Source organism: Pseudopodoces humilis, chromosome 1 (genome assembly GCF_049639895.1).
Source record: "Pseudopodoces humilis isolate 2021_Gansu_Grassland_sample_001 chromosome 1, ASM4963989v1, whole genome shotgun sequence".
Taxonomy (NCBI): domain Eukaryota; kingdom Metazoa; phylum Chordata; class Aves; order Passeriformes; family Paridae; genus Pseudopodoces; species Pseudopodoces humilis.
Window position 1 is genome coordinate 39,302,863 of NC_142200.1, and position 72,089 is coordinate 39,374,951.

Below are 72,089 nucleotides of genomic sequence, written 5' to 3' on the forward strand. Positions count from 1 at the left end.
AAAGAAAACTTTGTCTATTTGAACCACAACGAAATTTAAAACTACTGGCTTGCAGGAGGAAACTGCTCAGCTCAGCACAGACCAAGGATTTCAGGGTCTTGTGCTATGGAAGTACAAGGCAAGTAAAGCTGCCTGACAAGCTTTATGAATGGTTGTTTGAATTCTGTAAGAGAATATTTTCATAGAGTTGTAATCCTTTTATCTTGAAAGGATTACTGCTTAAATTACTGTTAACAAAAATGAGAGTGGGAGGCAACAGAGGCCTGCCAGTATTAAGGGGATCAAAGCTTGTTGGCATCAATAGATATATTTATGTTGCAGATTCACTGTATTAAATTATTGATGTATTTCAGAAGTTAAGAAAAATTCACTATCAATAGAAGAAATATTATATTGCTAACTTTAGTTTGAACTTATTTCTCTTTAAGAAGAAAATCTTCTTAATTTGCCGTTATCTAATAAATTTACCATCAACAGCAAATTAGGATGAGCTGTCAACTCCTTCAAGGGCAGAGAGGCCCTGTAGAGAGACCTTGATAAATTAGAGGCCTGGGCAATCACCAACAATATGAAGTTCAACCAGGAATGTGCTGGGTTCTGCACCTGGGATGGGGCAAACCTGGATGTGCATAGGCTGGGGAGTGAGAGGCTGGAGAGCAGCATTGCAGAAAGGGACCTGGGAGTCCTGGTCACTGGCAAGTTGAAGATGAGCCAGCAGTGCCCTGGCAGCCAGGAGGGCCAAGCATGTCCTGGGGGCATCAGGCACAGCATGGCCAGCTGGGCAAAGGAGGGGATTGTCCCACTCTGCTCTGCACTGGGGCAGCCTCACCTCGAGTGCTGGGGGCAGTTTTGGGTGCCACAATATAAGAAAGATATTAAGGTATTAGAGAGCTTTGAAAGGAGGGCCACAAGGATGGTGAAGGGTCTGAAGGGGAAACCTTATCAGGAGAGGCTGAGGCCACATATTCTTCTTAGTATGGAGAAGATGAAACGCAGGGGAAACCTCACTGCAGTCTACAACTTCCTTGAGAATGGAAGAGGAGGGAAAGGAAACAATGTCTTCACTGTGGTGACCAGTGACAGGGCCCAAGGAAATGGCCTGAAGTTGTGTCAGGGGATGTTTAGGTTGAATACTGGAACAGACTCCCCAGGGAGTGGTCACAGCCCCAAGGCTGACAGAGTCCAAGGAGTGTATGGACAATGCTCTCAGACACATGGTGTGACTCTTGGGGTGTCCTGCACAGGGCCACGAGTTGGACTTGAGGAGCTTAGTGGGTACCTTACAACACAGCATATTCTATGATTCTATGAAAAAAGATGAAATTATTTTTTTCTTTAAAATAAAACAAAATTTAACATTTTTCTGTACTTGTTTAAGGCTTAGGGGAAGGAGTGATTTGCATATCCAAGACAACAAATCTTCATATGAGGAGGTTTCCTGCATGTTTGACACTTCTTGTTATAATTTCCCTATGTTCTACAAGGGGAGGAAAACAGTTTCTAAAATGCAGTAATTGTGGCTTTTCAAAATTGAGAGCTTGCTCCTCTGTCTGAAGCAGTGATGTACACATTACAGCATTTTCAGCCTTTTCTATTGTTTGCTTTTTTAGTATTTCCATTAAGTTGCTCTTTGATTTAAAGAACAAGAATCAGAAAGTCCTTAGAAAGAGCTTATGATCCTCCCAGTTTTGTGTTTTATTTTTTCTTCTCAATGTTGCCGAACCAAGGAATGTTTTTTCTTACAAATAAGAACAGGAGAAGTGTAAGAGCAAACATTGCTGACACAGAAGTCTCACTTCACATAAATATGTATTTTTAAATTAATTTAAATTAATTACATTTATTTCCTCTCGTGTTCTTATTTTCTTCATACTTAATAAAGCTTGAAAAAAAATTTAGTGATGGTTGTTCAGTGTAGGACTAAAAAAGCTCTGTTCTATCGATTTAACCCCATGCTCTGGACCACAATTTTTGTAATAATGTGCAGTGACAACATTATGACATTTTTATAATCAGCTGGGGATCCCTGAAATTGTCTTTCCTAATCTTGGCCTTTAGTTGCTGCCTTAGAAATTTCATGGCACGGAACAGCAAAAATTCATTATGGTCAACTGGAATAAGGACTTCATTTCTCACAAAAATAACATTTTAAAATATGTGTACATATATGCAGACATATGTATATATGGCTTTTTTTTGTTTATACATAGACATATGTGCACACGTGTATATTTTGTCCTGGATCGGGATGAAAAGTCAGAAACCTGACACTTTTCATGGGAATGAGATTCTTCTAATACCTTTCTTGATTTGCTAGCTGCCAAGCTCCTTTGGTTCCCACCTCTCCAACTGCTTTCCTGGATGCTCTGCTGCCCAGCTGCCATGCTGGCTTGCTGGCTGCCCCAGGAGCCAGCTGCTCCAATAGGGAAGTGCAGGATTATGGGGAGCAGGCAAGCTCCCCACCCCGCTGCCAACTGGCTGGAGCCTTGCATAAGGAAACCTGTACTATTTCTGTCCATTTCTTTACAGACTCCTGCAGGATCTGTATGTGCTGTTTAATCCATGTTCTCTGATGGGCCAGCAAACCTTCAGGGACAAAAAGTAACTTTCCTCAGTAAAACAAGTGATTTTCTGGGGCATGCAGGAGTGCTCTTCTCAAATGTGCACTTTAGCTGCGACTGCACTGATGTGTGCTCAGGATATGCCAGTGTGTCAGAACCCTATTCAAATAGGGCTCAAGAAAAACAGAGAAAGAGCCACAGAGGTCCTGAAAGCTGACAATTATGAAAGGCACTCAGGTATTTCAAGAAATGAGAAAGCAGGGCACTTCAGAAAGATAAGAATGATCTTGGAGAATGGGAAAAATATGGGGGGAAATCCTGATAAGCCAGTGTCTTCATCTTTTAGACATAGAAAGCTATAATTATTTTCAATTTTTTCTTTTAAAATGCCCAGAATCAACTTATAAAAGCTCAGGGTTGTTGCATGACTACAGGATAGTTAAAGAACAGCACCCCTGGTTACGCAACAGCAATGCCAAGTTCATCATCTCTCATTTACCTCAGTAGCAGAGCAAATTCCTCTATAATGCCCTATGCCAGAGAAAATGTTTTGCTTTGGGATTTTTTTCAGCTAGTAAATGACATAAAATCCAACTAACACACTAACCAAAATCTATTTAACACAATCTATACTGAAGAAGAGTGCATAAAAAGAATATGACTTGTACGTATGTGTTTCAGGTATTGGACATTTTTGACAATGGTCTTTCTCCATAAATTATTATATTTGAAGTAGTATTTCTCTTGTAAAAAACTTCTCTCCCTCAGTTCAAAAAAGTTGTTTGCTTGGGTTTTTTAACTTCTGTTTTCAGATGTTCAATACCAACTTAACTCTCCCTGTGAAAAGACCCCTTCATTTTCCAAGAAAATACAGTAAATATAGTATTTAAACCAATACCTCAGCTTCTTCCCCTTCATATGTCAAACACATGGTTTTGCTTTTCATAATTTCCTTTCCTAACACAGCCCACTATTCTTTTCTTCTTGTCTACCTCATGTATTCCAACTCCTTCATTCCTTCTTAATTTGCTTCAGTTTCTTCACTTAATAAAAAAGGTGTGGAGCAGAACTTCATTCCTTCAGCCTATTCAGCCTATTCTGTCTTTCCTTTTCTTTCCCCTTGCCCTTCAGATTTCACTGTAAGAAAAGTCTTCCTTCCTTTTCACATTCAACTTTTTGATTTCTTCTTAATCACCTCCTCCTACTCTGCATTGACTCAGACTTTCTTTTGATCCTCTTTTAACCCTTCCCTGCCCTGCATCTCTTTCCTCCTCCCTGCATCACTGCTCCTCACTGCACTCACTCAACATTCTTTTCAAATCTTCTACCTCCTCCACTAACTTGTTATCTTTCCTTGTTAAATTCTCTCCTTGACTCATTCAGTGTTATTATTGTTAATAATAATAGTAGAAAAGAAGCTCTCCATGGAAAGCAAAAGAGGTCTCTGCCAGTGAATCTGACAATATAAAGAGAGATTATAGAGACAAAGGTGAGGTGAATAGAACTGAATAAGGCAATGGCACCTAATGGGACGATGAAGTCCTTGTTTACTTCTTCATCATTTTGTTATTTCAGAAATCTTCTAGTGAAGGAAAAATTGGGTTAGGGATTAAAGTACCTGCAGAACTCACTATAGTTAGGTAGCTGTTTCAGATAACCAAGTGGGAGTGCTTCGCCTGTGTCACTGGAGCCATTTGTCAGAGACATCCATATTCTTCTTTCCTTTCCAGTATTGTTGGCAGTATTTATTCTTCTGCCTTACAGAGCTGACACTTTGTCATACAAAGCAAAAAACGTTTGGGTTGGGTTGGGTTTTTTACTCTAAATTGCTCTTCAAGTATTTATTAGGGCTTGCATCAAAATAAGTTAAACCTACTGAAGTCAGATTTAGTAAAGGTCCATATGTTGCAGGCAGTCAGTGTGGCAGGCTATCCCTAATCTTAGTCTTTCTCCTCAAAAAGCTAAGGATTTTTGTCTGGCCCAAGGAGATCTGCTTATCTTAGATACACTAGCTTCAGTGACACATTTTTTTACAGTGTTTTATAAACTGTCTGAACATCACGTCTGGCAGATAAAAATCTATTTAATAGTTTGTTTTTTTATTTAGAAGTGTAGGAAAGAAAGGGCTTGAGAAATGCAATCTTTGCCAAGCTTCCTGTTGGGTGATGCCTACCAGGTGAGTAGGAAGCACAGGAGGAGCCTGGTGCAGTCTGCTTAGCAGCATATTCAAATTCCTGCAACGATAATGAAATGAGAGTTGTGGAGGAAGGAAAACAGGAGATGAGACAGGAGAGATGGAGCAGTAGTGAATGCAGTCCTGGCTCCACTTCCTGCCAAGTCAATTCTGTCTTGACCTGGGAAGGAGAACAGAAGAGCATGACATCCCTCACAGAGGTCTTTAGTTCCTTTTGTTCCCCATACACTAATGAATTGCTCTGTCTGCCTTTGTCTTTTATATTTGGAAAAATATAAGGATATCTTTAACTGTTATACATTTGTCAAAATGGTTGAAATGTCCAGTGCACTCAAACATTGTTGAGGTGTGCAGAGGGCACCACAGTCTCATCTGGACCCACAAATTTCTGAACACCATAAGACAGCAATGCTTCTGGAAGAGGCACCCCTGCTCTCCTTTGCCACCAGCAATTCATTGACATCTCCATGGTATCCACTTCTTGATATTCTTCCCAAGAGGAGTTGTGAGCTATACATGGACCTGGTGGGGGAACCAGCCATTAGGAACTAATTTCATCTCAAAATGGTTACTTGAGCCAGTTCAGCTTCTTTTTTTTTCTAACTCAGGTTATTCTATGACTCTGTGATCATAGAGTGCCTCATATTAATCCTGTCCATGATTGTAAAAGATTGATAGATATTTTGGTGGTTTTTTTTCTATATTTTCTGCTCCATTTGGTCCTTTCCATATCAGAAGGGGTCCCATTTTGAGAGACAGAGATGACACTGATGTAAAGTGTGTCACCTGAATTGTGGAGCCCCTTCAGCAGTGAGCAGAAAGGGATCCAGTGGGAGCTATTTGGTAGGCACAGTTTAGTTCCCATGGGGTCTCACTGCCAGGACTTGTGGAAAAGATGCAGTAATTCAGAATAAGGAATGTACAACCTCAGCACAACTTCTTCCAGTTTTAATATTAGTTTCAACTAGACTGAAAATAATCTCCAACAACAATACACAGTGTAATTAACACAGCTTGATTTTCTGTCAGTCAATCTTTATTCTTTTAAAAATGTCCAAGTCAATTTGGAAAAAGAGCCCCAGAGAAAAAAAATAAATACATCACTACCACCAAAATTAAAATTATTATTAAAATGAAATAATTAAAAAACATTGAAAGTGCTACTGAGCGTCTTTATTAAGTTGTCATAGATCAGGACAAAAATTAATGTCTAGCAGAAATTTTGCAAGTGTTTAATATGGTTTCTTCTTCCTTTCCTTGGTAACAACTCAGTAAATGGCTTCCTGTTTTTTGGAAATACAAGGAACATGTAAAAAACTACATGAGTGAACACATTTGATATTTCAGCTGTAGTGTCATGTGTCATTTTAAATGAAAAGAAAAAAAAAAACAGTGTCAGGGATGGATGGCTGAAAAGAGGAAGGCAGGATCAAAAATTTAATACCAAGGAGAAACTGAGGCAGCTGAAGGAACAGGTTAAGTGATGTTTTTAGATTTAGGAATAGCATGGCAGGAAAGACAGAAAAGAGGACAAAAAAAGGACAAATTGAAGAGGGCTAGGGAAATCTAGTTATTTTATTTTTTTGTGTGATTTTGGACTAGAGTTCTTCAACAGTCCAGTCTTGCAACACAGTAGAAAGGAAGCAAAATTAAATGCTTGTTCTTTTCAAACTTATCAGAAAAAAAGCCACATATAAATGATATAACTTATAATTTATTATTTCCTTTTACAATAATCAAAAGCTTTAGTTGGGATCTGGGATATGGCAAGGTCCTTAAAAGTATTTCAAACCTGATGCTAACAAATTACACGGTTTATTTTTTAAAATTTTTTTATTTATAATGTCCAAAGATACTTCTAAATAATTTATTATAAGGTGAATTTTCTCTGCCATTGGCAGAGATTTTTACAAAATAACTTTTATCAAAGGATGAACATCTCAAGAAATAAGGAAAATCTACTATCAACTAAATATTCCTTTGAACTATTATTTAATTTAATAAGAAATCTGGGGGGTGGGGATGGGGAGGGAGAAGATGAAGCCATTGGTCCCACTGCCCCTACTACCAGAAGAGTGCCAGGCCTAGAAGTAGTCTGTTAAAAACAATTACTATATCCAAGTGAACTTAGAAATTATTGGAACACTGCTCACCTATTTAATTTCCACTGCTTTAACCCCAGGTTCTCACCTGATGAAAAAGGAACTACTCCTTAGGCATCCCTTTGATTCCTTGTTTTTCTCAGGAGGCAGAGAGGAGGAACAGGTTGGTATTTTTCCCTTCCCTTTGAGTCACTGGAGACTTTCACAGCTGGAGACAATATGTCAAAAAGATCCATTAGTAATTTATAAAATTCTCAGCTTCTTGGCTAGTGTATCATAATCACAGGTTCAGCTTTAAGTCAGTCACCAGTGCTGGAGTCATCTTGAAATTTTTCCTCTAGGTCAGATATGCAGAAGAATTCTGACATTCATAGCAAGGGGGTGACCTGCTCCCTCAGGTTGGTTTATTTTAAAAATCCCCTACTCCTTCAAGGCCTTAAGGCTTTGGCATTGTTCTGGATTTTTTTTCCTGAAGTGCCCTCAGGCATTATAGATTTACTTTTGACCTGTCACAGGTATTTTAAATTTGCTCTAGACTATTTGTTAATGTGTCATCTGAAGGGGCACGTGGAGGTCATGTCTTATACCCTGTTTGAAGTAGGTCTCTACTGCACTTTTACAGATTCAGGTTTGTGGGCCAAATGACCATGATGCTCTTTTACAAATTCATGTTCCTATATTAAAGAGATTCCTAACATCAAATTTTTGTTTTCCGAGTAGATATTTTTAAACCAAGCTGAAAGTTCTTTCTGATAAACTTGAGTCTTTTGCTCTAAAGTACTTTTTCAAAATTTAAAAGCATTTTCCTTATTTTTCTTCAGTTTTTTGTTATTTTTCCTGAGGTCTGAATTGATGATTAAAGTACAAGCTTTAATCAGCAGTCTCGTCAGTGAGAAAAAGTATTATTTGAGATTCTTCTTTCTAGACATCAGTGGCATTTCCTGGCCATCTCTTTTTCAGGCAGGAGTCCACCCTCAGAAAGCTTCACTCTCTTCATTTGGTTGTGTTCTGATTGTGCCCTGTCAGTCTCAACATCCATATTGGCCTGCAAAACAAAGACCAATTTTCTTTACCTCTTGCCAGTCTAAACCTCAATTCCTGCTGAAAATCTCTTTCAAAATCAACACTGATGTGTGTTTTATTCAAACAAACATTGCCCCACTACCTTTTCTCCTCAGAGAACCAGTTAATTCACTGAATTCAGACCATGTTAGCTTTCAAAGTTCTTCTCTAAACTGCCAAGTTGCAGAAAGCCAAATGCTTCTTAGAAATCTTTTGCATTGAAACCATCAATATGCTGCAGGTCTGCAAAGTCTGCCAGTCTGATGAGAAATCAGACAAGAAATCATCAAGGATTCACAGGAGACTACTGTGGAAATCTATCCTTAATGTAATAGATAATCAGAAAATATCTTTGCTGCAGGGAATGTTATCAAATGTCTTCTGCTTTAGAAGTAACAAGAACCTAAGCTGGAGGACTTTCTCACTTGAGGTGGTCCCTACAGTTAATTTTTTCTAAATTTTTTCAAGCCTCCTCTGACACAACACTTAGATCCAAATTTTCTTTTTCTTTTTCAAAAGATGATTACTTCAGCAGTGGAAGTCAGTGAGCTCTAAACTCAGAGCGCCCTGCTGCAGCACACCTGGAGTGATTCTCCACCTGCAGTGAAGGCTGCCCTTGATCTTTTCCATCCACAAAATTCCCTCGGTTCAGGTTCCCCTGATGAAGGCTCTCTTTGCAAGATGAAATGAAACATTTTTTTTTTTTTCTGAATCAGTGACTCCATGATTTGAATGTAAAGTCTTGACATTGTCCTTGCTGCCAAGCCCTGAAAATGTCACTCAGTCTTTGGTGTTGAAAGGAAACATTTGGGTGATGTTGGTCATGTTGGTCCGATGGATGTCTTCAAGGAAGCCATGTCAGCTGCGCAGTTACTCTGGTCACCAGTCAGCTTTTTGGTGCTGTCAGTAAGTTGCTATCATGAATTTGCTGTCATAAAGGGCATATGGTGAAGATGTCTTCTGTGCCAGGAGATTTAATTTAAACCTGCTGCATCTGCAAATAAATTCTTTTAGCTGCTATAATGACAGGTGTAATAAGCTGTCATTACCTTAGAAAAACAACTTTTGTCTTTTGCAGTGCATCTGACAGAGCTGAGGATCTGGGTTCAAAAGAAAAATACTCAAACCAATGGGACAAATTGATATCTATTTTTGGTATTCTGGGGTCAGATAACAGCAGGTGCCTGCAGCAGGATTCTTGTAGCGGAGGGTCTGCTTTGTCCTTCTTAAATGTAATTCTGGCCAAAATCAAAAGGTGACAACAAACCAAGCCACTATTACATACAAAAATAAGCTAAACTATCAATCTTCAGAATCATGGTAATACAAATTATTGCCTTTATATCTTCCATGTGAAGAAAATTTGTGAAGAACTGAAAGCAGTTCAAAAGGTCCTTTGATCACACTGTTTTTTTCTCAGCCCTTGAGACCAGTTTTCCTCAGCACACCACTCTTAGGTCCTGGAAAATCTTTCCAGGTTTTAAAGTCTTTCTATTTTTCTTTGAAAATCTTGTAGAAGATTTTGTCCAGGGAACAATTTAAAAGGCAAGACATGTTAATTTCTTGCTATTAAGTTCTCTAAGAGAAAAACTGTTTGGATTAGATTCTTGTGAAATAACATCTATAGACTCAGACTCATTAGTTTATCCCATGTGCCATCTTCAGCTGAACAGTCCCAGCTGCAGACAGTGAGTCAGTGCAGAAACAAAGCCTTTACTACTGAAACTGTTTCAGGAAAAATAGAAGACTAATTTCACAGTCCTACCAAACTTGGCTCCTCAGTGTTCTCCCCTAGATCCTCTTTGCTTCCTGCTGAACAACTCGTAGGTTAGTTTTCAGGTTATTGTTTGAAACCTCTATGTCAGAAACTTCTTCATGTTTCCAGCTTGGTCTTCCAGAGCACAGGGGAGACAAAGGGCCTAAAAAATGACTCATTATATTGTAACTGCAGGTGCAAAATATACCCCAAACCTCAAAAGTGGTGACTTCATTGTAGAATTTCTTAATGATAAGGCCAGTAAAGATCATTACAGCTTTGTAATTAAAAACACTAATACATGTTTGTAATAATAAAACTCATATGCTATTCTTTAATGGGAAGGATTATGATCTTTGTTGTATGGAATAACCTCTGGAAGCTGCTTTCTAAAATTCAATTAAGAACACATAATTCTCTGCTGTGCTACTTCTACCAAAAAAGTTCAAAAAATAATATCAGGTTATGAGATGCACCAAATTTTCACTTAAGATATAAATACAGCACACTGATTCTCACATTTCTTTTAATAACACTGTTTTGCTTCTTTAACTGTATGGCCTTCCCGTCAGACAGTCCATTAGCATGACCTGTGCTTTAAAAGCCACTTGCAAAAAACTCTATAGATTCACAGAAACAAAGGACTGCAAAAAGCATTCAAAAAGTCATCTGATCAAGTCCTCTGCACTGAGCCTCAACAGGCATGTATGTATATGGTTGTGTAAAATCTCTGATTCTAGGGAAATGATGTGATCTGAAAAGAGCTGCAATCCTCTGTTACTTATCAGGAATTACAACGGCCGTCTATAATTTACTGCCTTGGCTAATACATTCATGGTTTCGAGGTGATTTCTCACTTCTTCACCTCTTCTTTAATAACAACCCTGCATTAAATCCCTGCTCAAAAAAGTCAACAGGAAAATTCCTATGAACTTCAACAGAAACAGGTTTTCTCTGTTTTTCTTCTTGATTTAGATGAGTGGCAATGGAAATCTTTCGCTGACAGATTTATGTAGACACAGCAAGACACCTAAATTTTAAATCTTCACTTTAGCCTGTCTTTTATTTGAGTGTGTGCTTTGGGAATACATTTAGATAATTTTTATATTTCAGTGTAAATCCCGAGGTAAAATGTCACTTCTAAACCCACATTTACCAATTCTTCATTTAATGGATTTGTGATGAAGTGTTGAGCTTGACGGGAGAAATTAAAAGTTTTTGGCTGAGCCCTGATGACACAGGTGCAGTTGTCTCTGCCTTGAACAAGGGAAAGCACTAGATCATCTCTCTGAGTCCCTGTCAGCCCTATGATACTTCAACATAACTAGTTTGCTTTCAACTTTAATCAGACATACTTGTGGCTAAGGCAGACGAGAAAATAAAAAGAACATGTTGCAGGAAAAATAATGTGATGTAGTTTAAATGTGTTTATTTAGGCTCACTACTAACAGGTTTTCTGTTCCTAAATAAGATACTGAGTGAAGCCTTAAGATGGTCTCTTTGATGTAAATCTCATGCTGAGATTCTTTCTCCCTATAATGATGAGGAGAAACATTAGAGCTACAAACAAAAGGGCCAATGAGAATGGGGTTTCATCCTGCCAGAATTGCCTGGGATTAGTAAAACATCATCCTCTGGATGCAGTCTTGTCTTCCTTCTTTCAGCCGCTCTCTGGTGAATTCAAATATCAAAACAACTTAAATGGAGACAAGGCTTTGCACAATAATAGGAAACAAGTCTTTTTGTTTATTTTTACACAAGACGTTAAGGTTCTTGAGCACAGAAAGAATCTGAAAAAGCTACTTAAAACTTGTGATTTAGATGTGCTATGGTTCTAATTGGTTCTTTTCATTTTAAGGCTTGTCCCAACTCCTACAGAAGTGAATGAAAATCTTTGCAGTAACTTCAAGGGCTGATAGATCTGCCTCTCAAGCTGCTCTGCAGGGACTCTCTTGTTTTCTTGTCTTCTTGATTATTCTTTTGAAAATACCAAAAGATAACATTAAATTAAAAGGGTAAGAAATTAAGCAACCTACCTGTTTATTTTGTCTAACCTAAAACTAATTATAAAACAGTTAATTGCACTCTGGGTGGATATAATATCCATCCAAGGAAAGAAGGATACAGCTCTTCCGAAGGAGAGAAACAAGTTCCAGTAGAGCTAAAGGACAAGGGTAGAACTGGGTGGCTCATAACAATAAAGGGCCTAGTTGGGTTCCAATAGAAAGCTCCAAAACCCTAAATAATCAGCATGTAAATTAAAGAACAAAATTTAATGGCCTTAGTATTTGTAGCAGCATTTGTATCTTAGGAGCCCACTGCACGGGGGTGACATATTTGAGAATCTTCGCTGCAGGGGTTAGAAATTTCCCAGACTGGCAGCTCCAGGATGTTGTCCATGAAGATTGCATAGTCAACTATGCCAGTCTGCAGACTCTCTAGATATTCTCTGGGGATGTTGGTGAGAAAAGAGGGTCTATTTGCTTGTCTTTTGCAATACTGCTTTTAGTCCTTGTGAGTATTCTGTTATCTGCCTCAAACCAACTTCCAATAAAGACTTTGAGGTTTTTATGAGCAGCAAAATTATTCTGTTTAACAGAGCCACATGGATTTCCGTCCCGTGTACCTGCTCCCAGGGCTAGAAGATGTAAACCTAGTCCACGACTAGTAGTGAAGTTGGGCAGAGGAGCTCAAGTCAAGGCAATACTTTGGGAGGTTCCATAGAAAAATTCAGTCCCGTTCTGTGGTGTCAATATATGTCTCTGAGAGCAAAAAAAAATAATAAGATAGTAGAAACAAATAAGCAAACTGAGAGAAAATTTGGGATTTATTTGCAGCTAGTTAATTAATATGCTGCTTTGTTTTACTGTTGATTACTGCTCCCCTTTCCCTCTTCAATGAACATAACCATCAGCTTGCTAAAAGTAAACTCCTTATATGCACCCAATAAAGATGCAAAAGCAGGAAATGCCATAGCAAGAAAGAGAATGGCACCTTGCTTCAGTTATCCTGGGAATCCACAGGTCAGATGAGTGTATCTAGTGCAGTACACTGACCTCTAAACCAATTTTGTGTGATAAAACCCTTTGCAAGACTTTATTAGTTAAACATGGTTTGATCTTCGTGGGATCACGCCCCCAAAGGTGAATGAAGATGGCCAAGCAGAGGATGATGTGGGGAAGAAGCTGGTTCCCATCACCAGCAATGACAGTCCCTGTGAGATACAGCCCAGAGTGTGTGCTGTCTGAGGCAGCAAGAGAAGGGCATGAATGAAGGAGTTTGGGGAAAGAGACAAAGTTCGTAGGGAAATGTTGTGTGCCAGACAGATTCAGAATAGTTTAAACCTCTTTCAAATCTAAATTGCCCGTTTTCACATCTTAAAGGATATCTCAGATCTTTTTTCTTTTTGTCCCGCTCTTTTTAAGTAAATATCTAAGTGATAACTTATGACAAAAAGTTATACTTGCAAAATACCAACATAAAATATTTTCTGGTATAATTAGAAAAACGTGTATTGCTTTTTAATCTGTCAAGACCACCTGCATACAACTGGTCTCCTAAGACTGAGATTTTATTCACTAATTTATTTGCTACCTTTTGTGTGAGCTTTTCATTTAGTCTCATTGTCAAAAATTTAAAAAGCTGTTTTGAAGAAGCAAACTTTTATAAGTTTCATAGTTTGTGAATTCACCTGCTAAAGACAGACTACCACTTTCCTTGCCATCAAAACAAAACCAAATTTATACACACTTCAGACTTTGCTCGCGGCTTCTTGGTTCAATAAAAAAGGGGGGAATTAAATAGTTTCCTTGTTGTACTCCCAAAGGAATCCCGCTAAGTTAAAGCACATTTTAATCTCTTGAGCCGGCAGCTTTATTAGTAAGCATTCCCCAATCTTCAGGGAAATCTAATTTCGCAAATATATCAGAGTCACTTCAAACGCAGCTTTCAGTTTCCATCCACCGGGGGACAAACGGGGAGGAGGAAGTTTGTCAGAAAAGACCCTCTCTGAGCCCAAGAGTGATTACCAGAGGTGTCTCCATCGACTGCCACCCACCTAAAGTCGATAGTACTCAAATGAGTACGCCGGTGTGGACTATATAAGAGAAGCGCATGGCCCTGAAGGGCGCATCCCCCATCTCCGGGCGCAGCACCGAGCGCCCCACTCCGCGCCCTGCGGATCCTCCGCGGGGACCCGGGCTCTCCGACGGCGGCACAGGACCTCGCTCCCCAGCCCGCACGCACCCAGCCCGACTCGCCTCCGCCTGAAGGTAAGAGGCCGCCCGCCGGCTCTCCGGAGGGGATCTCGCCGTGGAAGGAGGGGGTGTCGCTGCCCCGGCAGCGAACCGCGGCTGATTCCCCGGTGACTCCCCGGGTTTGCCGTGCACCCCGGTACGGCAGGGAGGCAGAGCCCGGAGCCGTCGGGGAAAGCCGGCTCCCTTGAGGCTCCGATTAACTCCTCTGCCCAAGAGGATTTTCAAGGCAGGCCAGCTAGAAAACAGTTTGTAAGTAACAGAATTTCCCTCCCTCTTAATCCTACCCGTTTTCTATAATTGGAATAGCTTACTTAGGTCATTAAGTACTGCTCTCGAAGCTCCAGCCTGTGTTGTTTTCGCCCTTTACACCCTGATTTGCGGCACTTCCAATGTAACTCGCCCCTCACTGAACTCCATCCGACTGCCGTCCGTGCTCTGTCCCCGAATCCCCGGTGTGGCACCGCCAAGGCTGGCCCATCTCGGGGGCTGCCCCGCCGCCCCGCTCCGCCGGCAGAGCCAGGAGGCACCCGACTCCAGGGGACAAGGGAGCCGAGCGAATCCCCTGCAAAACCCTGCACCGCCAATATGTGCGGCGCGGTTAATAACCTTCCCCTAATCCGCGTCTATTAAACGCAGGCTCCGCGGAGCCGGGCGAGCGCGGGGGCCGGCGGGGCCAGCGGGGCCAGCGGCCCGTCGGGTCCCCGTTCCGCGGTCCCTCCGCCGGCCGCTCCCGGCCCAGGCGTGCGGAGCGGCAGGCGGGGGTGCCCCCGGGCGCGGCATGGGGGGCGGGCGGGTGGGGTGCGGGCAGGGCCCGCCGCTGACCGCCTTCGCTCTCTGCCTCCTCCCAGCGCCGCAGAGATGCGAGGGGCGAAGAAGCGGCAGGCGCTGCCCGCCATCGTGCTCCTGCTGCTGGCCTCGGCCCCGCCGCCGCCGGGCGCCGAGGGCAGGGACGTGCCCGCCGCCGGAGCCGAGCGGGGGGCGCTCCTCGACATCCTCCTCCAAGCCCTGGGCGACGACGGCCGCCCGCTGCCGCCCCGCCCGCCGCGGAGGGAGCGGGTGATCTCCCGGCGGGTCAGCGGCGGCAGGGCCCCTCCGACAGACCCCCGGGCCGCCCCCGCCGCCGCCCCGCCGCCCCCGCGGCTCTTCGCCGCCGCCCGGCACGGAGGTAAGAGACGCCGCGCTGCCCCGCGCAGGGGGCCCGGGGGTGCAGCCCCCTCCGCATCCCGTCCCTGCCGCCTTCTCCAGCAGCCGAGCCCGACGGCTCCTTTGCCGGCGCATCCCGCTGCGGGAGGGAGCGGGCGAGCGGAAAGCGGGTCGGGGGATGCCCTCCCATCGCCCCGGGGCTGCCGCGGCCGGGGCTCTGCCCCGCTGAGGGCAGCACAGCCCAGCCCCGCTCCCCGGCTGGAGATGTGGGGGTATCCGAGGGTCACTGGGGCTTCGGCACCTTCGGCCGGGAGGTCAGCTGCGTCCAGCATTGATCGACAGCCCCTCAGAACAAGCCTTCCAACTTCCCTATACTGCAGCGAAGCACTGGGGGAACCGCATTTCTCCCCAGTCTTAGGAATGCTGCTATGGTCTGCACAAAGATGATAATGATCAATCTGAGCGACATCTCTCTGGATGTACTGCTTTAAACTTCTTCTTCAACTTTGCTGGCTCCCATGTGATGCACTTGTCTAGGTTTGCAGGGCAGATGCAGAAGATCCAGACCGAGCTGGGCATGGGGCTTATTTCACCTTTCGGAGGATGCTCAGACTAGGGCCGGGAGCCATCTCCAGCACTGGCACGGGCCAGGCTTGGCAGTGACAGCAGGGACAGTTCAGGGCCAAGCACAGCTGCCTGGTGATAGTCGCACTGTCCTTGGCCAGGAGACTGACACTGCTCGGCTTGATGCAAAGTCGTGCAAAGACATTTCCTCCTGGAGTGCAGCTGCCTGAGGAGTTTGTGTGGGTCAGGATAGTGCAGTGCCACAAAAAAGGAGAATCTAGTGAGTAGCCCACTGGCCGTAGCCCACTAATGTTTTTCTCTTGTTGCCTGCCACAGACTTTGCTGGAGAGAGGCCAAACTGAGGAAACCCAAGGAAGTTCCATTTCTTAGGGATTTGTGTCCCTGGAGAGCGCCCTTGTGGCAGATGGCTGGTAATGGGTGAAGCTGAGATGCAGCCCTCCTCAAGTCTCACTGGTAGACTTACTCTTTTCTGTTCAGTAGTCTGTTTTAAATTAAATTAAGCCCCGTTTTGGAAAAAAACCTTGAAGTTGGGTGACAAATTCAGAAGTTAATAGGTGCGTAACTGATTGGTAGGTTGGCACTTGTGCAGGGAGATTGCTTCACATTCTAAGGAAAGTGGGCTAAAATTTATCAATCAAAAAAGTAATCAGTGCTCTGGCCTTGGAAGCTTCTCAGTCTGATCTGCTCCAGGTCTTGAACTGTACGTCAGTAAGGGGTTGTATTGTCCCAGTGAGCTTCCAGATATTCTTGCTTTTTTCAGACCGTAGTTACGGAAAACCAGCCCAAACCAGATTGCCATGGATTTGTGTGACTGAAGAAAATGCTGCAGGTTATCAGCATGGCTGGTCATAATTGTTTATTTACTGTGGCTTGAATTCTTTATGTGCAGTGGGCACGACCTCAGTAAAGTAAAAAAGTAAAATGGTCTTTTCAAGGTAGAGTACATGTAGGCTTACATTCTTCTTTTTAAGAGAATGAAAGAGTAATATAAACCTGAGAATTTGTCTCAGACTTGTACTTTGCAATTATTTCAATAATTACTATTATCAGGTTGTTTGAGGAAAAATTCTGATTTGGACAACAGTCTCTCCCGTTTGAGATGTTTGCTCTTAACTAAATAATTCTATTTAATGATAGAAAGCATAAATATTTCATAATATTTATATAACTTTGAAGGGGAATTTTCTTAAATCCATCAGTATTCTACACAGTAAGATTATGTTTTCTGTTAGTTGTTACTTTTAGTAACTGTGTTATGCACAAAAAAGAACAGCTGAACATCCTTAGGGAAATTCTCCAGTCATAGCTGGCATAGGTGCAGTGTTCTTGGGGCAGCCACAAAAGTAGCTGTCTCTCCAGCCTAGAAAGAGCAGATCTACAATTTAAATAACAGTCACATTTTTATATTCATCTCATTTTTTGTTACCAATACCAAGGATACGAATTAATACCTGTCATGATGGTGTGTACTTGTTTTTTTTTGGATAGAGGACTGTGACAAGGCTTTTCTTACAAGTAATTAACTCTTTTTTTGTAGCTCCTGTCATCAACACATTAATGGCAGCTTTTTGCTCCAGCTGGTAGTACCTGATCATCAGCTGAACAGAACAGCTTATCTTCCCCTCACACAGGAAAGTTGTTGCATTCAGTTGAGTACTCAGCCAAGCATTTGAAACTGGAGTTATGTATTTTGATTGTCTGTAGCTGCTGAAAATCAAACCAAGAGTCTGATTTAAAAGACAATTGAGCAGCTAATTACTACTTTTGTTTGAAACAAAAAGTATCAGGAATAGTGCTGTATATAGAACAGAGAATGCAAGACAAATAATTTCTGTGTGTTTTCTCTTTTCCTTTTTTTTCTTTTCTGAGGATGCTTCTCTGTATTATCAATGAGTTGAATAGCAGGAAAACTGAAATGTGCTTTCCCCTCCTCTCCTCTCATTCCCTCACTCCTGGGACTCTCTCCAGCTTTGGTCTAGCCACTCACTGAGCTGCACCTCCACACTCACTTTTCTTTTATTTCATTTAGGGGCTTGGTTAACTGTTAGTTATATATATTTATATGTAGTGAGAAAGCTGACCTGGAGTAGCACTGCATGAATTCTAGGGGCAGCACAGGGCAAGGGACTATTTTTTATGTATGTATATATATATATATATATATAGTATATATAACTACACATGCCCAGGGGTGAAGTTTGAAAGAGGATAGGACTTCCTCCTTAGATTGATGGTGTACTGCTCATTTAGCTCAGGCTGTAATGGAAAAGCACAGCACCCACAGGGTTTCTTTGATGAGGCAGGAAGAAGAAGAATGAAACACTTACCTGTCAGGCATTGTACATGTACCACTCAGTTTAGATGCATAAAGAGGATACAGAAACAAGAGTGTTTTTTTTCTGTGATACCCCATCTGGATGTGGCTTGCAGGTGGCTCACAGACAGGTCCTGGGCCAGAGCTATGCCATGGGAATAGGAGTTGTGCTCTACCTCATGTGATTTTGTCACAGAGCAATGGGGCATGCCTGAAATAGAGTGGTCACAGTATCCACTGTGTGGGACAGTGAGATACTGTGACCTCTCTGGAGAGGACTCTTTAGGTCTTTCTTGCCCCTTAATTGGTTATATTGCTTAAATGGGTTATATTCCATGTCATGTGCTTCATAACTATTAGAAAATTAGCGTCATGGTTCTTGTATGACCCAGGACACTTATATATGCAATAGAAATACCAGTTTCACCATCACTTTAGCTGTCTTAACTTCTTACCTCTTTTATCCCTACATGTTCAAATGTCTTATCTCACACAGATCTGTCCCTGTTTTTCTTGGTGACCTGATTAATGAGTGAGCACTTACTCTGAACTGTACCTTTAGAAGAAATTCCAACTAAACAGAAAGCAATCTTCATATTTTCTAGGTTTCCTGGTAGGATGTCGCTAAAAATACAAGTTGTTCCTTTGAGTTATTGTTGGGTTTCTATATCCAATGGGATTCAAATTTCTGTCATAGCATCCTTTACTTGCCTGATTTCCATGAAGTTTCTATGCTTGAGTGTGATTTTATTTTTTTTCACTAAGAAGTGTCTTTAAGTTTTTTAAGCTTAGTGATGAAAGCTCTTCAATGGATAATCTTTTTTATAACTATCCCCTGCTTCTGATGCATAACTGTGGTCAGCTTTTTTTTTATGAAGAAAACATGTATTTTCACAAAGAGAAGATTCAGCTTCAGGTTATTTTTGGATGCCACGTCAGGGGAACTAGAATAGTTTGTCATTCTTCTTAGATTTTCTTTGTTACATTTATTCACTTTCCTCAAAACCAGAATAGCTTCCATGTAATTAGATTTAAAGAAATCTTGAGAAATAAAAAAATCTGCTTTGATTATCCTTTCCTTACATATTGCCCACCGTGGTAGTGAAAGGAGGTATCTTGACTTACAAGCATTAGGGGGCTTTCTAAATTTCTCTTTTGTCCTGGGAGACCAACAAGACGTGTTAAAACATTTTGAGTAGTCATTTTTCAAGCATGAAGGAATGAAGATAAATATTGCTCTGAGTTTACGAGTATGTTCAAATTAGCCTCCTGAGCATATGTACTTCAGATTTAGAATAACATATCAGAGAAGAGAATTTGGCCCTCAAAATATTTAAACTTTGAGGCTGCACTTATGAGTTCAGTTTTATGCCAAAATTTCCTACACATCAGCAGCAGAAAACTGTAAGTTGTCCTATGACGTAGTGCTAGTTTAACTATTCATAATGAATTAGATTTGAAAGATATGTTTGAGGTTTATTTTAGTTTATGGTTAAATCAAACCCGTCCTGTGTAAGGAAGAAGAAAAGTTTTGTTATTTTTCCTCACTTAAAAAATCTCCTGTGAGTGTAGTGATAATTACAGCTGGGAGCCCCTAATTCTTCAAGACCTGCTGTGCCTAATACTAAACTACTTCAGTGAATGTAATTACAGATCTGGAGTAAAGAAAGGAGACCACTGAGGAATGTAAACTTTGTCTCTGAGAAATTAAAATGCATGGTATGACATAACACAGAGTTCTTTGTAATACTTAAGCCTCATCCAATTATTATTCCTGTTAATAAGATATATTTTTTTTTCCCCCTGTATTCTGTCAGTAAGAATTGCTGAGCATTCAGCTGATTTAGAGGAAGAGAGTTAACAAAAATTACATTCTCCAAAATCAAATTTATCAAAAACACATTATCTTAGAAATTAGCAAAATAGTGGATGAAATTGATTTAAAAGAATAATAACAGTTACATTAAAAAAACCACAAATAAATTCTTCTGATTTATAGTAATCATTCCTGATTCTGTAACTGACATTTTTGAATCAATTATTTTTACAGTCAAGTTGGTACGTAGGCTTTTCTTTGTTTTTGGAAACAAAATCAGGCAAGCATAGTCTGCTTTTGAAAGATTAATATAATCCATATTCCAAACAGGCAAGGGGCTTGGTTTTCTTTATTTTTAATGAGGTGCACATGATCTGGAAATAAATTCTAAGTTTGTATATTCCCGATCTAGTGGTTAAAAGAAAATATATTGTCATAAATTACCAAATGTAATGAACCATCAAATACTACTCCTGTCAGCTGAACATCTCTACGGCAGTGTCCTTGGGACAGGGTAACTGGCCTGGGAGCTGGGAGGAGTGAAGGTTCCATAGGGCAATATGCTTCCCAAGCCAGTGGTTCCTGAGGCAGGATCAGAGGGGCTGTGAGGACCTCACCACACTATGAGGCAGAAATATAAACAGTCCCACGGAGTTCAGTGGAAATAACCATTATCTCTGCTTGTACCATGGTCAGGTGTCAGTTCCAGCCAAAAAATACAAGTGAGCAGCATAGATTTTCATTCCTTTGATGAAAGGATGTCCCAAAGGCTGTAGAGATTGCATATTCCTTCAGTTCTGCACAGTGCTTGGCTCAATCATGGTTAAGATGGCTTTGTAGTCACACCACTGCTACATTCCTTTCCCTGCCTGCTTGGGCACTCAGGTGTACTGTGCAATATGACTTTTAACTCTGTGTTTGGCAAACATAACTGCCAGACAGTACAGCCAGGCCACTGAACAAAAGGCATGTGAAATTTAGGATGAGGCAGCAGTCTTCCATATCGTGGTGAAGACTATCAAACCCATGGACCAACCCTGGGAGCAGATGAGGGAGTGAGCAAAGATAAAACGTAATTTTCACGTACATGGAGACCTAAAACAAAGCGAAGTACCAGAGTAGACCTTCAAATGAAGTGGTCACCAAGGGGTTTTGCTCTCACCCCCATTAATCCCAGAGAAGGGCTCTGGATATCTGCTATGTCGTGCTGTCCTGGCAGAAAAAGGGAGAAGCCCCACTGAACCGCTGTACCCTGAGCAGCAAACATTTCAGAGTGCACTGTGCTGGCCCAGGAGCAAGATGGGATGTCAGCATATGGAAAAGCTTTTCTGTTGAGCTATTGCTTTGATCAATATTAGGATATCTTCTGGGTTTTGATTTAGTCCTATTTCATATTTTTATAAAACTCGTATTTAGCACTGACAAGACACTCAATTACTGTGTGCAGCTCTGGCCCCAAAAAAGTGAATGTCAGAATTTTCACTGTATGACACCAGGACTGGGCCTGAAGTACACCAGGGCTTCCCCAATATGCAGCAAAGTGAATAACAATGAAAACAGAAGTTTTGTTTCAAAGTAGATCTGCATGCATTACTGTCTGTAATCAGGATTTTGTATTAGTCTAGCTTGGCCCTGAGCCTGTGAGCGAACTGAAGAGCGGATATATTTTGTGCTATTTTTTCTTTCTATTACACGCAATTCGATTTTTATATCGAGAAAGAATGGCAGGTCTCTGTGTCTTTGTGGTTTGTTATTTCAGGTGTTAGTCTGCCAGGGAAAGCCTCTGAGAGGTGGCAGAATGGCAGTGCACCTTATACCTATAAGGCTTTTTAATACATTTATTGTTTGATAGACTCTAGCCTTGAAAATACACTGCTTCAAGTGTGAGGATGATGTTGCTTGCTAAATAAATATGTATAGAGGGAGAAAGATACAAAAAGAGAATTATATATACATCCATACATCTAGGCACATCCTCTTTTAATTAATAAGGTTTGAGGGAAATTTGCATGAGAATGATGTGATTTAAGAGTTACCTATGTGACTTATAAAGGCTTATATTTTCCAAAGTGCATAAAAATACACAGCATACAAATAATTGCAAAGAAGTGGTCACTGTGGAAAGCTATAAGCAAAACTTCATAATCAATGAGATGCCCAAGAAAGATGCACCATCTACAAAAAGAGCCACTGAAAGGCTGCAGAGAGAAAGGGGTGACTGGTTCCATGCCTAAAGTACACTTAAGGCCACAGCCTGTGTTTGGATCATTTTATCCTTAAAGAAGATCTCTCCAAGTGACCTGAAAGTAGTTTTTGGAAGGGTAACATATCCCCCCCTTATTAACACCTGTTTTTTAGAAAACTAAGATTTTCAGAGGTTTATCTAGTACATTTCACAGAAGTAGAACTACCCAAAAACTGAAATGGAACCTTATCCTTTGTTAATAATTTGTAAGACTTGTTTTAAAACATACCCAGTAAGTACATGTTAATAGTCATGGTAAATATCTTCTTTTTCATTACTTGCATTCATAAGACATTACAATGTCATAAGACATTGTACTGGAAAGAAAAACAACAAACAACTCAGTTGTTTGTTTATGTTTGGTTTTGCTGGTTGGTGGTTAGGCTTTTCTATTCAATTTAAGGATGACTGCTTCATTTTGTCACTTGTGAATTAGAGGTTACTACTTTTGTCTAAGTCCTACAGGCTATTTACTCAAGTTTTCTGTGTTTTTAATGTCAGCCAATTGGAAAACAGTTGCTCTAGTGAGGGATTTAATTGACTATTGATTACATACTGAGGGCACAATTCTTTAGGTTATAAACAAGATTTAACACATGAAGGATCCAAGCATTTGATTGATTAGTGGCCATTTTGATATTATCCTACATTTTATTATGTCTGCTTGTGCAAAAAAATCATTAATGTTCAGCGTTCCACTGTTTTACCAAAACAGTGCTTAAAAGTTTGTTTAATATAGGCTTTAACATCAGTGAAAAAAATACTATTTGGAGTTACAAATTGTGGCAACATTTTTGATCCTAATACTTTGTTTTTAAACACACAGTTAAAACATATGTAGCCAAGCAAAAACCACTCAGAGTATAGCACAATTCTGAATGCTAAGAATATTTAAACTTTTCTATTTTTTTTGTACGTTTATTCTTGTTGTTTTTTAAAGTCTATTAAGCTTTTCTTTCTCAATTCAAGTAAGTTGTTTCAGTTGCATTTTAGTATGTATTATGTGATTTGAAATCTGTGTCTTTAGCTCAAAGAAAAACATTTAAAGTTACATCAGCAAAGCAATTGTTGCCATGTTCCTTGCAGATTTTAGACAGCATCCTGAGTGACATAGCATAAATCTAATTAAGGCTTTGCTGCTCAAATTATTTCCTCCTTTTTTACTCAAGCCCGTAAAATAAAGTGAAAAGCAAAATAAAGCCCTACTGGAAAACAGTCAGAAATTTTTTCTTCCTTAACCTGTGCTGTTTATGATGACTTTGAAGTGAAGTGTTAGAAAATGCATTCTTTTCAGTATATGTGGCAGTAGTGGATGTATACCCAGTGGATGTATCCTGGATTAGTAAAACCCTTAAATCCCACTGGATTAAAATAAGTAAGGAGATAGCTGTGATGTTATTACTCTAATCAAGATGGAGTAATTACTTCTTTGTCTGTTAATGACATAGCATGCCTAACACAAGAGACATCTCTGCTGTCACAGAAATTTCAATTTAGGAAATTTAGGAAAAAAATTTTCAGAACTTGTGTTTTGTATGATAAACAAAGAGTTATGGCTGAGACATACTAATAAGAGAATTTTTTGTGGCCTTCAGGTAAACCTTCTGTGTCAGAAGACAATCTAGAGCAGGCTAATTTCTTGCATTTCATACTATGCAACTAAAGTTTGAACGGACCTCTTGGTCAGTAGTAAATTAGCGAAGTACCACGATTTGGGCATCCCATTATTATATGATTAAATGCCAGGTTTGTATATGAAGATAATGTAAACAGATTTCCCCCTTTATTCAGTACAAAGTCACTTTTCCAGCTATCAGGCAATTTTCATTCTTTCATGAAAGGGATTACTACAAAATAAATAATTTGTGTGGATAAGACTGGCAAAGGTACAGCAAACTTACCCTCAGATCTCCTTCTCATGAACAGGGTGGCTCTATATTATCTACATGATGGAGTCACTCCATTTGTGGATGTGTGATTTAGCTGCATGGGAATATGGAGGATCACTTATATAAGATGCAGTCAGGACTTCCAAAACCCTTGAAACAAATCCAAACTACACATTTATACTGAAGTCCACTGTCCCAGAACTGAGCAGCACCTCCAGAAAAGCCATCTTTACTTTTGGCTGGGATCGCTGTTTCTTTCCTGTCAGAACAAGGAGTGAGAGAAGGAGAAAATCTGGAGATTAAGAATTACAAATATGTTATCTTAGAATAAATAGAAAACTTCTCAAGTATTAAGGGTAGCATTTTCTCTGCAGTTACACTCTATTTCAGAATGCCAGGATATTATAACAGTGAAAGTATTGTTAAAAAACAGGGAAATGTTGAAGCTGCTCAGCCCCAAGATATGGAAAATGTCTTCTGCTTTTTTATTTAAGGTGAGCTGTTTCTGTTCAGTACCTTTTGGCCCACTGAAATATATGTTTGCATGTATATACAGCTGTTTGTGATCCTTGAAGATAAAACCTCAAATAATAATATTTCTAAGTAGCTCACTACCTTTGATACGTAACACTCAAATAAAATATTTTGATCTTGGTTATACTTTATAAGTAGTCTCCTTATGTAACTATGATAGGGTAAAATGACCCTAGCCTGAGTATAAACTTGACATATATTAACCTGACTGGGAACATCGTTAAAGTAGTAGTTTAGATAAAGTATCTTTAATGGAGAAATGGTGTATTATTAATCCATTTGTGATAGCTCTGTATCTGTTCTAATTCAGAAAGAAATAGAAACATTTCTAAAATAAGCACAGGAAATGTAAAGTACAGTTAAACATCACCATTTGCACAGCAATCAACCTGGAGCCTATTCATATTTGGAAAAAAGAGCAGGGTCTAATTAAGCTCTGGCAAACTCGATTCTATTTCCTTTCACACCAATACAGTTTGCCTATGTTTGTCAGTGCTGAGTTTGGCTTGTATGCAGTTAAGCACATGTCATCAGTTTTCATTCAGTCGATTCAACTGGTTCATATATTGCCTTTGATGTATTGCAGCTGTTCTTGTGTTTAATTTATGCAAATATTCCAGAATCTACATTTATTAGCAGCCATGATAGCTAAAACAGAGTGCTTTGCAGAATTGCATGAAGTGAATTTCCTCTTAATACTAACAGATATGTAGTCTCTGTATCTTATTCTAAGAGTGGTTTTGCCTTCAGTCAGGAGCCCTCCAGTAACTTTCCAGGCATAATTTGGAGTCTCTGGATTCATCTGAAATATCATCTGAAATATCTTGATAGTTTAGTGATTCCAAGTGGCTGATTTTTCTGTTATAGATGAATAGGGAAAAATAGCTTCAGAAAATAATGCCTTGAATAGTTTGACCTGTCTTTCCTATATGTCTCATTATTTTCAGTGAATTATCCTTTTGTAAGTTTAATGAACAATTAGTACTATAATATATCTTTCCTCTTGGAAAGGGGGAAGTACATATTCACAGATTAGTATTCAAAATAGCAAGGGTTTCATAGTACCCTAAATTTTCTCACTTGAATTATTTCAGGGATATGCCATCCTGTTTATTAAATTTTATTTCAAAAAGAAGGATCTTTTGCTTAAACTCATACATCAGATCTGTAATAGTTTTAAGATTTTTTTCTTTACTTTTCAAAATAAGTATGTATTTTAGTGTTTTACATGTTCATATTTCTGACAGAGGTGAAAAGAAAAAAGATGAAGTATGCACATAATGCTTATTTGTCTGTATGTGGTGCTGTTGCAGAGTCTCATAATGCAAAGTATAGTTGTTAAATAACTTTTTATATTTCAAAGGAAACTTATCAGAATATATTAATCTAGATCTTTATCCTTTCTAGTTTTAACTGTTTTCTAAAGTGATGTCTAATAGTAATAGCAGAAAAGTAACCATATACACTACAGTTGGCTTATTTCTTGATCCCACAGCATTTTCTGATGGAAACAGGGATTTGCTGAGAAGGAAAAAAAAGAAATCCATCCTTCTTAATGTTCTTTTGCCAAGCTAATATAAGGGTCTCCACAGGCAAGGATTAACTAATACAAATATGCTTTCTGAGCAGCTATTGAAGAATTACTAATAAACATAATTACAGCTGAGTTCAAGATATCCAACCTCGTAAATATATCCTGGTATAATTTCATTACACTTGGCTGAAGCCCTAGAAGAAGCCAATGCTTCAATCTCTTTGTTCAAGTCTTAATGAGATATTGGAAAGTGGCTGATTAAAAAGCATTGGATCAGAACTGCTGCATTCTGAATGTTGCTCTCTTTGATGTTGTTTACCTCCCAAGTTGACTCATTTCCTTGGCCAACAATCTGCACATGAAGCTCTGAGCCTACTTTTTTTGACCATTATATAATGTTCGGAAGAGAAATGTGGTAGGTGGCTGTTTGGTGACCATTTTAAGTGTTCATTGGAACTCACACCTTAGAATAGAGCTCTCCCCAGAAGTAGGGCACAGTGATATGGTAGCTAAAGGGGATACTAAGAAATAAGAGACATGCCCAAGGAGACCTTTAGTTTTTTCTTAGAAACCACACTTTCCATACTTACTGCTTTTATTTTCTTTCTGCTTGGTAAACCTGTTTGCTACCAGTTTCCAGTTGCCTCTGAGATCAATGATTTTTCAGCTGTCCAAGGCAGAGTCTATAATAAATCTGTTTGTGACACTGAAGCCTCTGTGTGGCACTGGGGAAGAGCTGTGGCCTGCACTATGTACCAGCATATACTTGTGGAGAGCTCCAGATTTTAGTTAATCAAAAAACAGACCAGACATAAGGAATTAGAATGTGAGTACATCTTGAGATTGGACTCGGATCCTTGACTAATTCCTTGAGAGTCTTAACACATTAAAAGGTGTGGATGAAGTTTGAATAATTGGTGGTCCCTTCACAATGTCTTAGCATTGTTCCATTACTTCCCGCAGCACACACAGGAGGCAATCCCTCTGTATGCATTCACATTTCCCAGCAGATCAGTTCCACACTGCATTGTTGGTCAAAGTAGACTCAAGTAAGTGCAGTGTTAAACTGCATCCTGACTTTTTTCATCTCCGTTGAACTTGTCTCACTTAAAGTTCTTCTCATTGCGTGTATCCCCTACAATAATGTAGGAGGAGCCATAAGGTTCCCCACTCAGGCAAGGGTTGACAAACACCATTGTGGAACCTCACAGTTTTCAGCTGAACCTGTCTTCAGATTATCCTTTCAAACAACCTCTGCTCTCTTAGAGTGGAAATGGGGACTAAGAAGTTGGCATGTTTGGTTTAAGGCTCTTTAGGGATGACCTTGCATTGTGAATAAATTATTAAGCATGGCTTGCACAGATAGAAGTGACCCAGAGAACCTGGGTTTAGAGCTTCTGAGGTAACATTGGTAACACACATTGGAAGGACCCTCAGTTGTATGTCTTCTGAAATACCACAGAAGGAGCACCAGAGCAGCCTGTGTTTTTACTTCAGGTACAATAGCCTAAGGATTATTTAAAATTAACCATATAGGTTTAATTTGAAGAGGCGAGTATACACATTAAGGATATTTGACACACGGAAATGAGGAATGTAGCCCATGCCTAGTAATTTACTCTTTCTCATAAGAGTATGGCAAAGATTCAGAGGGTGAAATAGGGGTGGAAATAACATGAAAGCTGATTTTGCCAAACAGGTAAAGACTTATTCATGCTAGTAGACTCTCCAGCTGGGAAAATCCATCGTTGTTATAGCCTCTGTGCCACCAGAACAGAAAAAAGGCTTGGCTCAGAGAAGAGAATCTGGCTCAAAGAACTTAAAATAAATATCAGATGTCAGAGCTGTGACTTAATTGTTTAGCTAAGTAGATCATGTGAATTACACACAGATTGAGGACCTGGTTTTGCTCCTGTTGAAATCAAGGAGAACAGAATCAGGGCATACTCTCCTTCCAGCATTTTTCAGTCCTCAAAAATGTGTTATTTGAGAGTACACCAGCTCCTAGAATAATAGCTGGGAATTCAGAGAGCTGCTTCTACACAATGCTTTGTGGTTTATTGCTGTAAACGTAAGCTAAGACTCTAAACAGAATCTATTTCCTTAGTTGCTCTTGGTTTTTATTCCAAAATTTGACATTCAAACAATGGATTCTGTCACTAACCATGGCAATTGGAGCTCCCAGTTCAGACAGTGGTTTTTGACAGTTGCCAGTCTCAAAGAGATACATTGAGATGTACACTTATTTTCCACCCTTTACTGTAGTCTTGCATTACAGCTCTTCCAGTCTTGGAATTAGACCTGTGCCCCAGCTCAAGGGCATTAGCTTGTAAATATCCCTTGGGAAATTGTAGTTTTGAAAGACTTATAACTTCATAGAGATTTTTTTTTTTCTTTCAACGAACATCTAAGAGATGTTTGTTACTTTTATGAATAAAAAGAGAATTTTTTTTTTACTCTCACCATTATGCTAATAAATGCTTCCTTTAGTATTTTCAAATTCTCTGTTAAAAATTAAAAAGACAACCTCAAACAAAAAAAACATGCTTAATCATGAAGACTTTACAGAAGTTAGGAAATTATTAGAAGAAGGACAGTAGCACCTGAAAACTTGAAAGGAATTTTTAGTTCAACCAAAATTAAGTTACCTGGAACTGACTGCCAATCTTACATTCAGAAAGAATGGGATGGTTTTGAGAGAAGGCTTCACATGTGAAATTGATGTACATTTCCATTATCTGGCTAAGATCCTTCACATAGTACTAGTGACAAGGTGAAATACTGGCAGACATGACAGGAAAAAACCCCACATTTGGAAACACCTACAGCAAATTTATGGACTGACATAAATTTGTACAAATTCTGTCTGGATAATGAATGACTTGGTACAGCATGTAACTGATAAATTATAAAGGAATAGAGCATAGAGAAATTATTTAGTATCATATTTCTGGACATACTTGGAAGATGCTGTGGGAGATACTCTGATTTAGATAGGGCAGTTCTTACGTGCTGGTTTCTGCATTCATACTGCAGCTAGGGCTCAGCTTCTTCAAGTTCATGATGATGATAATACCATTACAGCAGTCTTTTAACCAGAACTGAGCTGTGATTTCTTTTTCTGAGAAATGAAAGTACAGTGTCTAAGCACTTAGCGAGAAATTATGTTTTCTTCACAAATGGTGAATTAATCCAAGAAAAATCAAAGTTTAAGGGAAAGAGGAGGAACATAATATTCCCAGTGCTGAAAAACGTGAATAGTTCACAGCAGGAGAAACTGTCCTCCCCATTCCCAGTCCACCTATCCTGACACTTCAGACACGATTAAATGTTTCTTCTTTAGCTTGAATGAGTTAGCTCCCTCCAGCTTCAGGTTGTGTCCTTCTCACAGCTCAGTGCCCAGTCTTGGAGGAGCCAACTCTAGGGATAATCTCTTGCCCTTAAGAGGATGTTGAACTGGTGGCTGGCAAGCCCTTTCAGGCCGTAAATAGTCATTGCGCTGCTGAGGTGGGAAGGCCTCCCTGGAATTACTGTTCATGCCATTAGTTGTCTTCATAGCAATGATTGCTAACTATTCCTGTCACTCTCTGCTCCCACTCGCAGCTCAGCGGAGTCCAGACAAGGTGCGGAGGCCAAGTAGAACGCAAGGGAGGGGAGAAGGCAAAGGGCAATGGCTTGGGAAGAGTAGGGCAGGGACAGGGAAGAGTGGGGGAAGTATCTTTCTGTGTCCTTACCATGGATGTGAACAGATCTGTATCATCCTCCTCTGACTACAAGTCCACCTTTTCTCTTTCTGAGGCTGCTGAAGGGCCTTGGTTAAATATAGTTGTCCTCATAGCTTCTGAAAGATTGACCTCGGTATGAATAAAGGTAGGAACGTGTTTTGTATCCACTGAAAGTGCTCCAAGAGATACAAGATGAACACCAAATACTCCTCTGCCTGTTTCTCCTACTTTTGTTCTCTTACATCTGCATGAATTTTCCAGTCTTCATCCTTGGTGCTTTTAAATAAGTAGAAAGGTGCTTTTACTTTTGATCGATATGGTGATGTGGATGGATCACACAGAGTGGGAAGATGAGACTACATGAGCAGTTGTAGTATCTCAAAGATGGTCCTTGGAGTTCAAGTCAGAAAGCTGGGAAAGGAAAGAACTTACATATTCTTTCTAATTAGCAACATAATAAAATGAAAAAGCAAAGTAAAATCAGTATGTGTATTTGCTTTCTGATCTGATTTTGTGAAAGTTTTTATTGAAAAACTGATTTCACTTGAAACATAGGAAAACCTGGAGAAAACAAGAGTTTATCAGAGGACTATGTATCATTTCTCCTTCCTGCACTTACATGAAAGAAGGCAGGTTTCCCCCATCCCACATTGTGGTTGGGATGGACTGTGCTTGCAAGACTGCCATGATCCCAGACTGCCATTATCCCTGGCTGGGACAATCTGCTCGCAGTATCTCTGGTGATGTCTAATAGAGGGGTACAAGGATTACAGGACTGAAGGTCTTGCTTTCTCAAAGAAAAACTTCATTCATTTTCCACCACAGATGAATGGGAGAAAAACTGCAGCAGTGAAGAAAATTTAGAATACAAATGAGCACGTATTTAGAATATAAATTTAGAATAGAAATGAGCACATAACGCCTTCTGAGACAGCAGCACAATTATGGCTCTGGTGTTTCAGAAAGAAAAGCTTGAAAAGAAATGGACTGCTTTAAAAGTTATCTGTCTCATGATATACACCAAAGTTCATTTGCTTTTCCTAAAAACAGTGATATTTTACAGTTTGAAACATCCAAAAAGGGCCTGGATAATGGACAGTTTTTAAATAAAAATTAGCGCTGAATCAGCGGGAGGTTACTTACAGATTGGCCAGAAATGTGGCAAGCAGCTTGAGACATTTTATTTCTAATCCCATGTTCTCCTTTGTAAGTAAACTGAATTAATTCAGAAACAGACTCAATTTAATAATTTGCAGTAAACAAATAATGGGGGATTTAGGGATAAAACACTGCAGCAAATAAATGTACTTCTTCTCAAAGTTTAAGAACATGTTTTGGTGCATGGTTTACAAACTTGCATTGTTTTTAGGTAAGATGTAGGATTTAATCAGAAGGACTCAAGGAGAGAGATAGTAGTAAGGATTTAAGGAGAAATTAGCCCTCTTAGGTGTTCATAGGCCACGATCCAATGGGGATGATAGAACATAAAACATAACTGAAATAGTTATTTTGAATTAAAATTGGTGTTTCACACTCAGAATCATTTGGCTGAAGCCAATGATTTATTGAATCCAGCTATCTGCTATTTTGGGAAGCACATCAAGAATCTTGTTCATAACCTTTTTCAAATAAATGGAGTGTTTCTAGGAAATGCAAGACTTCTCTTCCCTGTTCATCATGCATTAGAGATAAATAAGTAACCCTTTATTCTTGAAGAAAGATCAGAGTCACGTCTTTTGTGTTACCATTTATATAGTAGTATGTAAAGAATTTTCCATGCTATTTATAAGTGTTCCTAAAATTTACTGCCCCATTGCTCAAATAAATTCTATAAATCCAACAGAAATTGTGTCCCACATTTGTCATTTGTTTTCTTGATATCCACCTGAGGGTCTCTGTAATAACAGTAAAGCTGAAAACTACTTGAGTAAAAACAGCCTTCCATAATTCTCTTGCAATTACATGAATGAGGTGTTAATGAATGAGAGGGAGTATACGACTATCAGTGAGAGTAGAATTTGCCTCTGGTCACTGTAAAAAGGCAGCACTTCAAATTAAATTTCAAAACTATTTTTAGAAATCTTAAAAGAAATAATGAATATTCCATTCCAAGCAAAAGGTAAATATGGAGAAATTTGAAATACTTCAAATCTATTCACATCTGTAGTGTGCAGGAGTCATCCCTCAAGCAAATTTTATGAGGACATACAAACATAGATCTACAGACAAAAACTAAGCTTGCAGAACTAGGAAAGATGTATACTTTGCTCTTTGTATGTTTTTAATGGGCTTATTTTCACACCATTTGTAGGTGTCCTTATTTGTTTTGGGTTTTTTTATCAGTTTTAGGAATCCGATTGTACAGTAATTTGTGCATTTCTTTAAATGTCCAGTATTTGCAGTAGAACCAAATTGATTTCACTTAACCAAATTGATTGCATTTATGCTCCTGAATGCCCTGTGGATATTAATTCCCCTGGTTTTAAGGGAGCAGCTGATGTAGATAAGACTTACAAGGGTGAGTAAGAGAGATGGGACATAAGTGAATAGACATTCTGGGATAAGAGTGAATGGTTGACTTTAGAGCGAAGAGAGAACAAAAATAGAAATCGTGACTAAATGCCAGACTGTGATTTTGGAAGCTAATGCTTCCTTTTACACCCAGCTTTAGCAGAGTTAATAATAACACTGATTTTTTTTTAATGTAATACTCCTGACAACGGTGGCTGGCATGGCAAACTGCATCAACCATTATGAAAGCAGACACTGGTAGGCTTTCTCTTTGGGGTCATTCCATTGTTCCTCTAAACTGCCTGATGTCACAGCCCACTTCATTACTCAAGTTTCTGGTGAATGTTCCAGAATAAAATCTTAAAATTTTAAGACCAGATATTTAAATTAAATTTTAAATTAAAATTTAAGACCAGATATTATGTTTATAACTAAAGTTGGGAGAATTTGAAGATATATCAATTAATCTGCATTTAAAAAGGGTATTATTGTGTTCATGTCAGAAAAATATTACTGGAATGAATACCAAGGCAAGTAAATGTTAAGTCATTGGTTTAAGTATCTTTAGAAGCACTGTTTCAAGCCTGGACAAATAATTAAAAATGGAAGCATTTATTAGACACGGGAGCAGAACAAGCATTTTAGGAATTGACTAATGAGGTAAAATAATATATCACAATGTGCCTTCCAATTTTCTGTATAAATAAAGTCCTAATGCTGAGCAAAAATTTTATGAACAACAAGTAAGTCCAAAGAGATTAGAATACTGTTTATGTCTACTTTTTTGGAGGATAAATTGACCAAGTAATTAATTACGGATTCTTAATTGCACTCTATGTGTAACCCTTAAGCTCTGGAGTATATTTTGTGTTATGGGAACTGAAAGGACTCCCATTAGGCAGGGAAGCCTGGTAAGCTCTGCTCTCAGAGCAAGAAGGTATGCATGAGTACTTTCAGCATATTCTACATTCAGTAGATGGCAGTGGCATGCAGTGATATATTAATTCTGGATTTTCTCTTGAGCAGACACTCTTACCTCTGTGAATCCAAGCAGTATTGATTTGGGGATTTATCTGAGGCTTTTTCTTCCCCAGAAAATACTGAGATACTAGAAAATTCTTCATTTGCTAGAGTAGAAAGTGTCAGAAAATGAAAAAAAAATTACTAAGTTATTGTAGTCTTCTTGGAGGAATCTGGTGAGTTTTGAATTTCAAACAGCAATATTACATCCAGAAAGGAATGTGTCTGTCTGGAGCGTTGACTCATTTTCCATCTATGCTCAGTATGTACACATCAAAGTCTCAAAACAAAAGTATTCAGTAAGTGGGAGCTGTGTGTGTTACTTAACAGGAGTAGTAACACAGTGACTTCTCGCAGTACTGCACACAGAAATAGGTATTTTCCTATGTCTAAAGGAATGAATTGCAGATGTAGCAGCGGAAAGCAGCATATGTGAATTGGGTTGGGGGTAAATAAACAAATTGCTAAGACAACTAGAAATTATTGTAAAACTTTCATCTGCAGGAAACTGGAAGAAAAAGAACAAAACAAAAGCAGAAATGCAGTTTATGTAGTAGAATTTGCAAATGAGTAGTCTAAGAGAATTATAATACAGCATTTAAGTAGATATTTTCTCATATGGCAGTTGTTTCTAACAGAAATAATATAAAATATTTAATGATTTATGATTTATAATGATGGAATGAGTTGCTCCTTGTTGCACAAAGGGTTTTCCTGTCTCTATGGGATACTGCAATAGAAAAAGCATTAAAACTATTCATCTGTGAACTGAGTTGTAATACAACCACAAATTCATCCTAAGGATTCTGAGCACTCTTAAGGACCTCAGAATCAATTGCTGGTCCCTTAGTAGGGAATAAAAATGTCTCACATTTTCAACAAAGTGCATACTCTGTTTCTCTGCTGTTTCAGACACCACATGAGGAGCCAGAGAAGCATTTCAATCTATACTGATATGTCTATTGTGTACAAAACAAAAATTAATATCCTTCTGGTAGCAATGGCATAGCAGCATAGAAAATACAGCATTTCCAATGTACCCAAAGCTTCTGGAAGTCCTCAGTTTTTCAGGTAAGGACTTTGTCCAGCCCTGCACCCAGAAGTAAGAGCTTTGTGCAATCTGGTCACAGCCTGAGTGTAATAATGAAAGGAGGAAATTAAGACCTTTTAATTGGTTGGGGTACTGAATATGCTAATTGATTCAGCCATGGTTAGCATCATCTGCTGCTGAGGGCTGTGCTAGGAGCTGCTCTCCTGCGCACTGTGAAACCTCAGTGTGGAAAGTGCCCCAGCCAGGGACTGGGATCGACTCCCTGTGCCAGCTGCCCACAGTGGTGACCACATGTCTCTATCTACCTCTAGCAGTTATGCCCAGGCCAGAGCTCTAAGCACACACTTCTTGCTCCATTTATTCACAGGGTATTTTTTCTGTGATTCCCAAGTATAACAGCTCTGCTTTACTCCACACCACACTCTTATCGAATGAACGTTAACAATTTTTCCTCCACTAAGATTCCTTATCTTTGCTCCTTGAACTGTTTTCTATTTTGAGCAAAACTCTTTTTATTTTTTTTAAGCTGAGGCAGTACATCTATTTCTAAAAGTTGTAGGAATAGTTATGTATGTAGATTAAATGCAGAGAAAGGATGTTTTGGGACATTCAGTTTATATATATATATATATATATTTAAGCACTGTTTTTCTAGGATTTCACTTATATTTGGGACAATCATGCTGAAGATACTTTCATCCTGACATTTCAATGTCATTCTATTAACTCATCTTCCTAGCAGATCACTTTACTTGGGTATTATTATCTTGTTCCAGTTAAATTTCATCTCTGTTGCTTCAATTCTTCAGGGAACTTATAAAATTCTTAACGAATTCACATTTAATAGATTTTATTATCACTTTTATCACCAAACATTTTATTTTCTGTGCTAACTAAACCATCTTGACATTGTTGGAAGTATGCAAACATCCTGCTAGTAGTGCTTCACCTTGTATTGTTGCAGTAGGCAAGAGTTGCCATCTCTAGGCCAGGCGAAGAATTTGTAGTTAAGAAAAGCTCCACCCAAATGAATGTGACTTGCCTGTGTAAGTACTTGAGATAGTTTTGCTGACATTTTTGGGAGCATGATATTTCAACCATTGCAAGGTTTATTTGTATACTATGAACCAATATAACTTTTGTATAAATTGAAACTTCGGAGAGTCTTGTCCTTTAAAATGTCACATTTATTTAAAAATCTGCTAAAACATACTGAGTTGTAAGCAGTTGCATGACATGAAATGTTTTTTCTAAAAAACAAAACAAAACAAAAACCCCAAACCCACGTTCTCTTTTCATGCCAAAATGTTTTGGAAGCCTGCATCTGGGTTTATAACAGAATATTCAGCTGCATCTTACTGCTGACAGTTTTCTTCTGCCATTTCACAGATAGAAACAAGAAAATGCACAACTGTAGTGGGTTGACCCTGGCTGGATGACAGACACCCACCAGTGCCACTCTATCACTACCCTCTGCAACTGGACAGGGGAGAGAAAATATAATGAAGGTTCATGAGTTAAGGACCAGGAGAGATCAGTCACCAAATACCATTATGGGCATAAGGGGCTGGAATTAGAGACACTAATTGTATTTACTACTTACAAAATCAGAGCAGGACAATGAGAAGTAATATAAAACCTTAAAAACACCTTCCCCCACCCCTCACTTCTCATACCTACCTGTTCCCCCTCAGTGGCAGAGGGAGACAGGGAATGGATATTAGGTCACTTCATTGCATGTTGTTTCTGCTGCTATTCCAGTGTGGTATCCCTCCCACGGGAGACAATTCTTCATGAACTTCTCCAACTGGAGCCCATCCCACAGGGAACAGCCCTCCACAAAACTCCTGCTATGTGGGCCACTCTTTCCTGGGGTGCAGTCCTTCAAGGACAGGCTGCTCCACTGTGGGTCCCCATGGGGTAACAAGTCCTGCCAGGAAACCTGCTTTAGCATGGGCTTCTTGTTCCATGGGTCTGCAGATCCCTGCCAGGAGCCTGCTCCATCACAGGCCTCCCACAGGCTCACAGCTTCCTCTTCCTCAGGCACCCACCTGCTCTGGTGTGGGCTCCTCCAGGGGCTGCAGGTGGATCTCTGCATCTCCCTGGACTTTCGTGGGCTGCAGGGGCACAGCTGCATCACCATGGTCTGCACCACCAGCTGCAGAGGAACCTCAGCTCCAGCACAATGGAGCACCTCCTCCCCTTCCTCCTCCTTCTCCACTGAACTTGGGTGTCTGCAGAGTTGTTCCTCTCAATGTTCTCAATCTGCTCTTCTCTGGCTGCAGTTACATCTGCACAACAGCTTCTTAAATATGTTATCACGAAGGTGTTACCACCACTTCTGATTGGCCCAGCCTTGACCAGTGGAATACTTTTGCTGTATGATTGACATGAATTCTCTGAATAAACTAAAAATATACAAAAGTTGTCTGCTGGGAACATAAACAAATGCTTGATCTTGATTTTTTTCTGCCTGAGTATGTCAAGGTTTTATGTTCCAAGTCAACAAACTGTTGTGTGGGGTTGGCTTATTTCAGGGCTGCGATCACAGTTCTTTTTATTTGTACTCCATTAGGACATGAATGTTCCTGGCACAATTATGGTGACATGATACTGGAGACACTGCAAACACAGGTTAAAATCAGCACCTGCTGTCACAACTTTGCAGCCTGAACACACAAAACACAGAGAAACTGAAGGCACAGAAAGGTGGCAGAAAAGACCCATTGAAGGTGGAGCAACTATGTCTTAAATTGCAAGTTGAAGACAAACCTGAGACCAGGATGTGGTTTATTTAATCTCCTAACTTTTTTTGTAATTTCACCCAAATTAGTGAAAAATGAAACATTCCTGTCAGCTGCTGGGTACAGAATAACAACTGAAAGACTAATCTTTGAGGGAATTAGCTTTACGACAGTGGTTAAATCAACTTTGGAAAGTTTATAACAAAATTTGAGAGAGGAGAGCTGGATCAGCTGTTGCTTATTGATTCCTAGCTCAGACCTTGCTAGCTCTCCCCATCATCACATTTATCCCAGCTGGGATAAAACGCAGGCAGATCTAGTCACCTCTTACCTAAAGCCAAGAGATCTCTAAAATGACACATCTTGATAAAACTAACAGTATGGATTGGCTTAGAACCAACTTTGCATTATAAACTTAACCATTCTCTGTGAAGCAGAGCTGGAAAACTCTCTAAATTTGTCCCTAGAGTTTACCATAAATATTCCTGCTATTTTAGACAGAAAAGCCAACAAATCCATCGTAGCACCATTTAATAGTTGCCCATGGCCAGTGCTGTCTGTGGAAGGACAGGAAATATTTTGCCCCAGATGAGTAAATACCTTAGGATATACATAGAGGTCCTAATGTAAATAAGAAATCCTTGAACAAAGGTTTTTTTTTATGATATAAACTGAGAGTATGCCCAGAACAAACACAGGATCAATAGCGCAAGTACCTTTTAACACAGGTGTACTCCGTGTTAAGCAGTGCGCACTTTGTAAGCCTGGGCATGAGAATGCCACAGTCTAAATATTCCTCCAGCTGATTAAAATCAGTGTTGCTATATCACATAGGATATATACTGAGTGTCTTTTAATAGTTTGTGTAATATGGTCTTGGGGCAAGAATGGATTGAATAAGCCCCTTCCACCCAACATTTCCCCTTCACGTGGTTTCACAATTGAAACAGTTTTTCATTTTCCTGTTTCTTTCTCAATTTTTCTCAGTGTGACTTTGACATGTTTTGATTTTAGTAATACTTTACCAATCTGTCTTATTATATCAAGGCTTCTGCTTTTCTTTTGTGAAATTAGTATGTCAAAATTTAACTTGCATTGTGAGGATATGAGCCTTTATTTTGAAAATGGACACCTTAATAGGTGATACATAATGCATGAAATATGACTGGAGCAACTAAGAATTTGTTAGAGGCCAGGAAAAGCTAGTTCAGGGGCATTTTCATGGTGATTTTTTGCCGCTTTATAGAAGAGGTTGTTAGAAGTGTGTATGGACTTGATATCCTGCTTCTGGCTGCGGTGTGATCAGGAGTCAGTGACACATGTTCTATTCAAAGAAGATGTTCATTAGTTTGATTGAAATGCCAAGTCCTTTGAGACCTCAGACTCGAATTTGTGTACAGACAGAAAGAAGGGCTTGGCTATGCTGCTGGAAGAAGGGAGAAAATGACTGTTCTTGTGTTGGGCAATTCAGAGTTCAGGGGGAGTTGCCTCTGCCATTAGAGGCAGGAGGGTTCCAGAAACCTGCGCTGCCCGTGATTCTTATACAAATGAGCTGAGATTGTTTTTGTGCAGGGCTGGGGGCTCACTGATTGTGCTGTACCCAGTAAATGCACTGGGCTATTAAGCAAAGGAGCGCTTGCAGGAAGCTGAGCGGCGGGCACATGTTGAAAAGCTGATTGCTGCCCGGAGGGACAGCAGCCGGCACGCAGGCAGCGCCGCTCGGCTGCTTTTCAGCACACGACTGACCCAGATTTCCCTGCTGGGGCAGCCGAGGCTGGGCCGCTCTAAAGCCTGCCCCAAATGTGGGTTACTCGTGGAAAGCAGACTCTGCAGTGCTCCTTCTCAGGCTTCCCAACACGGCTACAGCTGCAATTTTGTACTTGCAATGCACAGCTCCTTGACAGAGCATCGATCTGTCCTGTCCTCCCTGTTTCACCTTCTGGGCATTAAGGGGTGGGGTTTTGGCTGTATACAGACTTTTCCTAAAGAATTTTATGGGGTAAATAGAAAATTTTATGGGGCAAAAAGCAGTTACTGTTCCCGTAGGAAATTCTATGCACTTTGCAAATGTCTGTATCTAAATGCTATTTGTCCGAGCAAGAGTGGTCAGATCCTAGCCTATCCTTCACCAGGCTGTGGTTATTCATCAGTACGTGTCTACTTGAGGCATCTCATTCAAAGCTCACACCAATTGTTTCCCTACTTTGCCTTTTTATATTCTTCATTCTGTATAATTTTAAATTACCTGACATGCCTTATCAGTAAAATTCTAAGTTTATTAGAGAAGGAGTGAAATTTCTTCAGCAATAAGAAAATGAATTAGTTTAAACTGACATTTTTAAGGAATCTTAAGTAAAGTAGGTCTCCTAACCTTGATGAGTTGCAGTAAGACTTGGGCATTTTATCTTAAAATCCCAGCCTAAAAATACACCCATGTGACCTCTGAGAAACTGTCTAAAGCCAGTGCTAAGAATTTATCTTGGCAGATAACCAACATCTTCCTGTAGTATGAAAGGAAACTAGCTCTCTTCTGAGCTACATGTTAATTCGGATTGGGAACTGAAAAAATGCAGAGGAATACAAGGATTTAAAATTACTTTAGATGTAAGTAAATATTTTTAGTGAATAAATCTATTTAACTGTAGGTCCTAATGGTGCAAGTTAGTCATGTTCCTTGTCTGGAACTGCCAGGGAAGGTTTTTTGAATTTGACATAACAGGCAGCTTTTTACTGTCTCCAGTAATAACTACAGGTACCCAAAAATTTTGTAATAGTTTTTTCAGTGGAAAATTCATGAGGCTGGAGGGAGGTGTACTAGTTCTGAGGATATTTACTTGCATCAAAAGTTTATGCTGTCAGCCAGAGGCAGCATCCCATTGAAAAAAAAGAGAAAAAAAAGAAAAAGGAACTTTTATCTTTTTTTGTTCCATTTTCTGTTCTCTGTGATTGTTTTATATGTTCCGAGTACTCTCTTGTACTTTCTGGGGAAAAAGATGCCAAAAATGGAGAGGGAATATTTTAAAATTCACAGCAGTTTTCACAGGAGAGGAGGACCGTTTTTTTACTAATACCACAATGAAAATGTGCACGGCCCATGTCTATTTTAGGTGATTTGTAGGAGACTTTTCCCTTCAGGTACTTGCTATTTCAAAACCCAAAAAATGATATTTAATTTGTATTTATCTAAGTATTTTACATTGTTTCTTCAGGTATTTACATACTTATAAGTATGATCATGTATTTATATTATTTGTGATATTTCTATACTTACAGCCCCACTCAGACCTAAGATGTGCAGGAATTAGTGTCAGAAAATCATAGTGCATTGTAGGATGACCATTCAGTATTCATCTGGAAATTATCTGAAATACTTCACTATGAAAATTAATTCTATAGTTAATTTGGGAAGCTATTTGGTCTCTGTACATCAAACACCTTGACATATTATGCTTTCAGAGCTTTTATTTTAATTCCTTGGTGACATAAATATAATTTTTTTCTTCTCTCCTCAGAAATTTTTCCAAGAGATTCCAGTCTAAAAGACAAATTCATAAAACATTTTACAGGTAAGGCAGCTGCTTGTCTTTTCCCACATGTGCATATTCTAAGTAGCTACAAATGTCACACTACTAATTATTTTTGAGGCTCAACACCAAATTAACATTTCTGAAGTTAAATGTGCATATTTTAGAACCAGAAATTTTTGAAGAACTCTAATTTCATTGAATAATCAACTGAAGTATCTGGTCAAAAATAACTTTCATAATGTGGTAAGTAAAAACATTATTTAAAAGTCATTGTTTAACTTTTATCCTCCTATTGTGCTTTCCATATTTATTTTCACATTAACTAATTTTAGAACTTTTCATTGGCCTGAACATATCTTTAAGAAACAGACCTTTGTGACCAAGTAAGTTTTCAGCAAATCAGGGAAAATTTTTTCCATCTGTCTCATGATGTCTATGTGTGTATACTTATTTTATTAGTGGAAACAGATAGAACAAGGAAGGATTAAAGTAGTGTAAATGAAAAATAAAAACAACTTGCTGTTTCAAATATGAAAGTTTATGATGATTGCAGCCAAATACTTGAAAACTGAGATGCAGTTGTATAATGCACTTCACTTTGGGACTGCATTGTAGCTACTGAGAAAAATATTGTACCCTCTGAATACATGCAATACGAGTTGCCAATGACAAGGTGCTTGCACTGATTCTTTGCTCTCCAGTTCCAGCTTTCTGTATCTCAGAAAAGTGAAGGCCTCGAAGTATGACACTGCAAATCTCTTGCTGATTTTCAAGGTTATTTGAAGTATTGAAACTAAAAGCTAGAGAAATAGTTGGCCACCAGAGCATGAAAAAGAGAATTGGAAATAATTCTGCATTTCCTCTTTGCTGGAAATTTCAAACAGTATTTGACAAGAAAGGAAGGCATTTGTTGTCTCTTTTGCATGGGGGTAGTGTATTCAGACCTTTGGGATAAGCACAACTTTAAGGATCTGTCTGCCAGTGGCTCACTGCAACCCAATGGAATCTACAGGAAATGTACCAGAGCCAGCTGGCCCTTCACCCCTGCAATAAACAAGAGTAACTGTGAGCCTGACCATTTTCAGTCCATATGAGAAATTAACATAGAGCTTCAAACTACGCTATGCTATGTAACACAGCAATATTGAATATTCGTCTCCTGGGAAGGACAGACAAGAAAGATTTGCTTATGTTAGTACTTAATCCATTTCCTTTTCATTTTTAGCTTTGGAAACTCCTCAGCTACCATAAAAAGCTCAACATAAGAATGTAGGGAAGCTAAGTAATGAATACAGAATGAATTTCATTACTCAGAACTAGGGAAAAAACAACCATGAGTTTTACAGAAGGTATTTCGAGTGTGGTAAATCATAAAAAGAAAAAAAAACAACAACTTGAAGGCCTGTCTCTGGAGCCATTCATTAAATTAATAGTCCTTTTCTGCATGAGTAGTTGCCATCAAAAATGCTGAAATTACTTGTGTAAGATTAGCTGGAATGAATAAGGAAAGCAGGATCATTCCAAAATATTGAAAGTCTATTTGTTGGCTCAGAATTTCTACCTACTCTTTCTCCCTTTCTCCCTCTCTTTTCCTTCCTTCCTTCCTTCCTTCCTTCCTTCCTTCCTTCCTTCCTTCCTTCCTTCCTTCCTTCCTTCCTTCCTTCCTTCCTTCCTTCCTTCCTTCCTTCCTTCCTTCCTTCCTTCCTTCCTTCCTTCCCTCCTTCCTTCCTTCCTTCCTTCCCTTCCTTCCTTCCTTCCTTCCTTCCTTGCTTCCTTCCTTTCTTCCTTTCTTCCTTTCTTCCTTTCTTCCTTTCTTTCCTTCCTTCCTTCCTTCCTTCCTTCCTTCCCTTCCTTCCTTCCTTCCTTCCTTCCTTCCTTCCTTCCTTCCTTGCTGCCTTCCTTCCTTCCTTCCTTCCTTCCTTCCTTCCTCCTTCCTTCCTTCCTTCCTTCCTTCCTTCCTTCCTTCCTTCCTTCCTTCCTTCCTTCCTTCCTTCCTTCCTTCCTTCCTTCCTTCCTTCCTTCCTTCCTTCCTTCCTTCCTTCCTTCCTTCCTTCCCTTCTTCCTTCCTTCCTTCCTTCCTTCCTTCCTCCCTTCCTTCCTCCCTTCCTTCCTTCCTTCCTTCCTTCCTTCCTTCCTTCCTTCCTTCCTTCCTTCCTTCCTTCCTTCCTTCCTTCCTTCCTTCCTTCCTTCCTTCCTTCCTTCCTTCCTTCCACCACTTCCTTCCTTCCTTCCTTCCTTCCTTCCTTCCTTCCTTCCCTCCTTCCTTCCTTCCTTCCTTCCTTCCTGCCTTCCTTCCTGCCTTCCTTCCTGCCTTCCTTCCTGCCTTCCTTCCTGCCTTCCTTCCTTCCCGCCTTCCTTCCTTCCCTCCTTCCCTCCTTCCTTCCCTCCTTCCTTCCTTCCTTCCTTCCTTCCTTCCTTCCTTCCTTCCTTCCTTCCGCCACTTCCTTCCTTCCGCCACTTCCTTCCTTCCGCCCCTTCCTTCCTTCCTTCCTTCCTTCCTTCCTTCCTTCCTTCCTTCCTTCCTTCCTTCCTTCCTTCCTTCCTTCCTTCCTTCCTTCCTTCCTTCCTTCCTTCCGCCACTTCCTTCCGCCACTTCCTTCCGCCACTTCCTTCCGCCACTTCCTTCCGCCACTTCCTTCCTTCCTTCCTTCCTTCCTTCCTTCCTTCCTTCCTTCCTTCCTTCCTTCCGCCACTTCCTTCCTTCCTTCCGCCACTTCCTTCCTTCCTTCCGCCACTTCCTTCCTTCCTTCCTTCCTTCCTTCCGCCACTTCCTTCCTTCCTCCCTCCCTCCCTCCCTCCCTCCCTCCCTCTTCAGTGATGGAGTTTTCTGCCTGTTGTAGTATTTTATACATTTTATTTTATTTTTCATAGCTTTACCAGATCCTGTAATCCATAGACTGAAATCAACGTTATCTTTATAGTACATTATCTTTACAGTTTCAGGGTTAAGAAAATTATTGCACACTTCTCATATGCCAGGAATAATAGACACATTTTAAAACCAAATAAGAACCATATGTAACAGTCCTTGACTATAGGAAAAATCATAAATAATCTTGTGAGTCATAAAGCAATCTATCAATTTAGCTTGGAAAACCAGCTGACACAGAGTGTTTTGTAAGGCACAAATAAAATTAACAGCCTATTTTTGATGACAGGGAAGAGAGCTAGAAAACCATATATTATCTGAAGGGACATGGAATTTATTTAGTGACAAAAGCCAGTGTTGTCTCCATATATGCCGGATAATTTCAAATTATATACTTTTCCATGAACCTAATTACTCAGATAAAAAAAATGGCAACAATATTCCAGTTCAGACTCACAAAGGCTGCTCTTCCAGTATGTTGAAAAGCTTATTTGTGCATGAAGAAATCTACTGAAATCCATGTACTACTGTAAAATATATCTAACCTTCAAGTATGTTCACTGTCATAGAGAGGAATCTTCTCTGGAGTTCTTGGCAGTTTGGCTTCACTATCTAGAGAGAATTAGCTTGATATATTTTACCAGGCTCATAAGCCATCTTTCAAGTAACAAAACAAGTATTTTTTCCCAGAAATGCTTCCTATCTTCTCTGAAAGGAAAGTTGGCCAACAATGATCCTGCTTCATGTGGATCATTTTGTAGCATTGCTTGAAACAAGCTATTATTATTCAGGGTTCTTACTCATACAAAGCTTAGACTTAAATTTAGTCTAATTCACTTAATGTCAGTTTATGTCAATGTTTCCAAACCACAGGATATTCATCCCCAGCTTTCAGTGACAGTCTTGCTAAGCAGGTTATGTGGTACAAAAAAATACATTTTTGCTCTCCTTTTCAACTTGAATATCACCAGTAATACTTTCCTTGGCCATCAGCAACTTTGGAAGGGGTCTTTGGCAACTTGTTACAGCTGGGCCAGGTTTTCATAGAAAAATTGAATGGTTTGGGCTGTAAGAAAACTTAAAGATCATCTAGATCATCAGGGTTGGCCCCCTGGCCATGAGCAGGGATACCTTTTTTATCAAATATTAATGTAAACAGATGGCACTGTATATCCAGAGAAGAGAACAGCGCACTGTGCTCTGGACATGCAGAGATTTTCCTTGCCAAAGATGAAACACATCCTGCATTTTGTACATCTGTATGCTTTTTTTTACTAGGATTATTTTAAAAGGAGATCAGGTTCCTAGATGTTATTCAGCTGTCATTTCTTCCCTCAACACCCACACTGTATATTAAGAATTTTATAAACCATCTATGTGCAAATCAAAAGCATTTTGATGCACATGAAGTACATGGAAGTACTTCATCTTCCCAAGGGTTAGAAACTCATATTTACTTAAAATGTTGCTTTTATTTATCTCTAGAAATAGTATCCTCAGTCCAGATGCATTATTCCTTCTACATTAGACTACAGACAACTATTGAACAAACTAAATTCTATTGCAATTGTCATTCTATTTTTCACCATGTAAGAAATTTTACTGCTAATTTTGAATTACTGGAATTTCAAGGCGAAATCAGCCTGTTGTTTTCACATGTCATTTTTCTGGGTTTTCTACTGTGAGCATAAAGGCAAAGAAACAGAATTTCTTTCTGCTATTCCACCAGCATTATTATACTTGTGTTGCATCATAGTTGCTTAAGGTATCATATAAGACTAAATGCAGTTTTAGCCAAGAAAAAATGAACTTAATGCTATGTGTTGTTGTCATTCATTGAAGCTGCAGAGCAGTGACACTGAGAGCTTGTTGTCAACTCCTCCTTGCTTTTAAACAGGGCCAGTCACATTTTCCTCAGAGTGTAGCAAGCACTTTCATCGACTGTATCACAACACAAGGGACTGCTCAACGCCAACCTGTAAGTAGCAAAGTACCTTTTAATGATAGCTGTGATACTTGTTTGAAGGCAACACACTTTTCCTCTTGAGTGTTTGGTGTCCTGGTCCTTCTTTAACAGTTGCTCTTTAGCACAACGTTACAAAACATACCCAGGGTCTTTTAATATATTAAGACTTTCTGTTAATGCACTTGCTGTCAGATGAAAATCATGAAGTTCCTTCAAAGTGATGTTGAAATAAATGAAATTAAAACTACACTGAGAAGAATCAGTAGGGCATGCTTATGCAGAGGGCAGATGTTAAACCATTTTCTCCTTCCTGCTCTCTTTAGCTTTACTTGTGCAAGATAAAATCTGAACCATTCTTTACCTTCTATTAATGCTTAATAGTAGGGTTTTATCTTTGGGGTTTAGTGTATTTCAGCTTGTGAGTATAATGTTCTGTTATATGCCCATTATTAAATAACATAAAATCATTTCATTCATCATTCTGTTATTGATCCTTTCAGTTCTCATCAAACAACCTTCCTCTCTGAGACTGCAGAAGCTTTGCTTTAATACAGCCTGAATATAATTTTGCCAGAGACATTGGAAAATAGAAGTGTTCTTGGATAAAATGGAAAAAAAGCAAACAAAAACCCAAAATGGAAAATCCTTAAATAGAAGTTACTTCAGCATTCTCTAGTGCAACGGACAATTCAATTAAAGTCAGTGGAAAATAATGTTTTAATTAGAATATAATGTTTTAATTAGAAAAGGTGAATTTCATTTGGGATGTGTAAGCACAATCTGTGGACAAAGTTTGGTGCTTTGCAAGCTTTTCAGGATTTAATGTGAAAGAACAATGGCACTTTCTGACTGCATCACTTAGAAGCACTGTTTGTGAGCAGCTGAGATGCTCTCTCACCATAACTCTGAGCTCCTCAGCACCTCAGAGGGTTTAGTGTTTGAAAGGGGATGGAGCAGCCCTCATCTCCTTTTGCCTTTACACTTCTCAGAAGCTGGAAGTAGGAATCCATGGCTGATCCTCAAAAGATATACATACAGCTTCCTAAGTGGACAGAGGAGTAGGCAATGCATATTTCTATTACATGCTGCGCAACAAAAATACCATGTTGCATATTGTATGCCTTGATACATGGATCCAGAAGATGTGGATATTGTTTGGAGACTTTTTATAGTATTTCCTGAGTGTTTCACTTTATTTCTAAAGAAACACAGTAATGTTATTTTTCTTCTAATTAAATAGTATTTCTTAAAGTTAAAAACAAGACTGTGATTTTTGAACAGTGTGAAGAACTTATTTTTCAGTTCAACTATCAAAGCAAAATGTAAAATAAAAAGGGTGATTTAATCCACAGCAGAGTTTTTGTTCCCCCTTGTGTCAACCAAACCCAAAGCAGACAATGAGTTACATTCACCTGAAATGTTGTTTTAAAAAAGAGAGCTAAATCTTCAAATTTGTCTCCACCTTATCCATCACTCAAGCTGATCATAGCCAAGATCTTTCCCTGTGTCTTTAGAGGGGTTTGATATTTTCTTTCAGGGACACCTTAGTCATCACAAAATGTCTGAGGATGAGTTATTTCCTCTCCTTCTGGCACACACAAACATTTTCTGAGGAACTGAAACCCAGATAGCAATCATTTTCTTGCTGTTTGGCACAATTTATATATAGTTTTATTAAAATACTTATCAAGCAAGAAAATAAATTAGCACCTATGTATTTCTTGTTAGCAAATTTCAGAAAGGATGGCAGTGACTCAGGGTCCACTTGAACCAAGTGGTCATTTGAACCAAGGACACATGACAGAGGGATTGGAAGTGGGAGGTTAGTATCTTTGGTCTGATGATTAGGAGAGGTACTTAAACATGAAAAATATGGAGTTAAATCAATATTAATACTAAATGGAATAATAAAATGTTTGAAACAGCCTAACTTCCGTCTATGTTATAGTCTGATAGAATAGCCTCCCAGTTAATGAGTTAAATTCCTGCTATTCCACATCCCAGTAGGAAACTACCTGGTAGAAATTCAATTCCTGCCATCACTTGTACTTTTCCTCTAGAGCACTGATTATGCTAAGGTACAATCTAATATTGCATCTTGCACACATAATTTCATGAATTTCCATCAGATAACAGTTTCACTGTGTAGAGCATCTGAAATTCAAGTACAAACTTTGCATTTCATTTTATGCAGTTTTTTGAGGGTATCTGGCAACAGAGATTCATTATTACCATGGGTAATTTTGTTTTATAGATTACAAAAGGTGTGCAAGATTGCTAACAAGATTAGCAATGAGCCCTTTGTGTACACAGTCCTAGGATGTTTGCTATGTAAGTATAACTTTCCCCACTCATTTTCTTATTTGTTGAATGGTCTAGGGGTTTACTTCACACGTGTACCTTGTAATCAGGTGTGCATACAGAAATGTGGTGTTATCAGAATGTATCAACATGCAGATTTGGCATTGCAGAACTGACTTGCTACTCCTGGAAATACATAGAATCAAAAATACCTCTGTCAGGCCCCACTATAATTTCCTACAGGTCACTTATGGCACTGCAGTCCATAATAATGCACTTGGTGGCCTCTTATTGTTCAAAATTTCAAGGAGTCTGCTTGGTGAAAAAAAAAAATGCCCAAGGACATCATCAGCACATTTATTTCAGGCCGTTCTGCAGAGGACTTTGCAATTAATCCATGGAAGAAACAGTTTGTCTTGGTTTCAGGTCTGCCAATGCAATCTTCATAGATAACCTGTCACTTCATTAATTTCTGGGACCCCTTTTCATTCCCATATTGTCTTCTGAGAATTTCTAAAAAGTTAATAACCACTTCATGGTGATGGAAGGAAATTGAACATAAAGACATGGAGAGCTAAAGGTTTCACTAAACAGTCTGGGGAAGAAAACAGTCTATTCTTGTTTATGAATAGCATGTCAAATGTGTTAATTAAACAGCATTGTCACTGATAAAAGTAACATCTCCAAGTGAGCTGTTTTCTCCTGTTGTTTGAATATTAATAAGGTGATTATACTTTCAAAGGTTAATTTGAAAATACACTCTCTAGTTGTTATTATTTACTAAAATTTATGAAATCAGTGAATTTATTTAAATTTCTTTAAAGATGGTTTCCTTTCACCACCTCCTCCTGACAAATACTGCAAGCTTGGAGCTTGGGGGAGTTTTGTATGTCACTTCTTCCTGCATCAAGACTTCAATTCATACTAATCAAGAATAAGAAAAGAAGAGTAGGATATGAGTCAGTGTTAGCTGATTTGATTTCTCAGTGGAGGTGGGATTCATTTTGGTGGCTGTGCTTTAAAGAATATGGCAAAATTTCAGTTCTGAGAAGAAATGACATAATTTCTTTCTCTTCCTCTCTTCTTAACTAGTTTCAGTCTCTTTGGCCTCTCAATTTCCAGGTGTTGCAGATGGTTTTGAATATAACAAGGACAATGAACCAGAGACTGACAAGGCATCTCATTACTTTGCCTGTATCTCTTTTTCATGACTCAAGGCAGGAATCCTTTTTTGAATGCCTTATTAAAAAATAAATAAATTTTTTTAGGGGGGTACTTAAATTGCTGTTTGTTCTTTAGTGTTATCTTTTAAATCTTAGCTTTCTCAAACATCCCACCACGCTCTTACTTTCTGCAGTTTTACCTTTTTAGTCTCTGTTTTTCCTTTATGTGTATCCATTTCTACCTCTGGATTCATGTATCAGGGCTTTCAGATAAATTTCTGGTGTTCCAAATCCTTTTTTCTTTCTCTTCCAAGAGAATGAGTCAAAGATCTGCCTACATATCCATGGTACAGAAGCATCTATCTCATCCTATTTCCATCTTTAAAACACAAAAGGATCAAAAGTTGCTATGATTTCCAAAGCCAGGTGTTTTAATTTGCCTGCCAAAAATACACTCAAAGACATGAAAAATAGGGAAGGAAGGTTTTAAATGGTAAGCATTGCTAGCAGCTCGTGTGCACTGCACTCACTTAAAGTTGTATCTAGGCTGGCTTTCTCTCTACTTTGTTAAAAATAGAGAAAAAATTATAGGAAAAAGTAGAGCCATGATCTGAGTGCTTCCCAGCTGTCTCTGTGCTCCCTCACCCCTTTCCTCTACTCAGTACAGTGGATAGTTTCCATTATAAATAAGGCATCCTCATATCTTCATGTTTACTGATCCACTTATTCTTGGAATGGAAACATTTTCTTGAGAAGGGTGAAGAGTGGCAGGAGTCGCTCTCTCTTCCCTGTTAATAGGGAGTGCAACAAAGGAGTTACATACATTCATCCCTCAGTAACATTGCATTTCAAACATGATTCTCTGGTAGCTTCTACTACACCTTTTGACACAAGGGATCTGATCTACTAATGTAGATAGGATATGGCCATAGATCCTGTTGCCTGTAAGAAAATTTGCCTTCACTTTAACATCTGACAGAGTCTTGGAGATTCTTGGTTGCCTTGAAGAAGGAAGCTCTTTCACTTGAAGAGCTAACAGCTATTTTTAAGCCTTTTCCCGCCAGCACTAGAATAGGCTGCCTTTTCCTCATTAAAAAAGAGCTGCAGTGCTATTATGCAAATATTTTCCTTCCTCGTCTGTAAATATCCGGGTATACAGGGAACATGTGGTCTTTTCCTCTTCGAAAGGAACTTTTTCTTGGGGAAAGCCAATCATCCGTGCGTGGGATGTGGTCGCTCAGACCTTGGAGGGATGTTTCAGCACCATGGAGAGGCGCCACGCCCCGGGCAGCCGCTGGGGTAGCTCCGGGGCCGGGATACCGGGCACACGCTGCCCTCACAGCTCTTAGAGGTTTGGGAGGGTTTGTTTTCATTTCCTGAGTCAGATCCCTGCAAATGGAAGTAAAGCATTTGATGAAAACCCGGAATGTAGAGCTGCACGTGACCAGGTGCAGGGGACACTTACTGCAAGGTGCAGCAGCGCAGGCCACTGTGTGTTAAACCTCTTGGCATTGACGCTGAGGATTTGCCAAGGCAAAACCCATTAGTGTTCACAGGAGGGCAAGACCTACTGGCATTTGAAGTTAATCTTATGATTTATGCAATCCGCAGGAAAATGTGGTTTATGAACAGAATTTTACTAAGCGGTCTGCTTCTCTGGTTTGAAACTAGTTATAAAATGGCATGTCCTTTTCTCTTGCAGACTTTCTACCAAGGAGAGAATTCTGATTAGCCAAGAAAGTGCCTTGAAATCTTCAAAAATGGAGAAGACATCTTTTATCTTTTTGATTTACAACATTTTGTTACTAGATGCATTTTATTTTCATATATTTGTCCGACATTCCATATTTGTGTGAAACATTATTTTATTTTGTAAATTTGTTGCCTATAGTTCAGACAAGCCAATTATTTAAATACATTGTATATGGAGAATACTAATGATATACTGATTAAATGTTATAACCATATGCAGGGAGTTGGTAAAATTTTGCTGTTTCTCTTGTTCCGTTGTATTTACATCGTTCTGCTCAGGCTCTTACTCTCATTATTTGCACTAACTTGAAATGCAGAAGTCTGTGTAACTGAAATCTGAATAAGCTGTAAGTGGGGAAGTTTTACTTGCCATGGAAGATATTTTATATTATGAAGCTTTGTTAATATATACATATATATTATTGTGCATCAGAAGAAATTTGCTCAGAAATGCACCTTGCTTTCAGGAACATTTGTATGACTATTCTGGATTTTCATCAGTTACATTTGTACCGGCACTTATGGAAAGAGTTGCAAATAATGTAAATATAAAGACTGGAAAACTGCAATGCAGTTTTGGTGGAATAAAGAACATAAAAAAACCTATTTTACAGGAGGGGTTATTTAAATATATAGGTCACTTATAAATACACTAATATATATATATATTTAATCTACTGGTGGACTTGAAATAATCTTCCTCTAAGAACTTCAAACTTTTGGGTTTACTATTTTACAGCATTTGATTTTCATGGGGTAAATTTTATTCAGCCATTTATTCTTCAGCTAAATAAGGTGCAAACAAAAATGCAACATGTACCTAGTGTGAACAGAAAACATCTGCAAGTATGTAAAGGGGGTAATAAAAAAGTCTAACAGAAGAAAAAACATGTTTTAAAGTATAATACCATAAATTCAAGGGGCATAATGACTGAATTTGGCTGGTGATACATCAGTCTTAAATATTTGGGAAGACTCCAAGGCACAACTGCCACATATTATTTATTTAAAATCAAATTCTACTGGTCACATTTGTTATCCATTTGCTATCTCATATCTTTTATTACAAGCTCATGTGATTGCTTTACAAAGAACCTAGTATCCAGTGAGGGTTTTATGGTCAGACCCAGAATAATTGACAACACACATGGATTACTATGCTCAAATCACAATTTTTGAGATTAATTGACCATTCAAGCTAATCCCTTCAGATAAAATATTATCTCTATCCTCTCCCTCACTGTGGGCTTCATGAGTTGCCTTAGCTTCTATGCCCAACACTTTTCCCTCTACAGAATAGCAGGAAAACTTTGCCCTGGGATTCCTCATCAAATAGCAAAGAGCTGCCTTGTTGTCCAATGGGGCTTTTGTCCTTTTCAATATGTTCAGTGTATTACCACACCAAAGCTGAGAAGTGTCCTCTGATGCTCTAAGCAGTGCAACCCACAACTTTCAGAAGTACTTACCCCATCTGTAGTCCCAGCTAGAAGGTTTTCCTGTGCTCTTTGTATTTGTCATTAACTGGATTGGTTTTCAAACTTTCTGCAATCATGTTATTTTGCTAAGAGCAAAGTTTTCAAGACTCCCTCTAATCCATGTTGAAAGCAATATTCACACTGAAAATCCCAGTGGTTTGAATGGTTAGAAGGATATTTTTGTAGCTCTGTGAGTAACATACTTCATAGAAGGATTATTGGCCAAAACACTTCAGCAGAGGAGAAAGGATAAGGCTCAGAACAGGCAATCAGGCTCCAAGAAAAGCATTTGCATTTGTCTTTAGTCCCGTATTGATATTTCCACTCTGGTTTGCTAGCTTCTTGGCCTAAAAAAAAAGTTTCTCCTATCTTTCCTCAAGGGCCTGACAAGAATTCAAGTATTTGTGGTTTCTTTTTCTGAAAGTTCTGAAAGTTACTTTTTGCGATATTTAAATTCCAATGAGAAGACCTATTTTGGGTTATTTAATAAAATTTTTGAGCTCAAATCTAATGTGCTAAATCAAGAGCTTTGCCTTTGTAAAAATAAAGAAATCTTCTTTCTATTGAGTAGAAAAGTGATTAAGTCCCTATCTTAGAGGAGATTCACAGATGTTACAAAGATGCAAAGCAGAGATTAGTGTGACAAGCTAAAATATTTATGAGGGAACAAAAATCATGAAAAGATTAAAAGGATAAAACCCCATAGTTCTTCGTGAAGAATCAAATAGTTTAGATTTATTATTTTTTTCTGGAAACAAATTATTCTTTGAGACATTAGTGGCATGGCTTCCTTCTTTCTGCTTGACCCCTTTCTGATGCTCAGTATACTCTAAATAGCTGGAAATAAAACCAACTTTTCTGAACCACCCCTCTACACATTTGTTTGTCACTATAGTCCATCATAGTTTTCAGATGCAGGGATTCTAAAGTCAGCAGCATAAAAATCACAAAGTAGCATAATATAGTCACTTTCCTGTTTAACCTGAAACAAAGGCTGTAGTCCTTCTAAGATGTGTTAATGCTACATTTTAGGAATCAAGTCTAGAGAAGGATTTTTGGAAACACAGTAAAGAACCAAATGCCATAGATGCAGAGAGGACATGATACTCAAGTAAACTGCAGTTTTGTCACATTTTCACATGATTGTTTTCTCTTCTAGATTTTCTTTCATTTTTTCACGCAATTTAATCAAAAAATATTTTGGCCTCATAAATACTTCTGATTTGTCTTTTTCCATTACCGTGTTATCCTTGCATGCTCAAATTTTTTGTCTAATTTCTGTCCTGGTGGAGAACATTGGATAGGGACAGAGCCAGCATCTACAGTAGTGGCTCATCCCAATTTTTCACTATGCTAAACTGTTCACCTTTTTCAAACAACTTCATTGCTTTAGACTTCTGAATTTCTAGAGAAAACTACTGTCAGAAAATACAGTTGTTGGTCTGGAATATTGCAGAGAGAAGGCCGACTGCATAAGGCCAACAGAAATTTAACTTGGATCTGTGTGAATGGGTACTGCAAACCAAAGTTCAATTTTCTGTCCTTATTGCCAAAAGCATCTTAATATTTTATCACAACACTGTAAAAGGTTTTCTTGTCTGTGCTATGGGTGCTATTCAAACACAGGACAGAGACCCTATTCTCATCTCAGAGAGGTTAAAGCCATAGAGTAAAACAGTGTGAGGAAAGCCTACACAAAAACAATGAACTTTTGATGATTGGTGAAGTGGAAAATGACTCCATTGTCAGCTGTCTAAATGCATCACTTGGAGATTTGACAGCAGACAGCAAGACAGCCAAGCAGAGTTTTATAAAGAAACTCTTCCTGTGATGAGGGCTCTCATTGTAGAGGGGCTTTCCTAAGAAAATTAAAATAACTCAATGATACACATAGGAGCCCAACATTTCCCACATAGGAAATAAGTGATGGTACGAACACCTTGCAATTGTCAAAAACTGAAATTTTAACATGGAATGAGACATTAATTTTAAAAAGAAAAATATACCATGGAAGACACCAAAAATGAAAATAAGAAAAATGTGGAAAAAATTAACTGTCAGATTCACCTTGGACACGTGCACTGGTCACTTGCCTATTGTGAGGACCAGCAAATGTGTCAGGAGAGTAACTGAGATGTAAAACAATAAAATGGATATATATTAAGATCTTATATGAAAGATGACTATGCTTGTTTTCAGATGCAGGAGGAAGTGAGTGAAGTTGGGACATTAAATAGATGAAGATGCCTGAGAAAGTAGCTGCCTGAAATATGCCCCACTGCTCTCACCATCCCATTGTCAGGGGCTGCCTGCACTGGACCTGAGCTGGGAAAGGCAGCTATGGAGAAGCAAAGGAAAGGTACAAATAAAAGGAGTGAGGGTAGGCAGCACTTACTGCTCTGGCATATGGGTTTGAATTCCTTAGGCTAATATTTGCTGCTGGTCTACCCTTAATTTCATTCCTTCTCCATTAACCATAAAATGGCTGAACTTTCCACCCCATCTTACCTCCTCACTATCTCTACACATATGAAAGCCTTATCCTCTGCTCACAGACATGTATTAAAAAAAAATAAAAATCAAATATAAGCTCTTATCATTAAAAGTCCACCAAAGAAAGAACACAGTGCAAATAATTTGTGAAGCTTTCATGTAGCTTCATTGTAAGATGATAATTCTTAAATATTTTGACAAAATTATACCATTTGGTAGCATGGTTTTTGCTTTTAGACCCAAGGATGGGTAGTTTTTTCAACCATACCAGCATCATTTTACTGTCCATGTAGACTGTTATTAATGAAATGACACTGCACAATGTAATGAGTATATTTACTTTAGTTTTGGTGCTCATTTATCACTCCTGTAATTCTATGGAAGTGCAGTAATTCTGCCCCATGCTTCAGTAGTTGATTCATTTACTTATTTGAGTATCAGAAAATATTTGTGCCTTCCTATTAAAGACATTTCTTCTAAAAAGAATAGTCTTGTCATTGGAATTGCTGTCCATTTTTGCATTGAATATGGTAATTTTTGCATTTTATATATGAAGCAACAAGTTCAAGGAATAATTACTAACTCGTTTACTACAAACTAAGCTATTCAATTTCAAATATTCACTGATGGGCATGCACTTCTACTTATGAAGCACATTTTGCAGTAGTCTTCTGTTGTCTGAAGTATTAAGTCCATTTATGCTGTTTGCCTCCCTTAGAACTCATTGTCTAAATAGTATATAAATTAAATATTTCCAATTTGTGCAACTGATATTTCTTTTCTAGTAACATTCACTTTAGTTACAGCTGAACAATGAATTTGTGTGTTCATGGAAATATTTCTCTTCCATATCTCAGAAAATGTTAACTTGAAGCCCATCATTATATCTGTACCTAAAATGTAAAATGACTTTTCTCATATGCATTGGCTCATGATTACGCAGGTCAAATTTATTGTTTTCATTGTTTCCCTGTCACCCAGTATCTTAAGGTCTGGTAGGAATATTTTACAGGTCAGCTTTTGTCTTTGGTACCCAAAGTGACTTCTTATCATCAAAAAAAATACTTAAAAATTATCCATTTTTGATTGTGCTTTGTTGGAGAGGGATATATTTTGTATTTGGTCATAAGAGAGGGCTAAGAGTGCAAACCAACTTCAGCCTTTCCATTCTTTTCTATTTTGAGCCCTGCTTCTCTCAGTAAATATACCCCTGCCTTACGATGTTCTCCCTTCTTCAACTAGAAGCTATGAGGATCTACTTAATTCATACATTCCTGAATGCCACTTTGAGTGCATTTGTCTTGCACTTGTATGGAAATGCTGCTTTTTGTGCCTCTAAACTTCTGTGATCTTGAGCTATTTAGGGCTTTAAATGGGAATAATTTCTGCTAATATGATCTGCACATCCTTACTGCCTTACCCATACCGTGTCAATCACTAACTCCTTGGTGTAATTCACTGTGTGAAAAGTCTGTATGAAGATGTACTCTATAGGAGTTGACTATGGACAAACTTCAGGATGATGTTTTGAAGGTATAAGTACCTGAATAATTTCACTGTCAGATTCTGAGAGAGTCTTATAATGGCAGTTTTTAGCATTTTTTTTTTAGAGGACTCCATTACATTTATTAAATTACATTAATTAAAAAGATTATAAGATGCCTTTGTCTAATAGGTTAACTCTTTCCCATTCATATACCCCAAAGAAAAGCAATAACTAACACTGATGATATCAGAAACTGAATTTTTCAAGATGGGGGGAAATGTTACCTGCTCCTGAGGAGTTTCTTCATCCTTTCCATGCCCTGAATAAAACTTGTACCTCTTTTACATGAATGGTAAAGCCTTCAGGGCACCTTAACCAGGCTCATGGTTTATTTACAGGTGATAACCAGAGACAAAGTATGAAAAGGCTGCTTCTGAACACTAGAGGTTTGAATATGCCTGTCACACACAGACCCAGGATACACAGCCGACTGACAGAGAGACATCAATCACCAGCCTTTATTTTGTTCTCACTTTTGTTGGAATGTGTTGGAATGTATTCTTAAGTTGTTCTGGGGCTCAATTGCTCTTGGTGAGACTGGATTTTGTCAGTTTATGGAATTATATTGCATTTTCCCAAATGAAATAAGTGTGTCCATGGTACTGCTTGAATTCTTGCAGTTAATCCATACAGAATCTCATGGCTAAAGGCTTATACCAAACTAAGCATCAGAGTTCTGAGGAAGCTGCCTTGTTCTCCACTCTCTGATATCCTCAGGCCACGATGGATAGCAGTTCCTCAAGCCCAATGTAAATCTAAAGGAGAGTGTCAGAGTCACTGTCACCGCTTTGCTTAAAGAAGGCTTTGGATTGAGATTTTTTTTCTAGTAATTTTTCATTAAGACTTGATGGCATCAATAACAGAGACAATTTGAGAGAATTCTTCTTCCAGTTTTCCACATTGTATAATGACAAGAAACACTGATCAGGTCACACTGTATCTTTTCATCACAATACTAACTTTTGGAGAAGCAGCAAAAAACATGGAGTCTTAGTGGCACAATACAAAGCAGCACATTTCAGGTATTCAGCTTTTAGTTTATTAGACTAGAACTGAACTAGAATCTTGTCAGATTCAAAGAGATCCTGGAGACCCCACAGTACAGTGAAGACTAACGTGCTTTGCAAGAGAAGTAATCTTTGTTTTCATGTGTATAAATTATTATTGGAAAGAATAGAGATGAATTCCAGACTGGCTTATGTTTGAAAGGAAGGAATGATTGTTAGAACTCCCAAAATTATATTATATGCCTTTAAATTTGTAAACAGAAATGAAATAGATACCAATGGAAAAACTCCTCTGAGTAAGTCAGCGGGGAGGAAAGAAACCTATGAAAAAATGGTCATGGAAATGACAATAACTTCTGGAAATAATAGAATACAAAATCTTAATAGAAGCTATTCTAGAGGGAGAAATATAATGCAAATTACACTTCACAAAAAAGGGAGTTCAAGATAACATGAATGAGTGACATAATGTATCATGAAGTTTGCAAATAGAAAATTTAGATTGTGCTTATCTTTCCCCTAATAAAAAGAAAAAAATGAAAAAAAACCCAAAAAAAATCCAACCAAAACAAAACAAAGAGAAATAAGCAACACTAAGAGCTTTCAGAGTTCAAATGGGAACTGTCAGAAACCTGCTGTTGCAGGTGTAGGCTTAGAAACATGAATCCTCTTTTGGTGAATAAAACACAATCTTCTGGTTTGCTTTAATTTTACTTTTTCATCATAAAATAGTGAACTATGTTATTAATTAACATTAGTAATACATGTGATGGGAGGACAGGGAAGAGCAGAGAAAGAGGTATATGATGCTTTCAGAGGACTTTCTAGTGGGAGTGCATATTCCAAGGCTTCTTTCCAGTTGGTGCTCTGCCCAGAATAGAAAACCCTAAACCAGAACCACATTATGTGAAGCTGCTTCAATAAATCTGGCTTAAACAAGTGTTTAAGTTTATTAAGACTTCACTGCCTAAAAGCTGCTTGGAATTATTGCTACAGCTGGGTTATAACATTCTCACACAGGTCCAGTACTCTTTCCTCCATGGAAATCTCATAACTTATGTCTACTTCATCATGATGATTGATAGCTTTGAGCCAAAGGAGGCACATGTACGATAATATTTTTGTCAAGTGGAATTTTTATTTTTAAATTAACTTAAGGTCTAATAATAACTGGCAACATGATATTTGCAAAATATCTCAAAGAAGATGAAATCTAGTCCAAACTTCCACTAGAAGAAGCTGTCTGTACAGTAAATCTGTCATTCCTAAATAGAATTCCTGTCACTTGTTAACTAAAGTAATGCAAGGGTAAGAAAAAGTCTTGGAGGTGACCTTGAGACTTGACTTGCACTCTATAAGATTTAGCACTCCTCTTCACTGATAAAAGTTAGATAAATTTGTTTTATGTTTTGACATCTAATCATATGGAAGAGGGGAACTGGAGAATAGGAAGAAAATGTTGAGACTTGCCTGGGTACAGCAAAACTGATAACAGCACAGGTTTTAACGAAGATATTCTGATCACACAGGTCTTGGAACGTGTGTTCTGGTTTTAAGAGTCATGGTGTTTCTGTGGCTGTAGCCTTTGCTACGAATCATATACTCTACCTTTTCTACCACCTCCCAGAGCAAACTTGAGTATGTAAATAAGCAGAGAAGTGCAGTTTGTTTTAACAGGCTGAGAGTCTGGAGAAACAGATTAGAAGTGGGAGGAGAGCATGTCTATTCACTTCACTGCCTCGCAGTCTATGAGATCCTAACTGACAATGACTATATCGGGAGCCCAACGTGAAATAAAGACTCTGCTCAGATTTTTTCCCCCAAACTGTAGACATGTTTATCCATCTGAGTTTTACGTGCTTCATTGGGTGAATTCAATCAGCTTCTTTTTAAGAAGGCAGCATGAGCTCTTTTCTCATTTTAATAAAATTAATTGTTTCCTCAGTCTCACATATATTTTGTTTTCTGTGCTCTATATAATCTGAATTTTGTCTTTGTAGACAGATTGCAAACATCTGACAGGCTGATCTGAAATGAACTGCCAATGACAACTCATTATTAATTGGGAGAGTTGTTGAAAAGGGGCTCCATATCAACTAATGCTTTTAAAGTTTATTAAATATTTTCTATTTATGATTTGGAACTATGAAGTTATTGCTGGTAACTGTCATGTTAAGTAATCACAAAAATATAATCATATGGATTATTTGATGTCCAGACTGATTTATAAGACAGGCCTGCTTTAATATTGCATTAATATTAGCAAAACTAAGGCTATGCATGTAGAAATATGGAATACAGACCACAAATACAGAATGAAGAATTACCTCCTGAAAACCCTGGGAAGAGTTCTAGGTTCATATTAGGTGTGCTAAGAAGTTTTTTACTGAGAGAAAATGATATGTTGCATCACAGTGTTTAACTTATCATTTTTACCTCCATTATCTGTAGTTTATCTGTACAGCTTCAAGATACGTAGATTTGTTGCATAAGTGGAGAGAGAGCAGGGAGAGAATATAAATGTCTGGGAGCTGGAAAGTATACGTTAGAGTGACAGAATTAAAGGGCTCAGTCTGCCTAGTTGATTTTTAAAGGCTACCAAGTAATGAATAGATTTCCATGTTTAATTACTTTCCCAAGAGTAAGGCATAAAGGGACTTCATAAATTTGTATGGAGAGGTACAATAAAGACGAAAAGCTGGAAGCTGGTGTTATGCAGATTTAAATTTAGAATGGCCCTAAATCACTAATGATCTGTGAAAAAAAGTTAATCTATTGAGGTATGTTCAATTCTCTGGGAGCATTGGGAAAGAATTAAAAATGGAGGGTTTTAAAAGAAATGTACTAGGATAATTCATAAATTATTAGGTTTAGTAAGTAGCTAAACATGTTAAGAAGTGTTGGCCTGAAACACATAAAAATTTGGATAATCTAATGATCCTTTCTGGCCTTAAAGCCTTTGCTTTTTACTCTGCCGGTTTCTTTCTGAATAAGACTTCAGGAGACTGGCAATGGCTGTACTCTATAATTAGGAGGTCCTGTAAAACATTTTAGGCCTACCCTTTCCTGCAAGGAATGAAGAGTTTTTAATGTTGTACTGATAACATACAGATGACCTTGATGTATCTGAAATTTCAGATGTTGAAGGTATGTCTGTCAGAAAGTATTTTGCACTTCCAGGATAAATTATAAAAACGATTTTGAATGACAGTTCTACTCCCTTATTCCCTAAACTATTAAAATTAAGTTTGTTTCTTGACAGCTTTTTTTCTGTACACAGGACAGACAAGAACAAGCCAACCATCCCTGCTATATGACTGAGTAAATAGGTAATGAGACATCTCATTGTTTTGGCTTTCCCTCTTAGTGGCTGTGTATGTGACAGGAGATCAGATAGAAAGAACTGTTTTTTGTAACTTAACATTTTCTGAAATTGACAGAACACAGTGAATGTTTCTTTTTATTTAAAAATATTTAAGATGCTTGCATGCTTTCCCAACATCACTTTAATGCTGTACTCACTAACTGTGAGTAGTTATGTGAGTCCTGGATAACTGCTGGACAGAGAAATGGAAAAGACAATGTCTCTCCAGAGTGATACAAACTGCAAACCACCCAGGAATTCTTGCTGAACTCCAACACTAAATTGTCTGAGGATGAAAACCAGGCTATGACTAAAAATTCCTATTCACTAATTTGGTAAAAAATAAAGATGGCTAGCATTTTAAGAGGTTTCTGGTATTTGTTTTTTTTTATTAGCCTGACTTTCCCTCATGGGATTTACCTAAAAACAAGAAATGTACAACAGTCTTTGGCCTGACTGGTCAGTACAAAAGAGGATCAGCAGCAGCATTAAAATAATGCCAATGAATAGCACTGAAGATGGTATTTCGTGCACTGAGTTTATATCAGTCACCATCACATTGGCAAATGCTTCTGGTGTCTAGTACAAAAATAGAGAAATAAGGGAGTCCTGCTAGCACTATTTACTTTGGCTGTCATGAAATAGATTATGCATCTTCTCCCATGCTGAAAAACCTCTACATAAAGGTCTGCTAATGTCTAGAACAGTTTCCACAGTCTTGGCTTGTGATGAAAGTAACATTCTCTGTGTCCTTCATGGCTTGCTTCCCATTTGGCCAAATCTGAGTCCCTGCATGCCAGAGATCCGCACCATATGTCCTTTGTATATCTGAATGTTGACAAGGATCAGCTGATGTAAAACATGAGGAAAGACACGAAGGCCATGTTTGCAAGAGGCTGGTGACTGCAGGGGGCAGATTTGCACTAATTCACATCAGTGGTGTGTGTCTTCAAAGGATGCGAAGCTCTGGGTATGTGCGAGAGAAGAAGATCACATTAGCATTATGTTTATGCCATCTGGCACTCAGCAGCACTTGTCCACAGTTCAGACAGACCTGCTCTGAGGTACTAACACGTGTGTTGTGACCCTTTGACCCTATGGATGATTATATAGATCCTAACTCAGGAAAGTGTTTTACTCTGCAGCACAGATGTGATTTGAAAACCAATTTCTTTAGTTACATAAATTACTCCAGTGGTCTGGATTACCAGGGTTGACTGCATTGTCTTATAAGACAATGTCAGAACACTGCAAGAACAGGTAAACAGTCAAAAACAATAGCATAGGGTGGTTCTTAGCACATTGTTAAGTAACCTTATGGTCAATATATGAATAGTTCCACACACCTCTTTTGGTAACATTTGTGGAACTTCTGTTTCTCTACTGTACTCGTGTCCTGTTGTGTGCCAGAACTCTGAGCACACCACACCATGACAGTCTCATGTAAGAATCACAACTGGCTTTTTGCTACCCCCAGTTCATGTGATGCAAATTCTTAACTTCCTCAGAATAGATCCATGAAATGCTAGTGAGCTGTCAGAAAGAATATGTAATACCTTAACTGAAGTGTTGGGTTTGCTCAGTTATTCCTCCTTATTTCCTTCCTTTTGGTCTGACTAGACAATGCTAAATATTCTAGCTGCTATTTCCAAATGAAATTCTGTTGTCAGGCACCATTTGTGTTTCAAGGTAATCTGGATTTATCTGGAGAGTTCAGAGTACTTTTCTGCTGTATCTTTGCAGAGGTAGGAAGATTAGAGCCTATTTTTCAGATTGTAAGGAATTTTAGGAAATTAATTTGTACAATAAACAGAACTCCTCACCCTGAGAGCATAAAATATCATTCAGAATGAATACAACAAATCTGAACAAACCATCACATGTACAAGACAATGGTCTATCTTTAATTTTCCATCTCTTCTATGAATATTTATCCATCAGTGATTTCTTCATTTGTTGTCTTTGAAATACTAAATACTAGGAATAGTCAAATAATACAGTCCAGCAGCTTTGGCAGTGTTCTTTGCAGAATAAACTCTGTTTGCTACTAAAAGCAAAGTTAGAGATTGGAAAAGACAGCTGAAATTGCAACTGTGCCAGGTAAAAGGGATATTGCTTGAAAAGTTGGGAGATAGTTGCCCTGAGTTTGCTTTTCCTTTTCTGTTTCTATGTCTTTTTGTTTACACTATCATGGAGGTGATATGTGGGCACATATGCTGAAAAAGACACACCTGCTTCACTGTCAATAAAGAGGATGCAATGAGTTTTTCCAGAGGGAGTGAATATAAGTATTTGAGTACATTCTGCTAAGGCAAACCTTTCTTTGGACCTTTTATTTCAGTTTTTCTCAGCCTTCCTGTTTTTCTGCTTGTTTTGTATCCTTTCTTTAGGATATTTACTTTGTTTCTTCTCTCGTATGCAGATGTATATACCCCTACAAATGTATTGCACAGAAAATATTACCATGTCAGAAGCTGAGTTGCATTAAAACTGGCCCTAGAATTATTGACAGGAAGATATAAAAGGCCAAGGAGGTTTTCTCTGTTTGACATTTTTCAGCCTCTTTATTTTTCTTTCTTTACTGTTTTCTTCAGAGGATGTCTTAGAGCTACAATAGATGGTGAAGTTCTGTAAAAAGAAAATATTTTTAAAACCATTTCGTTATTCAGCTGCCTCCTAAATTTTTAACATTTTGTATGTGCATATTTTTTATCAAAATGAGGAATGATGTAAAACATAAAAAATAAAGGAAATCATGATGTATTTTTTTTTTTTTTTCATTTTGTAGTGATTTCTGTAGAATTATTTTCAAATTAATACAGTGGAAGCTTTATTGCTTGAATATTTAAATGCTAATGGAACAAGTATTTAGGAAAAATATATTGTGGGCAACACTCCTTCTATCAGAAAAAATGTATACCATGTCTTAAAAGCCAGTCCATCTAATTAGATTCTGCTCTCAGAAGAATCTATTCTTACCAACAAAATCTTGCAGAGCTTATCTCTGTTTGCTGCACCTGGTCTGGCTATTGGACTTGAGCTGAATATGAGCCTGTGATCTGAGGGTTATTCAAGCCTAGGTGATTAGAGCCTTAAGGGGTAAATGTTATTAGTATATTTATGATTTAAAGACAGATGGTGAACAGCTGAGCCAAGGGACATTGGAAAAACACAGTTGGCGAGCAGTGTCTCACTTTACTTCGGTTAATAAGACATTTAAGACTGCACATGCTATGGCAGAGCTCTCTTTGATTGCATAAGCAGTGTAGAAGACAGATAAGGTTAAGCTTTTCCATCTACTGGACTGATTCCTCAGCTGTCTCCACAGAAGCCTGGAGATAGATGCCCTGCTCTCTTCCCTGGCCCAAGTTCTCTTCCTAACCTGGTCTCCACACTTCCTTTTCCCAATCTACATCAGAAATTGGAGCTAAGGAGTGATTGCACTTGCATTCCCTTGCCTAAGGGCAGGATGATGGGATTTCACAGGGCTTTCCTAAGATTTCCTGGCCATAATTTCTTTCCTGCCTGAAATGTAAAACCATGAAGGAATTCAGGGAACTACAGCCCGAAGAAGAAACTGCTGTTGGTGCTCTGCAATTTTGCTTCACTCCTTGCAATAATTTGTAAAGTTTTTATTCTGCAATATAGCCCATGCTTTGCCCAGAGTTGTAGTCACTGCTTTTGTTCTAGGCTCACAACCCCCATCTCTATGGTGGTCAGTAGTAGAACAAGCACTGAAAATATCTCTATATTTGTATCTTACAATGTTTATCCTTTTAAGCTCATGATAGTATGAAAATATATGGAACAGTAAGAGAGCCATGCTTTCTGTGGTTCGGTAGGAAAGTGCTCGGTAAAATACTAATTTCTCAGTAATCTGTTTTATTCTCTAAGCCACCTCATGTAGGGTTATGTTTCTGAATCTGAGCAGCAGTGTATTTTCACTTGCAAGTCACTACTACTGATCTCCTGCAAACTCACTGTCATATTTACCTTCTTAGACTGCTGATCAACTCAATCATTTTCCTGTTGCCAAGTTCAGTAGTCAAATCCCTGGAACCAGATATGTGAGTAGATTTTGGCCAGCTTGATAAAATGTTGGAATTGCATTTGCATCCATAAATATTTATATTTTATTAAGCTTACTGGCTAGAATAAAACAACCCATGCTCCAAGCATTTAACCACTGGGATGAGAGGAGTATGACAGTAGAGCAGCCATGGCAAAATGCCAGTGGAAATTAAGGTATTGTACTGTTCTTGAGTACATCCTGCTGGAAGGCCACCAGTTGGTTAGAGGGCTGGTAGTAGCTAAAGAATAATGTGTTTGTATCACTTCAGCACACCTGTAGCTAAGGATTATTATAATCAAACAAGAATTAATACCTCAGTTGAGATGAGATGAGTGACGGAGAGTCAAACAAAAGCAGTGATAAAGCTTTAGTTAAACTAATTACACACTCACCTGAAGTTTCCTGCCTTTAGTGTGTTTTCAAGACTTTGATTGGAGTAGCAAAATGTTCATGTACTTCCATGTACGAGGAAAAATGAAAGCAACAATCTTTAAAAAGATTTTTAGATAGCTTAAAAAGGTTTAGATGGTTTAAAAAGATGTTTCAGATGGATTATATGAATTTTTGTTTCCAGTGACATGTAGAAGAATTCCTATGGATTTTGTTTTTCAAACAATATTTTACCAAATTTACAGCTGTAACTTAAAAGAAACTGGCAAGTTCTAACTAGTTTTTTTTATATTTATTTCAGCAATTTTATTGATGTATTTGGAGCAATCTCTTAAATATTGAGATATAGTGGTTTCTGTAGTTGTATATAAGCATGATTCTTCTTACAAACCTGACTGGAACATCAGGAAGTGGAATCCATGGATATGAATTATCAAATGTCTGAATTCTTTGCAGTTCTTTTCATCCTTAAAGGTTATTCAAAATAGAAAATTGATAATGACAGCACTAGCTAACATATCAATCATGGTATATTAGCAATTAATATCTTTTTTCCCTCAAGCCCACAATTTAGAAGGGCATGTGCACAGTTTACAAAATTCTGTGTACTTAGACATGAGATTTTGTGATACCCCTCCAAATTTCAAACTACAGTATTGCCCCTAATGAAATAATACACTTTTGCAATTTATTTCATTCTTATCTGTTTATTATAATTTAATATGTGAGGGTCTTTGACCCAGTCATAGAATATATGTCAGGGGTGGAACATACCTCCAAGGCAAACGACATTGTGGCAATAATCCAAAGCCTATATGAAATGCTTGTGTTGTAATTCTTGAGGTGTCCTGTGCAGGGTCAGAAGTTGGACTTAATGGTCCTGATGTATCCCTTCTGACTCAGCATATTCTATGTTTCTGTGGTACTAAGTAATTGCACCATCATTCAAATTTCTAAAGGCTTTGTTCTTCATTTTGTTCATCCACCTAAATTGTGACCTGAATTACTGCTTGATCTGGTCACTGAAAAATTTGAGCTTGAAATTTGTAATTAAAATCTCAAATACTCAGTAGAATTTTCACACCCCCCCCCAAATAATTTTTTTAAATATATATGTATATATGTATATATGTATATATATGTATATGTGTATGTATATATATATATATATATTTAATTTTGGTTATGTAACTGTTTTGGCTTAATGATTTTTTTTTAATTAAAGGCAAATAAAACTCACTCCCCACACTCCTACAACTGACTTTGTATAGAATCATTTAGAGAGTGCAGGAAATGTTAGTTTGTCTTTTCTGGGAAGATTCTGAAAAGCAAAATAATTTCTACCATACACAGTCTTGTATGCAACAACTGTACATATTGTGTGGAAACAATAGATTTTGTTTTGTCTAAAAATCAGACATATTCTCTAAATTTTCATTGTTAATATCCTAATTAGGCTGAGCGGAACAAGCTAGCTTATACACTGTAGAAATAGTTCTAATATTTAGTCTAAATCCTATTCAAGGTTATAATGCATTAATATGCCTTTAATATAAGGTTATTCAGCTGCTTCACAAGACTATGAATGAGATGGACAAATATTCTCTTGTCCCTAAGCACTTACCTGGCACCCAAATCCTTCCCTGGGGAAGATTAAATTTCTCAAGGTGCTAGAGCTTGCAGCAGAAAATTCCTAGGGGTGCCTTTTCTTGGCATGTACAGCACTCTTGACAGAACTGGTGAGCTCCTTTAGCCCAAATAGCCAAGGGACTTGTGAGTGAGGAATGTCTCACACAGGCAAGTGCTCTTGTCCTGCCCATCCTGCAATGGGCCATGCTTGCCCCTTGCGGTCCAGAAGTCATCCAGGCATTAACACAGCTCTGCTGAGGCAAGATGTTTTAGTCTGGGCACAAAGCCATGCTAAATTGGATCTATAGCTTCCAGGCCACAGCTGGCCTGTGTCTGTGAGCTCAGAATGCTGGCAGAGGAACTCTCAGATGTCTTCAGGAAATGTGTTGGGTAGATTTGTGTTTCTCTGGACCCCGTGCAGAAGAGAGGCATTCTGTTAGATAAGCATATAATGCTATCCCCCAAGAAAGCACAGCAGGGGAGAAAAATACATCCTCTTAGGTCAGTCCTGATTACTCTAATGTCCAGCCTGAAATCCTTCAATTTCTTGAGATGTTTAATAGTCTTTGCCAAATTCATACTCCTCGTTGCCAAATTAGAGGGCAAATTTGTAATGTGGACAGGGTTTCCCAGCTCTTTTGCTTGAACCAGGTCCATTTAGAGGTGGGCTGACTGCACAGAGGAAAACTAAGCTCATTCAGTGATGTAACATCCAGGGTTGCTGGTGGGGGATCTTAGGTATTTCACTCTAAGTGGGAGAGCTTCACTTAGATATAATGAATAAACCTCAACCTGGAACATCTTGTGGTTTTAATAGACTGCACATTTCTTCACATGATATGGCAGAGTTGTAAACAGGAATTTAAAAAATAAAGATGCTAGAAACACACTTGTGATTTTCTGTGTTGATTTACAGGATACCCAGCACTCTTTTCATTTTAATGAAATAAAAGAATAGTCTATGATATTAGGAAAAGAATTAGGAAGAAGAAAAGTTCAGCAGTTATTTCCCTGCAACAGGTTTCTATAGCTGAGTGGTAAATCTGTTCCTTTCCTTTATGCCAAGTCTAGTTAATTTCCCAGGGATAAATCCTGCAACAGATGTTTTAACTTATGTCAACTTAGCACATTGCCGCGAGGCTTTCATGCAAATTTTCAGTGTTTTGAGAACATTACAGGGCTTGACTAAAAGCTCAATGTGGCCTTTCTTAAACAATTTAATAGCAAATACTGACAAGAATGTTTGCCTTAAAATAGTTCAATACAAGTAGCTCTGTAACAGCCCACGTGACAGACCCACTTCTTTGAAGTCATTAAACTTGGAAACCATGTCATTCCTTTCGCCTTTAATAATGTAAAGACAGCACCATCAACTCCTTTGTGAAATTGTCCATGGATATAAAGTACCTGACACTTCTGACATGTTCAAAATCTCCTATGGAGCTTAACACCCTGCAGCACCACTTAAACCTTGGAAGCTGTCATTCTTTTAAACTCTTTCCCACCATCAGGAAACTGTCCTTCACATGGTAGTGTGGCTAATTCACAAGTTTCAAATGCAGCTTTGAAACATGCAGCAGATTGGACTTAAATAGAACAGTGAACACTGAAGGTAGCTGGAGGAAAAGAAATACATCCATTTGTTTTAGTGTTGAAAAAGAAAAAACTGAACCACAGTTTACATGCAAGAATGCTCTCAAGTGCTATTTGATCACATACCTAAGGTATTATTGAAAAGTGATGGAGTATCTCAGGCAAAATGACTTATCTGTCTCTAGCTACACACTTAACATCTGAAGGAAGGGGAAATGTTATTAAAACAAAAAAGTATATAGTTTCTTGTTATGCTGCTTGACTCAAAATTCTTTTGCCACTGGCATAAATCCATGCAGTCCTTTTCTCCTGTGACCTATATTTACAGCTTTTTAGACATGAGACAGTCATCTATGCTAAGCAGATATGACTCTGCAAAACCACCTTACAAAGTTTGTACAAGGTATTGGGAGTTAAGCATCTGTTAAAGCAGGGTATCTGGAAGAATTTGAAGAATCCTGGTTAGAAGAAAGTGAGTTTTTAATTTTTTTTGATAGCGCTTGGTGGCTTTTTATGTTCTTTTATAGTGCCTGTTGGCTGTCTGCCCTTGAAGGATCATAGATACAGCCAATGCATTCCAATAAAATGTTTTTTAAAAAACTTTTTAGTTCCTGGAAGCCCCAAAACATTTTAAACTCCTTGTAAGGCAAGAGCTGTAATGAACTCTGTCTGGCAAGTTGATGGCAGAGGAAAAATAAAAACTATTTGGTTCAAGCTTGATATCTGTAGCCCTCAGTAACACAATTGGCACTAAATCACCCATAGAAAAAAAGACTTCAAGTTTATTCACATAGGCTTGAGTTGTGTGTCCTTGACTTGGGATATGAACATCCCATGTTCCAGTGTTGCAGTTTATATCTGACTCATATAAAAAGTTGAGGATATGGTTCAGGGAAAATGGATGTGCATACAGGTAAGATTGGCTCAGTAGTCCCAGATCATACAGTCATACTATGAAATAAGAGTTTAGATGGATATTCAGATTTAGAAAGAATAGACAGTTAATAAATGTATTTTTAATGACAGGGAAATTTTTTATATATATATATATATTTATATATTTGCTATAGAGCAGAATTTCTTTTTACTATTATTATTTTCTCAAAGCATGAAGCTGCATGTGATTTTGGACAAACTTTTTTTATGAGCTTACAGTTTGGCTGCACAACTTTTATGCAGGTGAGGCAGGACTACTGTGTTCTAGGAGGAAAAGAGCACCGTGCTTCATACTTTGAGAAACTTTTGTCAAAGGGTCAAATGTAGCTTGGTTGCAAATTCCATCTAAAAAGGAAATGTGTAGTTGCATCTTCTTATGGATGGAAGAGTAAGCTGGTTTGATTCAGTTATGATTTACCTTTGAATTTCAGTGTCCTTGGGAAAATAAACTGGAGAGGACACATAGGTGAAATTTTGGACAATCTGTGTCCAAATGTGCATGAATGAAATAAGCCAGCCCTTGGTGGGTACGGTACCATTCAAACAAAATGTTACCAGAGTTGTCATATTCAGAATTTTAGTTTCAACTACTTCTGTGTTACGGAAGTAATACAATGACTTGTAAATGACTATGTCATTTTTCCCATATATTAAAATTTAATAGAATGATTATAAGCACTTTTTTAACAAGGTGTGAAATTTGTTGATGTTTTCAGAGTATCTTAAGTTGGAAGGGACCTTTGGGGTCACATAGTCCAACTCGTGGTTCTTCATTAATTGATTATGGCGGCAGAAGGCAAGCTGGAAGAAATTATCTAAGTTAAGCTAGCACAGTAGGAATATTAGGCACATTGGGGAGTGGAAGCAGATTTGAAGGCTAGAAAAGCACAGCTGTCTATCCCTCATATGTGTTGCACACCAAGGAGAGGAAAATCCATCTCTTAATACCAGGCAGAGGAAACAGGCAACTGTCACAGTTTTAAAGCATTAGCTAAAAAATCACTAGAACACTTACTTATTTCTTGCTGTGAGATATGGATTAGAACAAGAGCAAAACAGGCTTAAAACTTAAAAGGAACAAAGAAAGTTTATTAACAAAACTACAAGAATAAGAAACCAGAATAAAACTTCCAGAACTCCTTTTTCTCCACTACCCAACCATTCTCTTGTTCACAATTCAACATAGAGACAAAAAAACTTTGGTGGTTAAAACAGTCTCCACTTGTCTCTTCATCAGTCTTTGTAGAGAAAAAGAAGCTATTTTCTGCTAATTTATGGAGTTTTTTCACAAGAAAACCATTTTCTTATGGTTTTCTATTTCTCTGATGCCAGCTGCCTGGAAATCTGTCATCAGTTCTCTCCTCCCATTTCACATCACTCTGAGGTGTGTTATGGGTCATGAGTCTATGATGGGACTCATCAAATGGGATGTCATTTTAAGGGTGAGTTATTTAAAGGCAAAAGTTTTCTTCATTTGTCTCTGTGAGCATCTCTGGAAACAGAAGTTTTTTCTTTGCTTCTTAAGGCCACAAATTTTCAACAACTCTCACTTCTCCATTTCTGTTCCAGCATCACATAAGATCACAACTACTTCACTATTTGCTTAAATCTACACTTTGAAAATACTCTATTCTCCCCAAAATACTCTTTCATGAATTAAAGGAGTTTTTCAGAACACTATTTTCCATCTCTATAATTTTAGTAAAAGAATATTTCAGCTTATTAAAGCATCTCATTGTTTCTCTCTCCATCTGAAGCTTAATTCCTTTCTTCACTGTCTTTGATAGTTTATGTTGTCTCTTTACCTGTTGATCAGTCTCTCTTCCTCTTTCTCTCTGGAAAAAAAGGATTAATCTGCAAGTCTCATCTGGGTAGTGAAAGAGTTAAAATCTTGCCCAGGATTTGCAGATGGTTCTGTGATCTCTGCCGGAGCAGTGGCTGGAGCTGTCTGTGATGGAAGATTCTTCATGGCTGCTCTGGAAAATGTAGTCACTGTCTCAGCCTGCTGCAAGTCAAGAACTTTTTCCTCTCTCTACTCGGCAGTCTCTGGTGCATTCTGTCACATCAAAACCTGCAGCCGAGCCAGGGACCGGCCTGGCCCGGCCAGAGCCCGGGGCAAGCCCCGCAGGCCCCATCTCCCGGCCGGGAGCCGCTGGGCCCAGCCCAGCCCCTGCCCGGGCCGCATGGCTGGGCAGGGAATGGGAGGCCAGCTGGAGCTCTGTTACCTTTCACAGCCAGAAAATAAAGAAACAAAGAAATTCCCAGGCTTAGGTCTTAAGGTGGTGTTCACAGATTGATCTCACTTTTCAATGGTCAAAACTGCTGTCAATTCTCAGAAATGGCCAGCTGTTGGCCAGGAGAAAAACTCCCATCAGCCTCCAGCAGCCTTAACTTCCTTAAGTGTTTCTCTTTGTTTTCTTAAATGCCAATCTATCGCAACAACTCTCAGAGCTTTTTGTGTCATGAAAGAAAAGGTTAGATGGCCACTAACCACTTCACTTTTAGCCAAAATGATGATGATCTTCAAACAGCTGTCAACCGATAGTCTGCAATTTTGTTTCCTTGTCTCATGTTTTTAATTTCTAATTGTTTCCATGACAAGAATCACATTACAGTCCAATCTTCAGCAGAGTTTAGCTCTCTTATCCTACATATCAGTCAATACTAAAGTTGTTTTGGTGACCTGACAACAAATAGTGCCATTCCCAGAGCAGCAGTCCAAACATAGGTAGGGTGCATTGATTACTCCTGAACGACTGGCAACTCAGATCTGGGAGACCAAACAACCCACAGTCCCGTTCTCCACCAAGCTGTTAAAATCTTCCTTTCAGCTCTTGAATTGACTGTGCCAGTGTTGTATAGGGAAGGATGTCCCTTAGTCAAATGGACTGTTAATTTAAAGGAAAGCAAAGTGATTTTTTTCAAGGTTAGGATGGGAGGAGAAGTCTTTTTCCTGTTCCTGTG

General features: G+C 38.6%; 1 protein-coding gene across 1 annotated transcript; it reads left to right on the forward strand.

The window, feature by feature from the left end:
- Window positions 1–14,774: 14,774 nt before the first annotated feature.
- ALKAL1 (ALK and LTK ligand 1) lies at window positions 14,775–51,143 on the forward strand. Its single transcript, XM_088062555.1, has 5 exons — window positions 14,775–15,096; window positions 40,555–40,608; window positions 45,336–45,416; window positions 47,659–47,735; window positions 50,571–51,143. The coding sequence occupies exons 1-4, from the start codon at window positions 14,790–14,792 to the stop codon at window positions 47,721–47,723; spliced, it is 507 nt and encodes a 168-aa protein (XP_087918681.1). The 5' UTR covers window positions 14,775–14,789; the 3' UTR covers window positions 47,724–47,735; window positions 50,571–51,143.
- Window positions 51,144–72,089: the final 20,946 nt, after the last annotated feature.

Coding starts and splice junctions, on each gene's coding strand:
- ALKAL1 (XM_088062555.1), top strand. CDS start 14,790: ATGCGAGGGGCGAAGAAGCGGCAGGCGCTGCCCGCCATCGTGCTCCTG. Junction 15,097..40,554: donor CGCCGCCGCCCGGCACGGAG/GTAAGAGACGCC, acceptor TTCTCTCCTCAG/AAATTTTTCCAAGAGATTCC. Junction 45,417..47,658: donor GGACTGCTCAACGCCAACCT/GTAAGTAGCAAA, acceptor TTTGTTTTATAG/ATTACAAAAGGTGTGCAAGA.